The following is a 72089-nucleotide window of genomic DNA, read 5'->3' on the forward strand; positions in this document are numbered from 1 at the left end:
GCAAATAATGCATCTGTGGTACTCTTTCTAGGCATGAAACCATACTGTTGCTCACAGATAGTTTTGTCCTGAGTCTTGCCTCCACTACTCTTTCCCATAACTTCATCGTGTGGCTCATCAACTTTATTCCTCTATAATTCCCACAGCTCTGAACATCCCCTTTGTTGTTAAAAATGGGAACTACAACACTTTTCCTCCATTCTTCAGGCATGTTTTCGCCCGCAAGTATTCTGTTGAATAAGTTGGTCAAAAAGTCCACAGCCATCTCTCCAAATTACTTCCATACCTCCACTGGTATGTCTGCCATTCCATTTTTCATCCTTTGGAGTGTCTTTCTGACTTCCCCCTTACTAATCATTGCCACTTCCTGGTCCTTCACACTTGCCTCTTCAACTTTCCTTCTCTCTCATTTTCTTCATTCATCAACTTCTCAAAGTATTCTTTCTATCTATTTAGCACATGACTGGCATCAGTCAAAACATTTCCATCTCCATCCTGAATCACCTTTATCTGCTGCACTTCGCCACCTCTACCTTTTCCCTACGTCACATCTCGATGTACTCCTTTCGCCTCTCCTCAGTCCTCTCAGTGTCCCACTTCTTCGCTAATCTTTCCTTGTATGACTCCCTGTATTTTGGGGTTCCACCACCAAGTCTCCTTCTCCACTTTCCTATCAGAAGACATACCAAGTACTCTTCTGCCTGTCTCTCTGATTACCTTGGCTGTCGTAGTCCAGTCTTCCGGGAGCTTCTGCTTTCCATCGAGAGCCTGTCTCACCTCTTTCCGAAATGCCGCACAACATTCTTCCTGTCTCAGCTTCCACCACATGGTTCTGTGCTCTTCCTACCCACCACCAGTCATCCTACACACTACCATCCTATGCTGTTGAGCTATACTCTCCCCTACCACTACTTTACAGTCAGTAATCTCCTTCAGATTACACAGATTACATCGTCTGCACAAAATATAATCCACTTGCGTGCTTCTACCGCCACTCTTGTAGGTCACTATATGTTCCTCCCTCTTCTGGAAAAAAGTGTTCACTACAGCCATCTCCATTCTTTTTGCAAAATCCACCACCATCTGTCCCTCAAAGTTCCTTACCCATCACTTCTTCATCGCCCGTGTTTACTTGACCAATATGTCCATTACCTATCTGCACCAATCACAACTCTCTCGCTGTCTGGGATGCTCAGAACTACTTAATCTAGTTCCTTCCAGAATTTCTCTTTCAACTCTAGGTCACATCCTACCTAAGGGGCATAGCCGCTGACCACATTATACATAACACCCTCAATTTCAAATTTTAGTCTCATCACTCGATCTGATACTCTTTTCACCTCCAAGACATTCTTAGCCAGCTCTTCCTTTAAAATAACCCCTACTCCATTTCTCTTCTCATCTACTCCCTGGTAGAATAATTTAAACCCTGCTCCTAATCCTCTAGCCTTACTACCTTTCCACCTGCTCTCTTGGATGCACAGAATATCAACCTTTCTCCTAATCATCATGTCAACCACCTCCTGAGGTTTTCCTGTCATAGTCCCAACATTCAAAGTCCCTACACTCAGTTGTAGGCTCTGTGCATTCCTCTTTTTCTTCTGACGATGGATCCGGTTTCCTCTTCTTTGTCTTCGACCCACAGTATCTGAATTTTCACCGACACCCTGCAGGGTAGCAGGGGGCAGGCGTTGTTAACCCGGGCCACGACCGATCCGGTATGGGACTCTTTAGATGAACGCTCATATTTGTTTGGCACAGTTTTTATGCCGGATGCCCTTCCTGACACAACCCTCTGCATTTATCTGGGCTTGGGACCGACCTACATATTGCACTGGTTTGTGCCCCCGACCCCATAGGGCTGCATTTTCAAACAAAGTCCCATTCTGAAAAAAAAAATCTCATTTTCAGGTTCATGCATCATACCGGTTATAGACAGCTTGTGAGATGGTGTTGGGAAATTTTTGGCAGAAATAACTGCGTGCCACTTCCATCCTGCTGTGTGTCAAAAATTTGTGACACCTTTCCTGATCCAGAGGGCCAAGACTACTCAGGATTTAAATGGTCTCCATCCCTACATCTCCATATTTTTATCGAACTGTATGCTTATGTTTTGTACAAACATGTTACATAACATTAGCACAGAATTATATACAGTCTTCCAATAAGAGTACTTTGAGAACACCTAAGGTTGAAATACAGTATTCTCTCTGCTGCCCGAAAGATGTGTTCCGCCATGAATAGGCACTTCATCAGTCTGGCAACAAAGATGGAGATTCAGCATCTGCTAGTTCGATGTCAACCTCTTGTGCAGAAGATGCTTCGTGAAACATCTCTAATTAATGTAGAAAAACAAGGTTCAAAGTTTATAAAATAAGAACAAACGTATTGATAAGACCGCAGCCCAGCTGGTAAAGTGTTGGCCTCACAGTTCTGAGGACTCTGGTTCGATCCCAGCCCTGCCTGTGTGGAGGTTGGATGTTTCCCCATACCTACGTGGGTTTTATCCAGCCAGTCTAGTTTCCTCTCACATCCCAAAAACATGCAACATTAATTGGACACTCTTAATTGCCCCTAGATGTCATTGCGAGTGCGGTTGTTTGTCTCCATGGGCCCTGCAATTGACTGGCAACCAGTTCAGGGTGTACCCTACCTCTTGGCCATTGACAGCTGGGATAGGCGCCAGCACTCCCCGCGACCCTCATGAGGATAAGCGGCAAAGAAAATGGATGGATGTATTGATAACGCACAGGTTTATTTCATTCTATGTAATGGTTCACAAATTGTTTATGATTAGTTGAAACAGGTCTCCTGTGAGTGACTAGTATGTAATATTGGTTGTTTTAGTGTTACGTATTATTTTATTAAAATAAAAAAAACCTGCAACAAAATTAATAAATAAAAAACAAATAAAAGGTTTGTCTCCATTATCCATTTTCTTAGCTGCTTACTCATGAGGGTTGCGGGAGTGCAGGAGCCTATCTCAGCTTTCAACGGGCAAGAGGTAGGCTACACCCGGAACTGGTTGCCAAGCAATGGACCTTTCCGAGTTGTCAATCACTTGTACAATAATAGCCAATCAGATAGCCGCATTGTCTTAACCCCTGGCTTGATGCGACCCTGCCACCATGTTGTCCCACAAACAATACTGGTTGTCAATAGCATGCGCTTGGTAAAGTTAAAAAGAAAATGGTCCTCAGATGAGCTTGGGGAACGTGCAATTCTGATGAAAGATATCTTACTAGGTTACAAGGCCTAAAACACAGTTGACGAAGTGTCTGCGATGGCGCAAGAATTGCGGAGAACCACACATACAACTAAATGTGAACAATATCAACAAACACAAGGCTGTATGTTCAAAGGTAAGTGAGGGAGAAGTACCTTCTCTGAGTTTGATTTCATTATTATCAGTGCTTTATACATTGCAGGAGAACAACTTTCACTTTGTTAGTGTATCACTGCCCTGCTGAATGAAGTATGTAATGTTTTATGCCGAAGAGTCGGGTTAGTGATACGTAAATGCGCGATGTCATGCAAGAGAAATGTTTATTTCCCCATTTGTATCACATCAGACTTTTAAGACACAGCATTGGGTTTCATTACGAGCCAAGTCAAATAGATATAATCTAACCTAACTCACTTATAAAGACTGCAATAATATTACTCATGATCTTTCCAAGTAAACAGTACTCACCCTGCTTTACATGTGCAGTACGATTCCACTATTTGATCCTGTTTGATTTTAAAATGAAGTTTGTGAGGCGCCAAACTTTTTTTTGATTCCCAAAATTTCACTGTAACTCTGACATTGCATCCTGCTCTGTCCAAAATCTTAATTCCGTGTACATATCCTTGCGTGAAATAGTTGAGACCTCTCTGTCGAACTCTCTTGGACATGCATTTGGCAAAAAACATAAGCAGTATTATGTGGAATACGCGATAGAGAATTGACTTCAAACCTGTTCTGTTCCGTCGTCATTTTGGATGTAAGCAGTAAAGCTTGTAGGACATGGCAACTGTAGCTAAAGGGGTGGAGCTCACCAGTCGGAAAGGTCCATTACAGGGCACATCGAGACAAACAGCCGCACTCACAGTCACATATAGGGGCAATTTAGAGTCTCCAATTAATGTTGCATGTTTTTGGGACGTGGAAGGAAACCCATGCACCCACGGATAGAAACTCAATTCAAGCAGGGGCAGGATTGAACACAGGTCCTCATCACTGTGAGAGCAACACTTTCCAGCTGCTCACCGTGCTGCCATTTGTACAAATTATCCTGTTTTTCTCGTTGTCGATGGTCAAAGTATTTGCGGTCATAAAATATTTTTCGTTAAGTACGACGTGTGCTTCTATCATTCAACTGTGTAAACAGAGTTCACCGTTTTCAGGAAATAAAAGATTATCATCATTCCTCTGCAACTTGTCTTTTAACAAAAGCTCTTTGCAGTTGTAGTCCTTTGTGTTTGTTGGGGGGCTGAGCTTGTCGAAGCGTGTCCAGGTTCAGGTGAAATGTTCACTGCATATAACAGGGTGGTGACCGGGTTTGGAAAAATTAGCCCTCTTTGTTTACGCTTACCCACCGTCTTCTGAGGCTTGGGTCTTTGGGAAAGTAATGTACACTGTGACCAGAATTATTCAAATTGCTCTAAAACTGAACAACACATGTCATCTGTTGTTATGGATTAGTTTTAGCTTACAATCACTGAGGAATTTCCGAAACCAGCAAGTCTCCGTGCTAATGTAAGTCACACAATAGCCGGGCCACCTTGAGTGTCAGAAAGGTTTGGAATTGTTTGTGCCTTAATTTAATTGTAGTCTAAAAACTGCATTTTTAATTTCTTTGGGTTGTTTTTGAGTGATATTAAAATTGGTTTGATGATTTTAAACCTCTGGATTTGAAAGATAAGCAAAAAAAAAACAAACAAAAAACTGAAATCAGGATGGAGGTAAATATGTTTTCATGGCACTGTTGTCTTTCTGTACTCACCGAACAACTTGTCATAAGAACCTCCTTCAGCATCTCCAATATCCTCACAACTACTTAGCAAATGATTACCATCAATGTCACCTTCTCACTCACGTTAACTACATCTTTAAAACATTTTAATCAGTATTATCATGTCCACATTTTGCTGTTTTCATTAAGCAATATCGTGCAGTGTATGTAAGTAATGTGTATATTTGTATTGTGTATAATTGTCTGCTTATGTAAAACTACAAGAACACATTCAGAACCAAATTCTTGTATGTGCTAACAATATTAGGATAATTAAGCTAATTTAAACATTTTATTCGCAATCTTATTCAGCAATTTCTCAACTGTGAAAAGGTTTTGTCTTTGCATCAAGCATATATCCAAATTGGAATACTTTAAGAGTTCTGGATGGCATCACAGAAAATTTGGGTCAAAGAACAGATTTGGATTAATCCTTTTCTATATGTGTCATGGCCAGAACACGGGGTTGGACCCAAATGCACGACTCGGGAGGCGTTGAGACTGTTCGGGAAAAGTGTTTATTCGGTCCAAGGTCGGGGATCAGGCAGGCAGTCAACGGGAGCTGTGGTAACCATGACGTCAGGCGTAGAAGGGAGGTCACGGGAGATCAGGAACAGGATTACGAGAGTGCGGGAACAAGGCATTAAGCAACAATCTGGCAATAGTCAGACCATACTTGTGGTTCTATATAACTGGGACGTAATTACGAGAAATTAGGTGCAGTTGTGCGCCTCCGCTGATTGCGGCAGGTGCGTGCCGCCTTGGGGACCTGTACGGCCAGGACAGGGACCGCTAAGACAGAGACCGCCAGGGCCATGACAGTAGCCCTCCTCCCTTAACGGCCGGCCCTGGACGGCCCAGGCGCCTCGGGGTGAGAGGCGTGAAAGTCTCTGATGAGAGAAGGATCAACAACGAACCGAGACGGGATCCATGATCGTTTTTCGGGACCGTAGCCCCTCCCAGTCCACCAGGTACTGAACACCCCTTCCCCGACGGTGAGACGACAGGAGCCGGCGCACAGTGTAGACCGGGCCCCCATCCATCATGCGGGGGGTTAGGGGTTTGGCAGGCGGGACAAGTGGAGACGACCGAGCTGGCTTGAGCAGACAGAGTTCAATGGTAGGGTGGACCCGCATCGATCTCGGGAGTGTCCAAGATACTGCAACCGGGATGATCACCTTAGTGACAGGGAAAGGGCTGATGAACCTTGGGGCCAGCTTGCAAGATTCCATCTCTCGCTGATACCCAGACGGGCTGTCCAACTTTGTAGGTCGGCACCCTCAACCTCTTGCGGTCTGCTGCAGCCTTATAGGTGTCCCCCATACGTAGGAGCATTCATCTGGCTCACTCGCAGGTCTGCTTGCAGCGCCTGACTACAGCCAATGCTGACGGTACTGGCAAGTCAGTGTCTAGAGACGGGAAGGGCGAGGGAGGGTAGCCATGGAAGGGTGACATACCCGTGGATTCCGAGGGAAGGGAGTTGTGGGAGTATTCCACCCAGGTGAGCTGCCGAATCCATGACGCTGGATTGCGGGAGGCCAGGCATTGGAGGTCGGTTTCCATGTCTTGATTGACCCGCTCGGTCTGGCCATTGGTCTCGGGGTGCTGACCCGAGGACAGACTTGCTGTGGCCTCTATCAGTGAGCAAAACTGCCTCCAAAATCGGGAAATGAATGGAGTCTTGTGTCCGACACCACGTCGGTCGGCAAGCTGTGGTACCGGAACACTTTGTCCAACAGGAGCTCGGCGGTTTGTTTGGCGGAGGGGATTTTGAGCAGCTTGATGAAGTGAACCATCTTCGAAAACCGATCCACTACTGAAAGCAGGGTGGTGTGACCATCCGAAGTCGGAAGGCCGGTTACAAAATCTAGAGAGATGTAGGACCATGGACGTTGAGGGGCGGATAGCAGACGAAGCTCTCCCGCGGGCCGTAGCCGGGAGGGTTTATTGGCAGCGCAACCCAGCCACGCATTGATATATTCTCGGACGTCTTTTTTGATTTTCGGCCACCAAAAGCACTGTTCAACCACCCCCCACATTTTAGCCATGACACACTGTGTGATTCGTATGGGCCCAGGGTCACCTTCCCCCTCAGAGGGGGCACGACAAAAAGCCTGTCGACAGGGCACCCTGCCAGGCTGGGGAAGTCTTTAAGGGCATCTTTCACTTGGACCTCGACCTCCCAAGTGAAGGTTGACACGAAGCAGGTTTCTGGAAGGATCAGGGCATGATCAGGTTCGGGGCTCTCCCCCCTCGTATATGTGTGACAGTGCATTGGGTTTCCTTTTCTTGGACCCCGGTCTGTAGAACATAATCAAGCGGAACCGAGTGAAAAAGAGGGCCCACCTAGCTTGCCGTTCATTCAGCCTCTTGGCGGTTTTTAGATTTTCTTGTCATGATCCTTCCGCTCCAGCCCGAGCTGTGCAGGTGCCAGTGCGGTTGCGCTGATTGGGAGGCGCGCACCTGGACCTCATGCGGGCTGATTTTCCGGCATATTTATATGACCCCGATAACGACTGGTCGGCGCCAGTTCGTTGGGCTTCATGTCCCGTTCGAGTGCTCTGGTATCCCTGATCGACAACCCGTGTGTACCGACCTTCGCCTGTTGTCCGACCAACTTGTAAGCCTGAGTCCTTTGATACTTCTGCCTGCTTTGATCGTTCTCCTGTGTACCGACTCCTGCCTGCCCGCTCACCTGCTCTCTTCGCCCGACATCCCAACTACCGCTGCTGCACCTGACTGGCTGCTCGATCCCCGACCTCGGCATATAATAAACGTTTCTCCCCGCACTACCTTGTATCATCCGAGTCCTGCATTTGGGTCCTACTCCCGTTCCGATGGGACGTGATAGAACGAACTGGCCAAAACAGGACCCAGCAGGAAAGCCGGGACTGACGCAAGGTAGACCGTCTGCCGGAGGACCAAGCCAGGTAGGCTCCTTGACGTCCTCCGCTTCCGTGTCTTACGCTCCGCCAGTGAGGGATGAATACGTCCCGAACACGACCTGTCCGGCTCCTCATATTCTTCTGGACTCTGACTTTTCGGAATATGAGGAGGACCGTGATTTGTATGACCAGCAGCCGGAGTACGACTCCGATGATTCTGATTATGAATCTGCTCGTCCGATCTTTCATCCCAGTCAGTTTGTTTCACCTCCCCGCGTTTCCAGCACCCGAGCATCTTCTCCCGGTGGGTACAAGTACACCAATCCGTTTGAGGGAACCCGCTTGGCCATCTACCCGGGACCTCCGCGTGGCGGCCAGATGAGACGTCCAGGTCGGGCGCTCCCTTGTACCTCCCACGGCGCGGCAACAAAGACTCCGTCCTCGCCCTCCCAATCCTTGCCAGCAACCGTGAATCCGGCAGACCCGAAGCTGGTGGCGAAGCTTCCAGCCCAGAGGGAGGAGGAGCTGCCAAATCGCGATGCGTTCTACCGCGAAATGTGGGCAGAGATAGAGCGGCAGAGCGCCGAATTGGCGGCTCTCATGGCCCAGGTCCGGCAAGGATTGGCGAAACAGCTGAGCTACGCCGACGTCACAACCGCGGCGGACTCGCTGCTGACGCAATTTCACGTGGCAGTTGGAACTGACCCGCTCCGGAGACACGCCCACGTTCCTGTTTCAACGAATGCACTGCAAGTTCACGTGGCAGTGGGGACCGACCCGATGCTGCCTCACATTGCTGTCCAGGAGGTGGCGACCGGTCCGCGGTCGCTCCCCGTTCTTGCTCTGTCGGCGACCGCTCCGCGGTCGTCTCTTGTTCCTGCTCCGACGGCGACGGGCACTTCCATATGTTCCTGTCCAGGAGGTGGCGATGGTGCCACCACCTTCTCACGTTCCTGTCCAAGAGGAGGTGGCACTGGCGCCGCCTTCTCACGTTCCTGTCCAGGAGGAGGTGGCACTGGCGCCGCCTTCTCACGTTCCTGTCCAGGAGGTGGCGATGGCGATGGTGTCGCCGCCTTCTCACATTGCTGTCCAGGAGGTGCCGATGGCGATGGTGTCGCCGCCTTCTCACGTTGCTGTCCAGGAGGTGGCGATGGCAATGGTGTCGCCGCCTTCTCACGTTCCTGTCCAGGAGGAGCTGGGGAGTTCTGTGGAGCCACCCCGGAGCTGGAGAGACTTCGGGATGGCTGTGATGGTGGCGGTCATGGCTCTGGTCCTTCTCTCCATCATCCTCTTCGCTCCTGAGGGCTCCCAGCCGCTTCAGGACCTGGCCTCGTTGGTGACCAATCCACGGCTGCCTCCTGTGGCGACCAGTCCCTGGTCGTCTCGCAACCACGGCGTGGGAGGTTCTCGTCCGGAGCAGTTGCCTGCCTTGGCCTGGTTCCTGCTTCGTCGTTTGGTTCCTCACAGAGGTCGTCCTCCCGAATCGCCCCGTGGGGACCCTGGTGCTTGGCGTCCGGGTCGTCCTCCTGACCTGTCCACCCGGACGCCTTGCGTTTGATGGCCTGGATGGCCACCAGACTGGGGTTCGGGGGGGGGCGTGCCCTCCTCCGGACCCCCCTTCCGCCCACCCCTGCCTGTGTTAATTATTGTCTATTTCTTTCGTTTAGGCACGTCTGGGAGCCGTGCCTTTGAGGGGGGGGGGGGTACTGTCATGATCCTGCCGCTCCAGCCCGAGCTGTGCGGGTGCCAGTGCGGTTGCGCTGATTGGGAGCCGCACACCTGCGCCTCATGCGGGCTGATTATCCGGCATATTTATATGATATATGATAACAACTGGTCGGCGCCAGTTCGTTGAGCTTCATGTCCCGTTCGAGTGCTCCGGTATCCCTGATCGACAACCCGTGTGTACTGACCTTCGCCTGTTCTCCAACCAATCTTGTAAGCCTGAGTCCTTTGATACTTCTGCCTGCTTTGATCGTTCTCCTGTGTACCGACTCCTGCCTGCCCGCTCACCTGCTCTCTTCGCCCGACGTCCTAACTACCGCTGCTGCACCTGAATGGCTGCTCGATCCCCGACCTCGGCATATAATAAACGTTTCTCCCCGCACTACCTTGCATCGTCCGAGTACTGCATTTGGGTCCTGGAGTCCGTTCCGATGGGACATTATAATTCTAGTTTTTTATGGATTGTCAGCACCAGGAACGGGACCTGAGTCCCCTCTAAGCAGTGTCTCCACTCCACCAAGGCAGTCTTGAGGGTGAGCAACTCCTGGTCTCCGATGTTATAGTTACGTTCTGCCCATGGGAAGGGGTATCCACTTTACCCATTTGGACCATGCCCAGCCGAGCCCCATTGGTGCAGGCCCACCCACCAGGCGCTTGCTTTGACCCCCATCTCCAGGCCTGGCTCCAGAGGGTGGCCCGGTGACCCGCGTCTGGGCAAGGGAACCCAAGATCCACTTTTTTGTACTCATCATAGGGGTTTAGGAGTCGTACTTTTTCTGGTCCCTCATCTAGGACCTTTTTGCAATGGGTGACCCTACCAGGGGCATGAGGCCCTGGAAAACTTAGCTCTTAGGATCATCGGGACACACAAAACCCTCCACCACAGGGAAGGAGACCAAGTTGGTGCGTGAGGTCGAGAAAAAAGCTTCTGTGTCAGAAGGGGCTTCGGAAAAATATGAAAGTCTCTGTTGTTCCTCTCCCATATTAAGTGCCACTATATGGAAAATATTCACAGCCAATTTAGCAAGTCTTCCATACTTTCGTTTCACCACCTGTAATCATTGGAATTGTTGGTAACTGGAGTTTATTCCAATACCTTGGACTGGGAGTGAGTCAACCTTAGCAATCATATAGACAGGATGTAAATAGCATTTAAAGTGAATTTTTTATGTCAATTATTTCGTGAGTCATTCTTTTATGTTTTATTATTTGTTAGTTGTGGAATTCCGTTTGTTGTAGTGTGATAATGTTAGTTTTAATGTGACACTGTGAGTGTGTACAACTTCATCAGTAAGAACCAGCCTACACAGGCAGCATGTGAGGTAATATAAGCTTCTTCTGCTTACAAATCTGAAATGCAATTTTATCTGGATGCCTTGTAAGTGCCATCCTATGGTAGTGTATATGCATGGTAACACATGTGCGGGCATGCATGCTAAAAGTGTAGCCAGTGTGTTTAAGTGTACCCTTTTTGAGAAATCACACAACATTTGCAAATGTTGGAACACAGTGTGTAGGTAAGATACACCACATTGTAAGGTGCCATGAGAGAGGTACAAAGTTCTGCTTAAGTCCTTCAGGAATTTATGACCTCATTTGATTAAGAGTTGATTTATGACCCCTCCTGTCAGCTTTTCCTTTGAAGTCCCGTGTTTTCTGAGCCCCTAATAAGAGTGATTTATAGCTATGACGGCATATCTTCATTTGAAGTCAAGTGATTTACAACCTCTGTCATGCACCTGTTGTTTTCAAGGTCTTCACACCTCTTTGATGTCCAAAAGATGAAAGGCATCTTGTTAAAATTGAGATAAATGATGATAGTAATAAAAGTTTTATGACACCTGTTGTTATAGTCCTCTTTGATTTCCAAAAGATGAAAGGCATCCTGTTAAAATGAACGCGCTGAGCCTCATGCACTTAGGTATGACAGTGAATCAATGAACCTTGACTTGTCGTGATTGTCTGTAATGCAGATGATTTTACTTCCTTGCATGATGGGTTTCAGTATAATGCCTAGCTCTAGCATTTTAGCTATAGTTAAATAACTGTTAAAGTCTGTGGCATTATGCATGATAGAAGTTGAACCCTTGAAACGAGGCTTTCTGAAATGTGCAATGAATTTTTGGAGACAGTCCACACCGTACCAATAACGTTCTACCCCGTGTAAGGACTTTGTACAGACCAAGAAGGCTTTATGTTCGTTGCTCTAGATAGGTTTAGATGGGTTTCAAAATCATAAAAAAATATTTTTTTCTTAAGGTGGTTGTGGTTCAAGCGTTTATATGTAACACAAATGACGGGTGGTAGTTATTTTAGGATCACCCAATGACTGGCCACATATCTAACATTTAATGATGGGGCAGACATGCTTCTGAGGCCAATTTTTCATAATACGTCAACCCGCAATGAATACATTTTTTGTAAGAGTTGCACAGACTAGCGCATTTTTGCCGACCCTTCATTTGACGCACGTTTTCTGACAATTGTTACATCAGGTGATTTTTTTTTTTTTTTTTTTTTTTTTAACAGAAGCAGCACTAGAGTATTTGCAGATTTGGGGAAGTCAGTCTCAAAATGTGTCAATGGTTGTCCACTCTATTTTCTGTACAGAACTACAAGTTTACATTGTAAAAGTCTTTCAAATTTGTGTATGTCATTAAATCCTACCACAGTTTCTTCACTCAGCCCAGCGCCCCATTGGTAATAACGTGCTCTTTCAATGACGCTCGTTGTTGTCAACGAATTATCTTTTAAATAGGCAATGGCAGTAGCAAAACTCATTTTATTGAACATTACAGTGCAGAAATATCATACCGCCTTTGTGTTGGTTGGGATGGAAGTCCAAATCTCTCTGGTGATAAAGACTGCGTGATGTTTCATCTGAGTATTTTCCAATGTCTTCTTCCGAAGATATCGGTGCTGTCTCCGATGAGGGAATTAAAGGAGCACTTTGTCTAAAGTAATACGAATGGGAGCACACATTAAAAGTTAGTAGATGAGGGTTCAGTGTTTCATTTAATGCCAGAGTTATCCACAGATTTCACCAAAAACATCTCTAAATTGGAAAACTTTATCGAAATTCCTCTCTCACTCAGACATTCCAATGAGCCCGGCTGGAAAACTGACAGCCAATCAGCTTTTGCCACGCCTGCAGTGCTTCCTGTTCTGACCCCCGATTCCTCATGGATCCGTTTCACTGAACAGAGCACGTCCACTATGTGGCATTTTGTGGCCGATTTTGGTGAAAAATAATTACAAACAAAACAAAAATAGCATAATATACAATGTTCAAGCCTGTGCGTTTGAGCCAGAACACACACCGGTGGAACATGACGTGTTGGAGATGGGGAGTGGCACTGACGACGAACAATAGTTCCATTATATGGGCCTGGGAGATTTGTTTGATGCTTTTCTGAGGAGTTGGTTTAGATGTAGAGAATATAGAGCAGGGGTGACAAGATTTTTTTTTTTACTCCGAGATCTACTTTTCAAGCAGCCCACCTCTTGTGATCGACCGGCGCCGGCGATGGTGGGTGGGGTTGAGGCAGGGGCTGAGTTGACATCCAGGCAAAGACCGTGGCCACGGCATTTGAGACCCTTTCGGGGACTGGGCCTCGACTTTGCATCTGGAGGCTGAGGGTTGACGAGAAGCCGAAGGAAGGGAAGGCATCTCTGGTGAGTAGGAAACTCCCACACTCATGAGGAATGAGTGAATGCGTGTCTGGGTGACTACGGCAGAACCAAACCTCGAGAACACTAGTCACTATCGAGTAGACAAATGAGTCTATAAAACTGAGAAAATGTCCTGGACGTGAGCTCCGTGAAATGTGTGAATGTGTAAAAGTGTGAGTGGAGGTTGGCTACCTCATTTGAACAGGAAATTGAGTGACAACTGTTTGAGGATGCAGAGGTAGGAATTCTCCGCCACTTGCAGCAGCATTGCTGAAGATCACACTCCAGGGAGTGTGTATCAAGGGCAATTAAAAAATGCTCTTCATGCAAATTCAAATAATCCTACAAAACAATGGATTGAAAAACATTGGGTTGACAAACCGACTGGCAGTCTGTAACATTACGTTAACCAAGCACTACACACAGAAAGAGTGCTACAAAATAAGAAAAAGAAAGTTGACACCTTTCTGACAGAGGAAGGAGAAATTTATGGAGCTTTATGCAAAACATTTAATAATTGTGGCCACAGATGAGAGCAGCCATCTCCCCATCAAAAATGTCACAACTAATGCTCCCAAAATGCAACTTTTTAATTTGTCCCGTACATTTTTCGGGAAGAGATGGCTTGCTGAAACTAGGACTGGGCTTAATTCCCTCTCTGACAGGAAAAATAGAAGTAAAAACAAAAAAAAAAAGAATTACTGGGAGGACAGTTAAACATCTTACAAAATAGGAATCCAGCGCTCTATTATTCCACCTTAGATATTCCAAACAAACCGCCCACAAGAACAGGAGATTTCTTGCTGCAAACAGCTCAAGACGTGATTGAACAACCACAAAATGACCTAGGAAGTGACTCATTGCACGTGACAATGTAGTATAAGATAAACGTATAACAGCCCACACCAGACAAAATCATGATTACCTGTACTCAGATGGTATATCAGTCGTGGTGACAGGAACAAGACTGACTGACAAACTAAATGTACTACACAAAGAATGGACACCACCACACACATCATTACAACAGGAGTGGGAGAGTTTGGGACAATTAGTTTTGGTAGTACGAAATGTTCCTGATTGGACAGAAAAAGAACCAAATTTGGATTGGGACGACTGAACTGTACAGACAATATCTTATTGGACAGTCTTAAACAATCTGAGACCAGATGCTGCTGTATTCACGGTGGTATCACAATATACACAGACAATACTGGAAAAATAGAGGAATAGCGACAACTACAGGGAACACAGTGACACATGCAGAGCAACTACAAAATTTGCTCATAGCAGTTCAATTACCAAAAGAAATAGCCATATGTAAATGTGCAGTACACACATCAAAAACATATAAAGAATCATTAGGAAATGGATTTACAGATAAAACAGCAAAAGAAGCAGCAGCCAAAACCTTTATGGGATTAGCTGACCATGAAACAAATGAAGACCTACTTTGAGATGATGTGTTAAACAAAATGCAACAAAAATGCTTACCAGCAGAACTAAAAATGTGGAAAAAATAAGGTACTATATTACAAAATGGGAATGATGTCAGCACAGATACAAAAAAAAAAAAAAAAAAAATCAACCAAAAACCTTATTTAAGGGGCGGCAATCTTGAGCCATGGGAAGTCTCAGGTCTCAACAGGGGGAATGGTAACCCTGGTACAAAGGCATTACATGATCCATGGATTTAACTTGTATGCAAAAAACTTTTTTTGTAGGGCTTGTTTGATCTGCGACATAATCCACAAGGGAATGTGCATCCAAAACGTGGTCAGTTTCCTCAAGCTACACATCCATTCATCCCTCCATCCATTTTCTTAGCCGCTTATCCTCACAAGGGTCGCGGGGAGGGCTGCAGCCTATCCCGGCTGTCAACGGGCAGGAGGCAAGGTACACCCTGACCTGGTTGCCAGCAAATTGCAGGTCACATGGAGACAAACAGCCGCACTCACAATCACACCTTGGGGCAATTTGGACACAATGATAGATTTAGTCTATACATACATTACAAGCACATAAGGGTCTCATTCCATTCAAAACACTGTTTGGGAGACCATACAAATTACCAATATTTTCCACACAATGAGACATAGACGAATGATGAAGGAAAAAAAAAACACAAGTGGGTCCCTTTCAGGAGTTATTAACAACCCCAAACAGCTTAAAAAATTGCAAAAAGGGGTACTTGAGTTCATTTGTTCATTGTAGGAAAGTTTTTACTTTTGAAACCATTGTTAACACAAACAAAACTTCTGTTCAAGTGGTACCTGTGGGAACCACTCAAGGTCCCACCCCCCAAAAAAAGTTGGGTGATTCTGTGTATCCATTAACTTCTCTTGAAAAGCAAAAAACTGTTTTCTAATTGCGTGTCACTAGGAAATTTCACATGCATCAATTTGATAGGACTAGAAACAAATTGGGAATTTTATCAGCATTGATGTGTGAAGCCATTTTTGTGCCACTGTCATGGTGGTGCGGCAGTAACTGTCTTTTTGATTTTTTTTTTACGCCGGATGCCTTTCCTGACGCAACCCTTCTGCATTTATTTGGAGAGAGAGCTGGAGCCAATCCCAGCTAACTTCGGGCAGCGGCAGACTACACGCCGAACTGGTTGCCAGCCAGTCGCAGTGCAGATGTCGACACCATCACTGAGCGGGAATCGATTCCACGCTGCCTTCACTCAAAATGTCCCTCTGAGGGAAACCCGAACTACAACGTGGCCTGCAAGAGAAATGAGTTTGACATCCCTGCACTACACCATCAGAAAAAAAAAAAAAAAATTTAGCAAGTTACTGTGCTTTAATAACCTTATTACTGCCATTTGTCTATTCATCCTATGTCTGTTTGTGAATTAACAGCAACTGTACATGCAGTTTTACCCGAACACTTGTGGACTAAGCAAGAGCTGAATGACACGGACAAAATAGCCGAAAGAAACACCTGGATACACCTTACACACTGTAAAAGGTCATCTCAGCTGAGTCACCCAAGGGGAAAGGTGAGCAAAGTTCAGCATACGGTGGGTGCAGATTTATATTATCTGAAAATACCTGAAGGCTGGTGAAGATTTAAAAGACACTTGACTCATTTCGGGGTGACTTGGTTGACATGCCTTCAAAATGGCTAAATAATATGATAGCATGTTGGGCTGCAACAGTGACAGCCATAATGATATTTTTGTTCATATGCTACTTTTGGACACCTGTAAAGCTGACAAAAATACATAACAACAGAACCAATAATTATACTCAGTCAACTATGCCTACCACACATAAGATAAAGAGGCGCAACCTCATTTCAAATAACATTGGTAAACAACTATGCGGGAGTCACCGAGGCATGAGAGGACTCCATGTGTGCCTCCCAGTGAATCAGTTCAGCACTTTTTCAATTCCTTGGCAGAGTCTAATTGCTGGGGATTCCATGTTTGGGCTTATGCTAAATGAAACCCCCACTTTCTTCTCACCGTTTGCCAATTTAATGCTACATTAAACCCGAATGCCTTACAAAAGAGTACGTATACTATGGAGGGAGTATTTTAACCGAAAAAGGCTGAAATTTTTTTTTTCATTCTTATGATTATCATTTTTACAAATAGGAAACAAAACTGGTTGTTATAAATGTAGAATGCAGCAAACAAGATAAACTATAGTTACATCATATGCATGGGCCCTGGGCCACTAATGCGTGTCATTCCAACAGAAATCCCAACACAATGTACCCAGGAGGTAATGACTAAAACAACTCCCAACACCACTTGTCAGAAATTGAAAAGTGTTTATCCAACAACTAAGGCAGTAAATGATAAACTGATATTTTCTACTAATGTTGCATTGGCTAATTTCTTCTGTGTTAGCTTTACAGGGACAGATTTTAAGGTGGGAAGTCTCAACAAAACATGGTGTCATGATATCCATCTGCAAACTGCCCCACTGCTCCCACGCGGCGATTTGTTGTGGTGGTGTGTTGGTCAAAAGTTGTATGACACACTGATAAATGCAGCAGGAACGTGTACAATGGTAGCACTGCTCTTATCTGTGACTGTGTTTCCATCCAAAGCAGAGGATATACAATTGGCCACATCCATCATTGGACCTCCCCTTGGGTTCTCCCTAAGGCAAAGGTCCTCTTGGAAAGATGGAGATCTGACATTCATCTGTGAGCTCATCTGGACAGTCTCTCAGGATGTGGACAGGAACATAATTCGGTCCAGGGACCTTCCTTGCGTTAGTACTCTACTCACGTTGTCCAAAGACAGCAGCAGCACCCAGTCATTGGGAGGCAGAGGGATCTTCTGTGCTGAGATGCTTTTTTTCTGCCTTAAAGTGAGAAAAGAAGTCATTAAGATGATCCAGCAGTGAAGAAAATCATTGCCAGGTCTGTGGGAGGTGCTTGTAGTCCGTGATGGTCTGGTTCCTGGTGTCTCTGCTATCGCTGAAGCGGTCAGTGATCCATCTGGAGTACTGCCTCATAGTTCTCTGAGCCCATGTGACAGGTTGGCCCGAGCTGTTCTGAGGCTCAGTTCGTGTCCAGCTCTGAAGAAAGCATTACGGGCCTTCAGGAGCTTATAGCTTCGCCTGTCAGCCATGGCTTCTGATCGGTGCTGATTGAGATGGTTCTGGAGACCGTGCCATCTTCCATGCACTTCCACATCCAGGCAGTGACAGTCCGTTTGTACTTCTGAAGGTCTGTGATGTTTTTGTGGGTGGCTACCTGTTTGACACGTGGTGGTAAAACAGTCCTTGAGTGCCTCTGATGACCCCTCTGGCCATACCCGGATCTTCTTCTTGGCTGGATTTATCACCTTAACCAGGGGTCTTTATGCAGATATTAGCATGACAGTAGTGGGGTCTGAGGTTCTCACGAGGGGGAGGCCATTGTACGCTCCTTTGTGAGTTGTGTGTCCAGAATGTTGTCCGTTCTTGTGGGAAATTTAACGTGTCCATGAAGATGTGAAAGCACGGTATTGGGGTTGGCCTTGTTAAAATCCTCAGCCGGGTTGATGAAGGCATGAGGGTGTGATGTTTGCTGCTCACAATGAGCCGGTGGAGTATGTAGAGTGCCTCGCTCCACTTGTTAGTTGAGGTGGGAAGGCTGTAAATGGATGCCAGGAGAAAAGCAGTAAATTCCCTCAGTTGGTAGGCTAGGTAGGTGACGATCATCATCTCCAAGAGCAGTGAACAGGATTTACAAAACACTGCAGCATTGCTGTACCAGCCATCGCTGATGTAAACACAAAGCCCCCCACCACGAGCCTTCCCAAACTTGATGATCCTCAAGACTTTTACAAACATTCTGTGACTGATGAGTCAAAATTTGAACAATTTGGAATGTGTGTACCCCATTACAACTGACATAAAAATGGCACAGCATTTGATAAAAACAACAGTATGCCAACTGTGAGGCATCTTGGTGGCAGTGTGATGCTCTGGGGCTGCTTTACGGCCTCAGGACCAGGACACGTTGCTGTGATTGATGGAACAATGAATTATTCTGTGTACCAGAATATCCTGAAGGGGAATGTCTGGCCACCAGCTCGTGCCCTCAAAGCGTTCTTAGATCATGAGGCAGGACAACGATCTGAAAAAAAATGCGGGAAAAAAAGTTGAGGTTTTGGAGTGGCCAATTCAAAGTCTGCATTTAAATCCTAATGAGATGCTGTGGTGTGACCTTAAATGGGCAGTTCATGCAAGAAAATCTTCCAAAATGGTGAAATTGAAACAATTCTTCGAAGAAGAGTGGGACAAAATTCCTCCAGAGCGATGCGAAAGACTCATCACCAATTATCGCAAACGCATGATTTGAGTTTATGCTGCCAAGGGTGGAACAACCCGTCATTAGGTCCAGGAGGTAAATTACTTTTTCCACAGAGGGTCAGAAAGGTTTTTCTGTCCCTTACTAAATTGAATTATCAGTTGAAAACTGCATTTTGTATTTCCTTGGGTTGTCTCTGAGTGAAATCAGGCGGGGGCAAATACTTTTTCATGGTACTGTAAGTCCATCATCTGCCTGCAAGGCGATGCTTTACCTTGGCTGCTCATTGGTCATTCGCCACATAATCGGAAGTGAGTGACAGAACGCTTCATCAGTTCCATTTCCGTTCTCAGGCAATTCACTCACCTCACAATGGCAGGTGGCCAGTACAAATTATTTCATAAACCAATTCGGTTCAGTTTGTTCACTAAAAAGTTTTGTTCTTCTGAACAAACTGTTCGCAAAAGTAACAACACTAATGGATAGTCGGATAATGAGATGGGCAAAATGCTCAACTGATCAACTCCAATGGTGGATGAGAATTCCAGTCCCACAAGTCATATCTAAACCAGGGGTGCCCAGACTTTTTTACCCCAACATCTACTTTTCAAACAGCCGCCCTCTCGTGAGCTACCGATGGGGGTGGGTTGGGGTTGGATTGGGAGGTGATCTGAGTGATGCTCCCAAACAGTTTTAAGGTTAATGCTTCCTATATTTAAAATGCAGTATTAGCTCTTTGTGCATTGTATTGTCTGTGCTTTCATACTCGATCAGGCTGTGCCAAGGTGGAATTTAACATTACACACCATCTCATCCTGCACTTTCATCTTTGGCTTCAGACCAGACCTTCCTCACTCGAAAAAGAGAAAATGCCATCCAGTTTCACCACTTTTTCTTTGATTATTCACATAATGTGATAGTTATTCAATTTTAAAACAACAGCATTTCTTGTTTATCAATCCATCCATCCATCATCACCAGGGGCACCGTCTCTAATCCATTGACCAACAACAACTAAAACTTGATTTATTTCACAACTTTAACAGAGGGTTGTCTTAGTCCTGCAGAATTTTAACTGATTTTGACATTGTATATTATTCATTCATGCATTTAGCCATAATCAAATGAACCTTATCATCTGGTGAAGAAAGGGAACCTATGCATAATTTAGTCTTTCTATGCAAACCTGAAATGGAAATTAGGGTCTAATTAAAGATCCTAGAGGATAACAAGCATGTACACACAAACCCTCCCAGTGAATGCACACAGACACAAACTGTCACACGCTTATATTGGCTAAACTAGATTACAAGAAAATAATTTGAATTTGTGATAAAACCTGTTTTTATAGATTATTTTTGGTGATTGGAGAAAGTAACAGACGTGTGTCTACAAAGCTGACCACCACATGTGGACAATTATGAAAATAATTTGTTTAAGGCCAAAGGTAATGGATGCAGTATAAGTAGGGGTTCACAAGTACTTACACTCCAAACACACACAGGCAACCTTGTATCAAGTGCCTGAAAGTGATATTTTGTATTGCGAGAGAGAATAAATTTACAAAAGTCATCTTGTAGAATATTACTTCAGTAAAAGTATTGGGGTGGCAGTGAAGAACTGGTTAGAGCATCTGGCTCACAGTTCTGAGAGCCAGGGTTCGGATCTGTGTGCGTTTGCATGTTCTCCCCGTACCTGCTTGCGTTTTCTCCGGGTATTCCTGTTTCCTCCCACATCCCAAAAACACACATTAATTAAAGAAACTAAATTGCTGTTAGGTGTGATTTTGAGTATGAATGGTTGTTTGTTTCTATGTGCCCTGCCATTCACTGGCTACTAGTTCACGGTGTACCCTGCCTCTTGCCCGAGGATATCTGTCCTCGGCACCAGCACTCCACGACCCTTGTGAGGATGAGTGAACCAGAAAATGGGTGCTTATCCATCCATAATGGATGAATAGCCATGGATCAATTATTTGCACAGCGAAAACATGCAAACTCCACGCAGGCAGGGCCAGGATTTGAACCCCAGTCCTCAGAACCTTGAGGCAGTTGCTTAAACTAGTCGGCCATGGATGGTTATATCTAAATTTACTGTATTTTGTCACCTTCAAGTGATGTAGTTAGAGCTAATGAACAAAATTAGCATGGCCATTATATGAGACTGGCATTTGCTACCCTCAAGCCACAGAGAAAGAGAGGCACGCTACTGGTGCACCTTAAAAAGACTTCCCAATATCTCCACCTTTTTTCTATCACTTCCCTGTATTCCTAAAGACAACAGCACAGGCAGAACTATTCTTCCACTTTGTGCTTCGCTGTAACAAAGATGGTTTGGGAAACTAATTTGGATTAAAAGTACTTTGTACAATTTATTTTAAAAAATGGAGTGGCGTCAAAGCGCATGTTCCCAGGAATCAATATCAAAGTGAAGTATATATATGTTGTACACCATTACAAGACGGGGTTGAAACACAACGCCTTTTCGTTATTAAAACCAACAGAACATCATATGAGTTGGTACTTTGGTACCCTTCTATAATAACCCCTCTAAAAAGAAGAGATCATTACGCGAACAAGCATTAGATCGTTGTCAGCCCATGGCAGTTCCAGATTGCTGATTGCAGATAAAGGTTTTTGGGTTTTTTTTTCTGTTCAAAAAGGCATAGGGCTCTATTGAGTGCTATTCTAGTTCTCCATACGGTTGGCTTTGTATGGACAACATCGAACTCCTGAATTTTAATAGATGGTCTGGTCTGACAGAGTTTCAATAAAAGGAAGAGAGAGAAAGAGAGAGAGGAGGGGGACTGAAAACTACAATGAAGGGACAAAAAAAAGAGGGACTGGGACCGCCCATGTTTAGGGATGTGCAAAAGGGAAAGCACACAACATAACACTTATCAACATACGGAATTTTTATCAATGCTGTCTTGTTTTTCATTTTTTCTGTCCTTGCTCCAGCTACAACATTTAATTTCAGGTAGTACCGAGAATAATGGTACTTTGCAAAAAGGATGGAGATGGCTGTAGTGAACATTTATTTCCAGAAGAGGGAGGAACATATAGTGACCTACAAGAGCGGAGGTATAACCACGCAGGTAGATTATATTTTGTGCAGACGATGTAATCTGAAGGAGGTTACTGACTGTAAAGTAGTGGTAGGGGAGAGTGTAGGTCGACAGCATAGGATGGTAGTATGTAGGATGACTCTGGTGGTGGGTAGGAAGATTAAGAAGACAAAGGTAGAGCAGAGAACCATGTGGTGGAAGCTGAGAAAGGAAGAATGTTGTGCGGCCTTCTGGAAAGAGGTGAGACAGGCTCTCGATGGACAACCGAAGCTCCCGGAAGACTGGACGACGACAGCCAAGGTGATCAGAGAGACAGGCAGGAGAGTACTTGGTGTGTCAACTGGTAGGAAAGGGGAGAAGGAGACTTGGTTGTGGAACCCCAAAATACAGGGAGTCATACAAGGAAAGAGATTCGCGAAGAAGAAGTGGGATACTGAGAGGACTGAGGAGAGGCGAAAGGAGTACATCGAGATGAGACATAGGGCAAAGGTAGAGGTGGCAAAGGCTAAACAAGAGGCATATGAAGACATGTACACCAGGTTGGACACGAAAGTAGGAGAAAAGGATCTCTACAGGTTGGCCAGACAGAGGGATAGAGATGGAAAGGATGTGCAGCAGGTTTGGGTGATTAAGGATAGAGATGGAAATGTGTTGACTGGTGCCAGTAGTGTGCTAAATAGATGGAAAGAATACTTTGAGAAGTTGATGAATGAAGAAAATGAGAGAGAAGGAAGAGTTGAAGAGGCAAGAGTGAAGGACCAGGAAGTGGAAATGATTACTAACGGGGAAGTCCGAAAGGCACTACAAAGGATGAAAAATGGAAAGGCAGTTGGTCCTAATGACATACCGGTAGAGGTATGGAAGCAATTTAGAGAGATGGCTGTGGAATTTTTGACCAACTTATTCAACAGAATACTAGCGGGCGAAAAGATGCCTGAAGAATGGAGGAAAAGTGTTCTAGTTCCCATTTTTAAGAACAAAGGGGATGTTCAGAGCTGTGGGAACTATAGAGGAATAAAGTTGATGAGCCACACAATGAAGTTATGGGAAAGAGTAGTGGAGGCTAGACTCAGGACAGAAGTAAGTATCTGCGAGCAACAGTATGGTTTCGTGCCTAGAAAGAGTACCACAGATGCATTATTTGCCTTGAGGATGCTCGTGGAAGAGTACAGAGAAGGTCAGAAGGAGCTACATTGTGTCTTTGTGGATCTAGAGAAAGCCTATGACAGAGTACCAAGAGAGGAACTGTGGTACTGCATCCTTAAGTTTGGTGTGGCAGAGAAGTATGTTAAAATAGTACAGGACATGTATGATGGGAGCAGACCAATAGTGAGGTGTGCCTTAGGTGTGACAGAGGAATTTAAGGTGGAGGTGCGACTGCATCAGGGATCAGCTCTGAGCCCCTTCCTGTTTGCAGTGGTAATGGATAGGCTGACAGAAGAGGTTAGACTGGAATCCCCTTGGACCATGATGTTCGCAGATGATATTGTGATATGCAGTGAAAGCAAGGAGCATGCAGAGGAACAATTAGAAAGATGGAGACATGCACTGGAAAGGAGAGGAATGAAGATTAGCCGAAGTAAAACAGAATATGTGTGCGTGAATGAGAAAAGTGGAGGGGGAAGAGTGAGGCTACAGGGAGAAGAGATAGCGAGGGTATTTAGGGTCAACAATCCAGAGCAATGGTGAGTGTGGTAAGGAAGTGAAGAAACGGGTCCAAGCAGGTTGGAACAGCTGGCGAAAGGTGTCTGGTGTGTTATGTGACAGAAGAGTCTCTGGTAGGATGAAGGGCAAAGTTTACAAAACAGTGGTGAGGCCAGCCATGATGTACGGATTAGAGACGGTGGCACTGAAGAAACAACAGGAAGCAGAAATGGAGGTGGCAGAAATGAAGATGTTGAGGTTCTCGCTCGGAGTGACCAGGTTGGATAGGATTAGAAATGAGCTCATTAGAGGGACAGCCAAAGCTGGATGTTTTGGAGACAAGATTTGAGAGAGCAGACTTCAATGGTTTGGACATGTTCAGAGGCGAGAGAGTGAGTATATTGGTAGAAGGATGCTGAGGATGGAGCTCCCAAGCAAAAGAGCGAGAAGAAGACCAAAGAGAAGGTTTATGGATGTGGTGAGGGAAGACATGAGGGCAGTTGGGGTTAGAGAAGAAGATGCAGGAGATAGGCTAAGATGGCAAAAGATGACACACTGTGGCGACCCCTAACGGGACAAGCCGAAAGGAAAAGAAGAAGAGACCGAGAATAATGGTACCCGTTAAAACTTAAACACACACTCACACGTTCAAAATGAATGCAACATAAATAAACAACTGGCACGGTGGAGCAGCTGTAAAGGGTTGGCCTCACAGTTATGAGGACCAGGGTTCAAATCGCGCCCCTGCCTGCGTGAGTTTTCTCTGGGTACTCCAGTTTCTTCCCAAATATGTGCATTAATTGGCGACTCTAAAATTGTCCCTAGGTTTGATTTTGAGTGTGGCTGTTGTCTTTCTCCATGTGCCCAGCAATTGCCTGACAACCAGTTCAGGGTGTACTCTTCTCCTGCCCGATGACAGCTGGGATAGGCTCCAATGCTAATGCAACCTTCATGAGAATATGTGGCTCAGAAAATGGAAAAATCAACAATACTTTTGTCAGTCACACAAGCTACACATTCCAAAAGTACTGGTAACATACACAAAAACGACAGATATTTAACATAACAATAAGGATGTTAACTATTGAAAAAAAAATTACACATTGCATTGTGGGAACATTGTGGCTTGATGACGTGTATGCTTGTTTTTGTTTGCATTTGCAGCATTTGTGAGCGATCACCCAAATTGTCATACAACAGGTTGGATGTGCATTGTCTGGGCTGTCTGTGCATTACTGTCTTGTTGTCAAGAATCAATCTTGAATTTTTTTTTAAATTCATTTTATTTACTGATATACAAAGATCTAGTATCCATTTCACCCCTTTGTGGAAGATATTTACTCCTCTTGTTGCCTCAGCAGAGCCCGGAACTTTATTCAGAACACTACACACCCCGGTTTTCAACAGTTTGAGTTCCTGCCTTCTGGAAGGCGGTAAAGATGTACAGAGGACCAACAGACCAAGGAACAGACCCATCAGTGCCCTGAACTCTCATTTTTCTTCTTGCCGCGCTATTAATGTCAAGGCACGCTAATTTTGACATCTTGTGCAAAACATTATATGCATTCTGTTTTATACATCTGTTTTTTAAATTTTTTTCATCATATTCACTTTTTATTCTCATTTTTTTTTACATTTATTTTTACCTTGCTTTTATGCATGCACTTATAAGGAGAGGTTCTCCTCTCATTGTACAGTGGTATAATAACAAATCCACTTATAGGCCTACTTATTATGTAGAATGGTGGTTGACAGGTTATCACATTAGCCTTGCAGCTCTGAGGACCCGGGTTAAAGTCCACCCTTATCTTTGAGGAGTTTCCATGTTCTCCTCTCTCCTGCATGGGTTTTTTTTTTACAGGTGCTATGGTTTCCCCATGCCTGGTAAGTTGATTGGCAACTGTAAGGATTGTTTCTTTGAATGTGCCCTGAGATTGGCTGGAAACCAGTTCAGGGTGTACCCCGCCTCTCAACCATTGTCAGCTGGTATAGGCTCGACCATGCCTGTGACCCTAGTGAGGATAAGCAATACAGAGAATTGATGGATGGACTGAGTTTTGAAATGGCTAAAATATAAAATGGGAAAACAATTGGTCATTCATTAGTAACTGAAATGTCTCGCTTTATTTTGTATATGCATGATAGTCTTTAACCAAGCAAAAATATATTTTGTCCAATTACTTATTATTGGACAGAATTATCTGATGGATTATCAATTACTAATTGCAGCACTAGAATGCAAATTCACATTTGTGCAAGGCTCAAAATATTTTTTTTTCTTTGAGGAGCAACTGCCTAATTTTGAGAAGCAATTTTTTTCCTGATTTATCATTCAGGTATCCCATGAAGGGGGGTTAAACAATAAAAGCGCAACTATATATTGAGAGAATTGAATGTAGGGCTGCAGCTATTGAATATTTTAATACTCGAGTATGTTCCACAACACTTCTGTTTTGATGCAGAGCCCATTTTACCCATGATTTCTCTCTGGCCATATTTGGCACGTTTTCCACCTACATGACTCGAAGTATCCAAATCAGATGGTAGTTTGCTGGCCATAAATTTATTTCACACAATGATTAAATTGAGCAAAACATTTAAGCATCCTGTATGGAAGTAATGTCAGTGTTGGGAAATTTCTTTTTCTACACAAACTATTGACAGAAAGATTCACGTCACTGTTCTAAAAATAAACTATATCATTCAGTTGTAGTTCTATCCACCATTCCGAAAGGGATCTAGCTCATAGTCTTCCCATGTTGCTTACAGGTTATTATACTGAATATACCATCTTTTCATTTCCCCCATTTTGCTACCTATTCAGTCCACACGAGAAGCCAGCTGTAGCTTTCACCCAACAATCTAAAAAATATGAGGAAAAACTTGTTGCTTGAATGTTTTTTTTTTAAATGAGGAATGAAAAGAAAAACTGGACTTTTGCCCTTAATGAGCAAATAAAAACATTCAATGCATTCTGATGGGGTGAAGTCTATATTTCAAAACTAAATTAATTCCATTTTATGACAGTGTGATCATACTGTTTTTAAAGTAAAACTGTCATGGGCATGGTCATGGTCATGCCTCATATGCTACACGTTCCCACCATTGCCTTGCGAGTCAGCCACCATGTTGCAGCCTGCCACCTGCGCTGCTGCTTGGCCACAGCTCTCTCATTTAGAGAAATTCTCGGGAGACTCCAGTTATATGAAGCCGTTCATCTTGCAGTACAAACTCAATTTTGAGCTGCAGGCAGCTGCCTTATCCACCAAGTGGGTGAAGATGGTATGGTCATTTCCCATACAACTGGCTGTGAGGAGGCATGGGCTAATGCAGAATAAAGCCGCAAGTCAGTCATGTCCTTCTTGGATATTTTTTGTTAAGATGATTGATCAGATTTTTCAGTATTCCAAGCCCAAGAGGGAGGCTGCTAATTCCTTGATCACGTTACAGCAAGGGGGTCAGATTACACCATAAAATTTCACATCTTCACTGCTGAGAGTCAGTCGGATGATGATGATGCATTTTTTCAAGGGCTATGCCCCACCATCAAGGGTTATTTGGTAGCTTTAGAACTTCCTACCAATTTGGACACGCTCATTGCTCTCGCAATCAAGATTGACAAGCGGCTCATAGATCGCGGGCTGAACCGAGATCGGCAGAAGAACGCATAATCACGTATAAGGAGAACAAGCCTCGATGACCAGCCGAAGAGCAAGACACCAGTCATCAGCCACAAGCCACATACCCGTGCCACCCCGGATGAACCCATGCAACAGGGCAGGTTCTTGTCTCTCCACTAAAAAATGTCAACACTAGCTGAGGGAAGGATGGTGTTTTTTAATGCAGCCAGTTGGGTCATTCCACGGCCAAAGGTCATGTCAAAGCTGCCACCAACAAAGGGTCGTATCCCATGTTTTGCCCTTGACTGAATGAGTCTGTGAGTCTGAACATTATTGAAAAAGATCCTGTCTTTCCTCTTCCCAAAATAACATTATGCTCTCCGGAGCAAGAACTTCAGATTGCAATGTTCATTGACTCTAATTCTGATGCTAACCTACTAAATACTCTGCATGTCAAGCGTATGAGTTTAAGAGCTTTTTAGGTCAAACATCATTGCAACGCCCATGTTGCACATAGTAGTTGTCGGGCATGATGACTCACCACACCCAACCACTCACTCGCAAAATATCACAAAGCAGTTGTATTGCATTTAAGACAATTTAATCACACACAATACAACACAATACAATAAGAAACTAACCCAAATAGAGGTAAAAAGAGAGTTTAGTCACATGTATGACAAGCTAACGAGCCGAACGACGTATAGTCACCAAAGTCAAGCGAATGTCCTTCCAGGCAAATGTTATTTCCAGCGAATGTTCCAGAAAAGTCCAAAAGATGAAAGGCAGAAGGCAGTGTGGTGGAAAACGAATTATTACTTGTCTGAAGCAGCGGTGATTGGAAGAACCCTGTCGAAAGCCATCCTCATCCTTACAGTGAAGAAAAAAAGTATTTGAACACCCTGCTATACTGCAAGTTCTCCCATTGAGAAATCATGGAGGGGTCTGAAATTTTCATCGTAGGTGCATGTCCAATGTCAGAGAGATAATCTAAAAAGAAAAATACAGAAATCACAATGTATGATTTTTTTTTAAAGATTTGTGTGATACAGCTGCAAATAAGTATTTGAACACCTGTCTATCAGCCCGAATTCTGACCCTGAAAGACCTGTTTGTCCGCCTTTAAAAGTCCACCTCTATTCCATGTATTATCCTGAATCAGATGCACCTGTGTTAGGTTGTTAGCTGAATAAAGACACTTGTCCATCCCATACAATCAGTAAGACTCAAACTTGCAACATAGCCAAGACCAAAGAGCTGTCCAAAGGCACCAGAGACAAAATTGTACAACTTCACATGGCTGGAAAGGGCTACAGCGAAATTGCCAAGCAGCTTGGTGAAAAAAGGTCCACTGTTGGAGCAATCATTAAAAAATGGAAAAAGCAAAACATGAGAGTCAATCTCAATTGGAGTGGAGCCCCATGCAAGATATCACCTCTTGTGGGTCTCAATGATCCTTAGAAAGGTGAAACTACTTTCCAGCAGGTAAAACTAGTATAAACAGACGAGACCACTTGAATGTGCTACTGTTTCGTGGTGAAAAAACGGATGGGTCCATACTGGCTGCCGTTTTTTCCTTAATAACATACTAAAAATCATGCTTTTCATGACAGTGGATAATTAAGTTTGCCAAAGACAATTTGGATGATACAGAGCAGTCGTGGGAGAAAGTTCTGTGGTCAGATAAGACCAAAATTTAACTTTTTGGTCATAATTCCACTAACCGTGTTTGGAGGAAGATGATGAGTTCCATTCCAAGAACACCATCCCTACTGTGAAGCATGGGGGTTTTAGTGTCATGCTTTGGGGTTGTTTTTCTACACATGGGACAGGACGACTGCACTATATTAAGGAGAGGATAACCGCGGCCATGCATTGTGAGATTTTGGGGAATAACCTCTTTCCCTCAGTCAGATCATTGAAGATGGGCCGTGGCTGGGTCTTTCAACATGACAATGAGCCGAGCCACACAGCCAGGAAAACCAAAGAGTGGCTCCATAAGAAGCATGTCAAGGTCCTGACGTGTCCAGTTTCAAGACCTAAACCCAATAGAAAATCTTTGAAGGGAGCTTAAACTGGGTGTTTTTCAACAACAGCCCAGAAACCTGTTTGATCTAGAGAAGATCTGTGTAGAGGAGTGAGCCAAAATCCCTCCTGCAGTGTGTGCAAACCTGGTGAACAACTACAGGAAATGTTTGACCTCTGGAATTGCAAACAAAGGCTGCTGTACCAAATACAGCGGTACAGTGGTTGGTTTTTGAACATCTTGGTTTACGTACAAATTGGTTTTCGAACGAAAGTTTCAAGATTTTTTTTGCTTTGGTTTTTGAACGAAAATTGGTATTCGAACACCCCGACCAACTGACCCACGATGATTTGTTATTGTGCTTTCGAATGCACCCCCGAAAAAACAGAAAAATAAAGAGAATAAAGTATAAAGAATAAATAACTAAAAATATAGAAACTCATCACTCATAACACTCTCCCTCTTAAGAAAAAGAAAGTTACGAAGAAACTTTCTGTTGTAATATAACAATCTAAGCAACTCTTCAAACATGTTGAAATAGAAATTACAGAAACTGAAATAAAAAAAAAATACAATACTGTACAGATGTAGCATCATACCCTCAGAGCAATTTTACACTGGAAAGTGCATCAGAACAATCATTGTCTCTACCTTTAATGTACTTGGTCACAAGATTGAACCCTTGCAAACTTGAACTCCACCTCATAAGTCTCTGATTTTTGTTCTTCATTTTATGAAGAAAAGTCAAGGGATTATGATCAGTAATGACTTCAATGCAAAATGTGGTAGTACCTACGTCCACCTCAGAATGCTGCAACGCTAATAAAAGACCCAGAGTTTCCTTTTCAATGGCTGAATAAGTTCTTCTACAGCAGGGGAGCCCAGACTTTTATTTTTTTTACCCCAAGATCTACTTCTCAACCATCCAGCCTGTAACGATTGACGGTGGGGGGGATGTTTTTTTTCTTTTTTTTTTTAGAATGACCAATGATGAAATAGAATGACCAAGCCACAAAGATCTACCCACAACAAAAATGCAAAACATTTATTTTCAAGTTTATTGAGGATTCTTTATGTGTAAATGTATATTTGTGTGCCTTGTATAACCGCATGAGCCAATATTGCACAACATAATTAACTTTAAAGTTTTTTGTAACTATCTGAGTTCATGTTGATGATCACGAAACACCATACAAATGAAAATGCACACCTGGGCTGTGTCACACAGTCTTTGTGGTCTTTTTCACATTGGTGACAACAAATCGAAGAAGCTGTGACCTGCACGACCATTCACTACTAAATCCTGCTGAATTTGGACCGAATGTTTGTGAGTACTCGATGTGGGACGCCCCTGGTGACGACTTCAGTGGACTAAAATCATCATCTATATAATCTTAGTACCCAAATTGGAGTCGTATTCGTTTGCGTTGAAGCTGTGCGGCCTAGCCTAGCCTTGCTCGGGAACATTAAGTAACATATGTTTGTTTGTTTGTTTAAGATTTCTTAAGTGATATCTTAAAATGGAACGTTGAGCCGAGCATTATTCCGAGCTCTACACATGGAACAACACCGTCTCAGAAGATGCCCACAATGCTATTGAATGTATGTGATGTGTATGAGGAGCTGGACAGCAAACCAATGCTCGAAGAACTGTAAGATGCCCTGGACTCCCTCGCCAGTAGCGAGGCCTCTGGTAAATTATCGGGTTATCCAAGCAGAGGTCCTGAAGTGCTGCAAAAATGTTCTTGCAGAAAAGCTTCACCATCTCCCCACCTGTGCTGCAGGTAGGGTGAAGAACCACAAGTCATGAGGGATGCCAACATTGTCACGTTTTACAAGAACACAGGTGAGAGATATGACTGTAACAACTCCTGTGGCATCTCCCTCTTGAGCACTCTTGGGAAGCTGATTGATAAAGTTGCAATGAATAGTCTCTAAGTGCGTGCAAAGAGAAACTACCCCAAATCTCAGTGTGGTTTCCGTGTGTCCACTCTCAACATGGTCTTCTCAGACAAACAAATGCACGAGAAATGCAGAGAACAAATAAAGTAAGAAAATGTAAGTCATGGGGCAGAATACAGGGTCTTGACCCAGGATTAGACTCTCTGACCAAGCACTGGACTTTTTTCACAACTTTGAGTCCCCGGGCTCTACCATCTCTAACTCTCTCTCTTTAGACACAGAGCGAGACAGAGTCATCAGCAAAGCCGTTACTACACTGGCTAGACTCAACAAGAGAGTTTGGACAAACGCCAGGTTGACAAAGCACAGAAAAGTCCAGGTTAACAAGGCCTGTGTTGTCAGCACTGTCCTCTATGGAAGCGACGCATGGACAATGAGAGCCAAACAGGAGCACAAGCTTGGAACCTTCCATATGTGCTATCTCTGCCGCATCCCGGACGTTACCCGGCAGAATAAGGTGACAAACACCAGTGTACTGGACAGAGCTGTGGTTCCCAGCATGTACAGTTTGCTTAAGCACAGGCGTCCGCGGTGGCTTTTACGCTCTTAATGCCAGCAGTGCCGCAAAACATACTGGGGGGAGGTAAATAGCCTTTAAAGTGCATGTTTTATGTTAATTATTTCATAAATAATTCTTTTGTTTTTTCATTTGCTACTTATGCTATTCTGTTTGCTGTGGTGTGATATTTTTAGTTTCGTGCAACACTGTGAATGAATATAACGTCGTCACCAATCAATGCAAGTCAAAACTAACAGGAATCCACATTTTTTTTTCCCTCTGGCAATTAAGTCATTAAATCCTTGATCAGCGAACCTACTATTTTCTGCCTTGTCCCATTGTTAGAGGACACACCCTCACATCCTGTTGGTCCAATCAGTATGAGTATTAAAAATATATCCTGTAGACCAGGAGTCGGGAACCTTTTCGACTGAGAGAGCCATAAAAGCCAAATATTTGTGCATTTATGTAAGACCAACACTTTTAAAGTAAAATGAGTCTCAGAATTATTTCAGATAACATTGTTACGCTGTTGCTAACCAAGGATGACAAAAGTACTTCTTACCATTAATGCGACTTCTGGTGCAACATGGTTTTGGTGATGGCTTTATAGTCTGTTTCATGTCGTTAAATTAAGCTTCATGAAGGTGTTGAGACTTCCATCCGTTAACCGTGAACGTAATTCAATTTGATTTGCATCATGATGGTACGATAGTGAACAGTTCTTGCTGACACACGCATGTCTTTTATTTGTTTGATTATCATGTCTTTACGTGAAAGGCCCTGTAGCTCAGTGGTTAGAGCACTGGTTCGGAAAACCAGGGGTTGTGGGTTCATATCCCTGGGACCTCCCCTCCCTGAGAAGGGTTGTGTCAGGAAGGGCATCCGCCGTAAAAATTGTGCCAAACATATATGTGCATTCATCTGAGATGACACGCTGTGGTGACCATGAAAGGGACAAGCTAAAAGAAACTTTTTATCTTGTCTTTATGCGAAGTTGTCAAAATGCTTATTGGCAACATTAAGTACGAATGCTTTTGCATACTCCCCATCTGTGAATTTAGATACACAGAAGAACCTATTCACTTCTATTCTTGTTGAAAACTATGGTACTCCTCATCTCTTTGTCTTTGAGCGATCATTGTCAAAAGTGTTTCCATAATTGTTCCGACCCAATCTGCGTTCGATCCTCCTGCGCCTGCGCACGTCAACTGCCACAGTAAATTACAGCAACCCCACTCGGACAAACTGTCGCTACGTCATTTGTGTTGCCTGCAAGACAGAAATCATATGTACAGTATGTCATTATGAGGGTCCTGCGAGCCATATGCAACCATCAAAAGAGTCAGATATGGCTCGCAAGCTATAGGTTCCCAACCCCTGCTGTAGACTATCGCAAGATTCATCACTTTAAACTACTCCCTTTGCACAAGTGTCATTGCACTGGTCTATAATGGGAACTGTGAACGGGTAAGGGCACTCTGTACAAGCTTAATATGAAGTGGGGCGTTGTCACGCTCTTATCTCTTTTCAGTTCCAAATGAAGAATACTCTGCATCTTGCACATCTGTGACTCTTATAAGGAATAATTCCCTTGAGGAGAATGTCTCTTTTTCTTTGTTGTCGTTCATTGGTTTGTTCTGAATGTCGTACCAGAGTGGCACCGACTGCTGGAGACAAATACCTTGTGTGTTGTTATACCCTTGGCCAATGAAGCTGATTCTGATGACCTGCCTACACAGCCAGTGTGTTGGGCAAGGTGAGCTTCTTCTGCTTACAGGTGTGAAATGCAATTGTTCCTCACTCCCTGTTGAGGGCCATCATATGGTACCTTGCATACACACTAAAACACTTGCCAGCATGCATATGGTAACAGTGTAACAAGTGTGTTTAAGTGCACTTTGTTGGACAAGTCACACAACCACATTTGTAAATATTGGAACTCAGTGTGCACATAATGTGCACCACCTTGTAAGGCGCCATCTCTACTGTGGTGCCTGGCCTATTTATTCTCGTCAATGTGTCTTCTCAATGGCGAGTGACCCAGTGTGACAGCTGTAAATGACGGAGCAGGCATTATGGCTACCACTTGGATGTCGAGTGAGAGTTCCGCAACTTTGCGCATGAATGACACGCTCTGCGCTCATATTTATTTTTTTGGATAGACATTGATGTGAATAATATCATATGTAATTTTCATAACAATATCTATTTTACAAAGAGGTAACATTCCATTTCCCAAGAACTAATTTCTGTAGCCGGGGATCGGAACTCCAAGGTTCCTGCCTTTGGCCACTGCCCAGCTCACATTGCACCCGACCCCAATGGTTCTTCTTACTGGTGGTGAGCCCATGGAAAGGGGGACCCATGTTACCCTTTCGGGATGTGTCCGGCCAAGCCCCATGGGTGCAGGCCTAGCCACCAGGCGCTCGCCTTGGTACACCACCTCCAGGCCTGGCTACAGAGGGGGGCCCCGGTGACCCGCGTCCGGGCAAGGGAAACCAAGATCCAATTTTTGTACTCATCATAGGGGTTTTGGAGTTGTAATTTGTCTGGTCCCTCACCTAGGACCTTTTTGCAATGGGTGACCCTACCAGGGGCATGAAGCCCCAGACAACTTAGCTCCGAGGATCATCGGGACACACAAAACCCTCCACCACTGGGAAGGAGACCGAGTTGGTGCGTGAGGTTGAGAAGTTCCAACTACATATAGTCAGACTTTCCTCTACGCACCACTTGGGCTTTGGCACCCTTCCTCTTGAGAGAGGTTGGATTCTGTTCGCCTCTGAAGTTGCCCACGGTGAGAGATGCCGAGCAGGTGTGGGTATACATATTGCCCCTCAGCCCGGGCCCTATACATTGGGGTTTACCCCGGTGGATGAGATGGTAGCCTCTCTCCACCTTCAGGTCGGGGGACGGGTCCTGACTGTTGTTTGAGCTTATGCAGCAAACATCAGTTCAAAGTACCAACCCTTTTTGGAGTCCTTAGAGAGAGTGCTGGAGACCGTGAATAGAGGGGCAGAGCTGTCAACTGATTACCATCTGGTGATGAGTTTGCTCCGATGGTGGGGGAAGATGCCGATCCGATGTGGCAGGCCCAAACGTATTGTGAGGGTCTTCTGGGAATGGCTGGCAGATTCCCCTGTTAGACGGAATTTCAATTCCCACCTCCGAAACTCCTAGAGGAGGCGAGGGACATTGTGTCCGATGGATGATGTTCCACGCCTCCACTGCCGAGGCGGCCGACCGGAGCTGTGACCGTAAAGTTGTTGCCTGTTGTGGTGGCTTCCCGCTAACTAGCTGGTGGACACCAACAGTGAGGAATGCTGTCAAGCTCCAGGAGCCCTATTGGGCATTTATGGTCTGTGGGACTCACGAGGCACCTGATAGGAGTTCGGTGAGGCCATGGAGAATGACTTCAAGATGGCTTTGAGGAAATTCTGGTCCACCGTCCGGCTTCTCAGGAGGGGGAAGCAGTGCACCGTCAACACTGTGTATAGTGGGGATGGGGCACTGCGGAGGTTGTGTTCCAACTATAGAGAGATAAGAGAGGTACTGGAGATTAGGGTCCACCGGGAAGTTGAATCTCAGATTCAGGAGGCACAATGTGGTTTTCGTCCTGGCCAAGGAACCGTGGACCAGCTCTACATCCTTGGCAGAATCCCCAAAGGTGCATGGGAGTTCGCCCAAGCAGTCTACATGTGTTTTGTGGACTTGGAGAAGGTGTTCAACCGTGTCCCTCGGGGAGTACTGTGGGTTTTTATTCTCGGGAGTATAGGGGTACCAATCCGATACAAGCGGTCCGGTCGCTGTACGACCGTTGTCAGAGTTTGGCACGCAGTGCCAGGAATAAGTCGGACTCATTTCTGGTTAGAGTTGGACTCAGCCAAGGCTGCCCTGTCACCGATTTTGTTCATAACTTTTATGGACAGAATCTCTAGGCGCAGCCGAGGCGTTGAGTGTGTCCGGTTTGGTGGCCTCAACATTGCATCTCTGCTCTTTGCAGATGATGTGGTTCTGTTGGCTTCATCGAGCTGTGATCTCGAACTCTCACTGGAGCGGTTCGCAGTCAAGTGTGAAGCGGTTGAGATGATAATCAGCACCTACAAATCTGAGACCATTGTCCTAAGTCAGAAAAGGGTGGTGTCCCTTCCGATCTGATCCTGGCGCAACCTGACTTGGCTGTGGGGGCAAAGGAGAGCTGGCCGTGATGAGGGAAATACACAACAAGCTCATACACTCATGCAGACTAATGCAGTCTCAAACAACAAACTAGCAGCAACAATACAACACAGGAGGCTTAAATACATGGCATAATTAGCGACAATGAGCCACAGCTGAGGACCTCCAGGGCAGTTGATTGGGCAGGCCCCTGACAGTTAACAAAAAAACACGCACTGTAAATGAAAAAGAAATCATGTAAATGAAAAAAAAAAACATATCCTGTAAATGAAAAAATATATACAGTAATTATAAGTTAGTCTGTGTGAGTATACACTATATCCATCAATCCATCCATCCATCCATCCATTTTCTGAGCCACTTATCCTCACGGGGGTCACGGGAGTGCTGAAGCCTATCTCAGCTGTCATCTGGCAGGAGGGAGGGCACACCCTGAACTGCTTGTCAGCCAATCCTAGTATACTGTATTCTTCTTTTTCTTTCGGCTTATCCCGTTAGGGGTCACCACAGTGTGTCATCTTTTTCCATCTAAGCCTATCCCACGCATGTTCCTCTCTAACATCCACTGTCCTCATGTCCTCTCACTCGTTTGCCTGGCAGCTCCATCCTTAGCACCCTTCTACCAATACAGTCACTCTCTCACCTCTGAACATGTCAAAACCATCTAAGTCTGCTCTTTCCAACCTTGTCTCCAAAACATCCAACTTTGGCTGTCCCTCTAATGAGCTAGTTTCTAATCCTATCCACCCTGTTCACACCAAGCGAGAACCAAAGCATCTTCTAGGTCTACAAAAACATAATGTAGTTCCTTCTGACCTTCTCTATACTTTTCCACGAGCATCCTCAAGGCAAATAATGCATCTGTGGTACTCTTTCTAGGCATGAAACCATACTGTTGCTTGCAAATACTTCCGTCCTGAGTCTAGCCTCCGCTACTCTTTACCATAACTTCTTTGTGTGGCTCATTATCTTTATTCCGCTGTAGTTTCCACAGTTCTGAACATCACCTTTGTTCTTGAAATGGGGACTTGGACACTTTTCCTCCATTCTTCTGGCAACTTCTCTCCCGCTAGTATTCTATTGAATAAGTTGGTCAAAAACTCCACAAGCCACCTCACCAAATTTCTTCTGTACTTCCACTGGTATGTCATCGGGTCCAACTGTCTTTCCATTTTTCATTCTGTTCAGTGCCTTCTTAACTTCTCCCTTCCTAATCATTGCCACTTCCTGGTCATTCACGCGCACCTCTTCTACTCTTCCTTCTTTCCCATTTTCTTCATTCATTAACTTAACTTCTCAATGTACTCTTTCCATCTTGTTAGCAATCTACTTGCACCAGTCAACATATTCCATATTCCATTAGCTATCCTTAATCACCTTTACTTGCTGCACATCCTTCCCATCGCTATCCCTCTGTCTTGCCAACCTGTATAGATAATTTTCTCCTTCTTTCCTATCCAACCTAGAGGACATGTTGTCATATGCCTCTTGTTTAGCCTTCACCACCTTGCAGTATACTGTATAATGAACAAAAAAAACCCTATAAAAGATGAAAAAAAAATTCAACTACGGATTTCACTTAACGCAGGATCTTTTTGGAATGTAAACCCCTGCATTAAATGAAGGATCACTGGATTCAAATGAGGTAAAATCCCCAATGTAATTTTGTTACACTGAAATAATGACTTAAAAATAACAGCAATACCACCGCCACCTTTTTTCCCTCTTCGACACGTATTCATAAAATTTAAATTTCCTGGTTTTTCCTCATTTAAAACAGCTAGTTCCTGTTCGCCACGTTTCTAAGATTCCAAAGTGTGTGTTTGAAATCAGTAACATTGAAGTAGACTGTAAAGTGTTTGATTGTTCATTTAAACAAATTGAAATGTGAAAATGCTTTACAGAGTGACAATGTTGTGCCAATATTACATTTACAAAACACCAAAGGCACAGGGCCAAGAGTGGCACTTCTCAGAAATATTCAAATTCTCAACAGTTTTGTCATATACTGCACTATAAACCCAATATCATCCACCCAGGGAATTTAACATTTATATTCAGCTGCTGGCCTGTACAAATTTATTTTTGATAACGGAGTTGATCATTTCCTGTTGTTTACTGTCCTTCTTTTGTTCCCAGTTCTGTTCACCTTTTAGACATTAAAAAAAACAACAACAACATGAACCCACCCATTCTTTGGAATTCAATGTATTGGGCCAGGTGGGCAGCGAGTGACCTTGATCAAACTGACTGTAATATTTTACAAGTTACTCAATGCAAATATGAAATGAATAATAAAATGTACCATTGTCCCAATGTGGCAGGTGGGCATTTGAAATCAAGAAACCTCTTTGTGAACTACTCAAATTTACATACATAAGACAACTTAATTTTTTAGTCTGCTTGGATAATTAGGGGTGTTAAATTATTCAGCAAATCTGCCAAATGTACTTTAAATCACGTTGACTCTATTCAAACAGGCATGTAAAAGATTGGGTACGATTCCCCATTAAACACATTGAAGCCACATGCTGTGAGTACCCTGCTAAAAAGTTTCCATAGAAATTCTATAGAAACTTATAGAATTCTATAGAATTTGTATAGAACAACTTGTTCCATAGAACTTTGGCTGTGACTTTCTATAGAATTTGTATAGAACAAAACGTTCCTGTAGTTTAATTTTAACAACAAACTAATTCCCAATTTTGTCATCTTTTTGATTTGCAGAAATTCCAAATGTTGAAAGTTGGATGGGTAACCCGGAAGGAAAATATCAAACGGATCCTGAAGAGGTAATTGAATATTATATATTTTGTACAGAATGTATTTTTTTTCTACCAGTAATATACTGTTGAGAGTCAGGTGAAGATTTTGTACTTGCTTTAACTTTCAAATGATATTGCATTTATTAATACAATTGAAAGTATTTTGTGTGCTGTTTGCAGACCTCTGAACAATGCTCTTTCTATCAACAAAATATGGATTTTTGTGTTTGATAGATTCCTAACTGATAGTTACAGTGTTTGCCAGACGTAATAATAACCAAGTCTCTTCATTTTGAACGCAGAACATGTCTTGAGAAACCACGAGGGGACCCTGAGTAATGTACGAAGTGCGGCCACGTCATGCCCGAAAGATGCAATGACAGTGGCAGGAAACAGGACGGGAGGAACCAGGATGGACAGTAAATATAAGTGACACATAGTTAAAGTTCACATTAACCTATTACATTTTAATTTGTTTGTAACGTAATTTAAGTAAAAAAGTTATTTATTCTAAATGTTAAACATATTACCATCGGCTGAATAACCCAATTGTTTGTAATTGTCTGTAGTTTGATTGAAAAACAGCCTGGTTTCACACTGCATAATAAATCTGCATGCATGGCAACGTTGTTTCTATCTTCTAAGGCAACGTTGATTGTATGTGGGATTGTCACGTTAATACACTTTACGAATACAATGTTGAAGCAATGTTGTTTCAGTTCTTGAGAAAAGTTCTGTAGAACTTTCATCAGAACTCAGTTCTATAGAACTTTTCCTTAGAACAAGTTCTTTAGAAAAGTTCTGTAGAACTTGGTTTGTAAAGTTCTATACCATTTCTATAGAATGCTTTTATAGAAATTTTAGCTGGGTAACGTTAGTTTGCAGTGGAAGTATCTGAACTCGAAAAAAGAACGTTTATATTATTCAGGTAATGGAAACAGACTGAAAATCTGACTGTGACTGGAAATGCCTTTAATTGTTAAATCTACAAAGAAGTATTCATTTAATAGGATACATTTTTATTGTAAAATTAAGTGTAAAAGTATAAATTGCTCATTTTTACATGTTGGACACTGGGAAAACGCACTGTGGAAATGTGATTAACAATACGTGTTGTTTTGTGTTAATTTTTCAGTGTGTATTGTAAACTTAGAAACTTTAATTGAAACATGTCATGTTATATCCAAGCCGCTTATCCTCACAATGGTTGTGGGAAAGTTGGAGCCTATCCCAGCTAGCTTTAGGTGAAAGGCGGGCTACACCCTCAACTGGTCGCCAGTCAGTCGGAGGGCAGATATCTACACCATCACTGAGCGGGAATCAATCCCACGCTGCCAACACCAAAGGCAGTCATGTGTACCACTACACCACAGGTCTCAAACTCTGGCCCCTGGGCTGAATTTGGCCAGTGTGATTATATTTGGCCCTCGAGGCAGTTTTAAATTAATATTAGAGCTGGCCCGCCGGTATTACACTGCCACATTCACCGCTATTACAAATCCCATGTTGTTCTCCTGTTGTTTTGGCGCATCAAAACAACACGACACACGCAGACACGCCCCCTCCTCTGTGTCAGTACCATCTATGGTAGCAGTCGTGGATGTATTAAAATGGTAGTGATTTGTCTTTGTGCTCACTCCTTCGGCTAAAACCCTTGGTGGACTCCGTATCCCCGTTCCTCTGCCCCAGACCACACTGCAACCTCAAACTACAGCTGTCATTGTGTTACCCGACCAAGAAATGGCGAAAAGAAAATCGAACTTTTTTGGACAGGTGGGAAACGGAATATCTGTTTACATATGGAAAAGACAGGCCTTTTTGTCTTGTTTGTGGAAACAACGTGTCAGTGACCAAGAAGTAAAATATTAGAAGACACTATGAAACAAAACACCAGGACAACTATAAGGACATGGACACAACTGAAAGGAGCCAGAAGGTAAAGCAGCGCACTTTGGCCATTTCCCCTGCTGCCAAACCATAAAAAGGCAACAATTTGCTGTCTGAAATTCGCTGTCTGAAATTCAACTGGCTACAATTTGCTGTCTAAAATTCACCGTCTGTGCCACCAAGCAGGGTTACTTCAGGTCAGAACTGAACACCCAGCCAATTGGAGTTACACTTTCTTGGTCACGTGACATCACATACAAAGAAAGTGGAACTGGCTCGGCTGGCTGTTTGGTTCCGACCTGAAGTAACCGTGGCTGGTGGCACGGACGGTGAATTTTAGACGGAATTGTAGCCAGTTGAATTTCAGACAGCTAATAATAGCCAGTTGAATTGTTAACATTGAAAAGATACATTGAAATACAACTATTGAAAATGTTATCACAATAAATTTCAAATTCAAATCCAGTTTTCTGTGGCATTTGGAATTCAAATCCTGGTGGCACAAATTTACTTCCATATTTCCAGTGCATCCCTCCATCATTCTAGTTGTTCCTCCACCTGTTCCCTATTTTCACTGCAGATCACTATGTCATCTGAGAACATCATGGTCTATAATGAGCTCATTTCTAATCCTATCCAACCTGCTCACTTTGAGCGAGAACCTCAATATCTTCATTTCTGCCACCTCCAGTTCTGCCTCCTGTTGTCTCTTCAGTGCCACTGTCTCTCATCCGTACATCATGGCTGGCCTCACCACTGTCTTATAAACCTTGCCCTTCATCCAAGCAAATACTTTTCTGTCACATAGAACACCAGACACCTTCCGCCAACTGTTCCACCCCGCTTGGACCCGTTTCTTCACTTCCTTACCCCACTCACCATTGCTCTGGATTGTTGATCCCAGGTATTTGAAGTCATCCACCCTTGCTATCTCTTCTCCCTGGAGCCTCTCTCCCCCCTCCACCCCTCTCATTCATGCACATATATTCTGTTTTACTTCGCATAATCTTCATTCCTCTCCTTTCCAGTGCATTCCTCCATCTTTCTAATTGTTCCTACACCTGCTTCCTGCTATCATTGCATATCACAATATCATCTGAGAACATCATAGTCCAAGGAGATTCCATTCTCACACATCTGTGAGCCTACCCATGACAAATCCAGCAAAGAGGAACGGGCTTAGAGCTGATCCCTGATGCATTCCCACCTCCACCTTAAATTATTCTATCACACCTACAGCACACCACACCACTTTTGTGCAGCCCTCATACATGTCCTGTACATACTAACATATTTCTCCGCCACACCAGACATACTCATGCAGTACCACAGTTCGCCCCCTTGGTACTCTGTCATAGGCTTTCTCTTATTTACTTCTGTCATGAGTCTAGCCTCCACTACTCTTTCCTATAAGTTTCAATGTGTGGCTCACTTTTTCACTTTCACCTCAACTTTATTCCTCTATAGTTCCCACAGCTCTGCACATCGCCTTTGTTCTTAGAAATGGGAACTACCACTTTTCCTTCATTCTTCAGGCATCTTCTTACCCGCTCAAATTCTGTTGAATAAGTTGGTCAAAAACTCCACTGCCATCTCTCCAAATTGCTTCCATACCTCCACAGGTATGTCATCAGGACCAACTGTCTTTCCATTTTTAATCCTCTTTCGTGCCTTTCTAACTTCCCCCTTACTAATCATTGCTACTTCCTAGTCCTTTATACTCACCTCTTTAAGTCTTTCTTCTCTCTCGTTTTCTTCATTCATCAGCTTCTCAAAGTATTCTTTAAATCTATTTTGCACACTACTAGCACCATTCAACACATTTCCATCGCTATCTTTAAGCCTCGTGTGTTGTATTGTCAGTTGCCAGTTTGTTGTACTTGAGACTGCATCATTGTGTGTGAGTATGCAAGCGTCTTGTTAGTATATTTCCTCCGTTACAGCGTACCTCTGCTGCTTTAGTCAAATCGTGTTTTGTTCATCTTCCAAGTTTTGCCTTGCAGTTATTGCACCTCATTTCAGGATTTTTGGACTTTGCCTTTTTGCCACATGTTTTTTGTGCTTCTGCCTTATTGGATTGCTTACATGTGTATGACCTCTGCCAGAATCAAACAACCGTTGAAACTCATGCCCCTGCCTCGGAGTCCTGCATTTGGGTCCTACCCCATGCTGCCTGCCTCTTACATCTCTGTGACTTGGTAATTGCCCCACCCCTTGTTATATCACAAAGTCACTGGGACTAACCTTAAGTTTGGGAACGGTGAGTTCAGTTTCACAAACCACAACCAAACCTGATTACCACCATACTGTTGAATCAAGAAACAATTAATTAAATATAATGTAATATTATAATAGTATATTATCATGTAATATTAATTCAATACAATCTGTCAGAGAATTTGAAATTAACTACACGATCTCGAGAATCAATGCATCCCACAATCCACCGAAATTCAAGAAGAAATTAGAAAAAAAGTGATTGAAAGCCCTTGGTCTGGAAAAGGTTACACAGCCATTTCCAACGCTTTGGTACTCCAGTGAACAAATGTCAGAGCCATTATCAAATGGAGAAAGATATGGAAAAGTGGCTAAATCTTCCCAGGAGTGGACGACCAACTAAAATTACTCCAAGAGTACAATGATGACTCATCCAGGGGGTAGCAAAAGAACCTTGAACAACATCTCAAGACATGCAGCGCTTACTGGGCTGTTAAGGTCAGGCTTAATGACTCTACCATAAGAAAGACACTGGCCAACAATGGGATCCATGAGAGAGGTCCCAGGTGAAAACCCCTGCTGCCAAAAAAGATCTTGATTGATGATCCTCGAGACTTTTGGAGAAACATTTTTTGGACTGAGTCAAAAGCTGAACTTTTTGCAAATGGTGCACCCCCTTACATCTGTCGTAAAAATGGCATAGTATTTGATAAAAAGAACATGATGCCAACTGTGAAGCATGGTGGGGGCAGTGTGATGGTCTGGGGTTGCTTTACTGCCTCAGGACGAGGACAATGTGGTGTCATTGTTGGAACAATGAATTCTGCTGTGTGCCACAAAGTCCTGAAGGAGAATGTCTCACCATCAGTTCGTGCTCTCAAACTCAAGACCTCTTGGATCATGCAGCAGGACAACTATCTGAAACACACCAGCAAGTCCACCTCTGAATGGCTCAAAAACAAACAAAAAAAAAGGTTTTGGAGTGGCCGAGTGAATGTCTGGAATTAAATCCAATTGAGATCCTGTGGTGTGACCTTAAATTAGCAGTTCATGCTAGAAAAGCCTCCAATATGGAGGAGTTGAAAAAGTTCTGAAAAGAAGAGTGGGACAAAATTCCTCCAGAGTGAGGTGAAAGACATCGCCAATTAATGCAAATGTTTGATTTCAGTTATTGCTACAAATGTTGGCAATTATTTATAACAATAAAGTAAATAATTATTTTTTAGGTTCAGGGTGCAATAACTTTCACAGCCAATTGTTAATTAGGAATGTAAGTTAAACATTACTGATAAGATGCTGAAATGACATTTTGTGCACTTATCCATTCCGTATCTTGAGAATTATGTGGTTGCTAAATCTTAGAAATCTTATTTTACCGTTTGGAAGAATGTATTGACCCATGGGCTAAGATCTGAAAGGTGGTTTTGTCAGCCTATTGGACAAACCCTTTAATGGCAAATGACATTGAACATCCATCCATCCATTATCTGAGCTACTTAGCCTCACAAGTGTTGGAGTTAATCCCAGCTATATCTGGACAGGAGGTTAGGTACACCCTGAACAGGTTGCCAGCCAATTGCAGGCCACACAGTACAGGAGTACCCGGAAAAAACCCACGCAGGCAGTGGGAGACCTTGCAGGCTCTACACAGGCAAGGCTGGGATCCAAACCCCAGACCACAGAACTGTGAGGCAGACACTAATCAGTTGCGCACTGTGCTGCCCATCCTAAAAATGTTTGGTAAATTGACTGAAGACTCTAAATTGCTTTGTAGGTGTGAATGTGACTGTGAATGGCTGTTTGTTTATATGTGCTCTGCAATTGGCTGGCAACCAGTTCAGGATGTAACAAACATCTTGCCAGAAAATACCTGGGATAGGCTCCAGCACAACCATAACCTTTATGAGGATCAGTGGTACAGAAAATGAAAATATGGATGGCAGTTTATCACCAAGAAAACAAATAGTTAATTTGTTGTAGCAGTCTGATATGTACCATTTCCAAACACAAATACCCCCAAGTCACATGCCAACCACTTAACAGAAAATTGTTAAAAGCTCTTACCTGAACTACTCTCTCTCTCTCTCTCTCTCTCTCTCTCTCTCTCTCTCTCTCTCTCTCTCTCTCTCGCCTATATTCCAGATGCTTGTTTTCCTTGCTCTGCTTGCTTTGACTCTGTTGACATTTTTTTTTCCCCGATTAACTTGTTTCGCTTCTACAAAATTAGAATCAGGCCTGTAATTAACACAAGCTTGGTATTAGCTACAAGACCAGCCATCAAGATTCCTCTCTTTTCCACTGAATATCAAGGACTACTACTGATGATGTCAAACCTGAAAATTATAATCCGCCATCTTGAAGTGTAGGTGGATTCAATTGGACAGTCGGGGAATGAAACCACTCTAGTGATGTCTCAAAATGGTGAGCAGAAGTGTGCTAACACACAAACACCTAGCTCACCAACGAGGACAGATGTGGACTTTGGAACCAATCACGGACCATCCAACACTTCTCTATCGAATTTACTGGGAGCGAAGCCGAAAGATTTGGGACATCTAAAAGGAAGGACACAATACAAGCAGATTAATGACATCATAAAGGGATCCAGCTGGCCTCGGCCGAGTGAGTGGCCAAGGACGGTCACTACAGCAAAAAGCAAGAAAAAATCTGTTTTTTCACCACACAACATGATTTTGACGTATATGGATTTTTGTAACTCGCACCATGAAAATCATCCTGAGGGATTTGTTTCGGAGAAGAAGTAGTAAGTGACGTTATCAGCAGGAGTCCACTCAGGTGGCCTTGTGTGTTTATACCAGTTTTACCTACGGAAAGGTATTTCTTTGTTCCTTTAGTAAGCCAAAATGCCGGCTCGTTTGTATTGCTGGATACTGTTCGAACATTCACCAGGGTGGATATACTCTTCATACGTTTCCAAAAGACGCAGTTCATCATGAAAAATGGATTGCACAGGTGCAAAGGACGAGAGCTTCGTTTGTTCCAAATTACAGGTAGGTGTGTATAGAGGTACTAAGTCAGGGATGCTAAATGGGTCGATGTGCCCCTCGGCGCATCGCATCCACCGATCATGGCTTCGGCTCACTGTGTCTGCCGATCACGGCTTTGGCTGGGGTGGGTCATCATGGCCTCGAGGTAGCTCATCATTGCACCGAGCTGGGGTGGCTCATCATGCCGCCGAGCCGGGGCGCTTTACAGTGTTGTCGTTGGTCACGGCTGAGTACACTACATACTGTCATACATACTCTCGGGGAGTCTGTTGATAGTTAGAAGTGATCCACATATCATCTAAATATGGCTCGAAACGATATGGTAATATTGCGCCGGTCACTTCACTCGAGATTTACCAGGTTTACCAGTTAGATGTGTATTTAATGTGACACAAAAAGGAGAGAAGACACAATTCACGTTTGACAGTTTGCGAGGAGAGAGGAGAGGAACTGTCTCACACATTTCACTATTGCACTCTCTGATTATCCTCTTCTCAATACCTCTATATATTTGGTTTCAAATGCCCCTTATTTACATGGGAGTTGCAGAAAGGAAGCGGGGGAGCAAAACATAGTTGGAACACGGTATACTGTTTGTTTATGTGTGTGTACATGTGTGTGGAAGAGTGCTGAGTAAATGTGTGATCAAGTTTGCACTCCTATCTTTAACAGACAACAGGCGCCCCTGGTTCTTACAGTTTTGCTGATTAGATGTTCTTGTTCTTGTGCTATCTCCTGTTAAGCAGCTGCCACATTAGCTGGAGCAGAGCAAAGCATTTTTCATTGCAAGTCGAAACAGTTTTTTCATTGCAGCAAATGTATGATAATTACATTTACAATTATGTATTATCTTTATGACACAAACACTCACCTTCTTCTCACTGGCACTGGCCATCAAAAGATGAATAAATTCACAAAGAAGTTGTACTTAGTTACCAGTGTGCGTGACTGTGTGACAGTGGATTCCATGCATGATGAAGATACAGGAAGTTCATTGTAGGTAAAGATTGATGTCCCTCCAAGCCAATTGAGGGATGTGATGCCAGGAAGATGCTAGAGAGATAGAGAGCCAATGGGAGAGCAGCTCTACCACACAAACCAGGATACAGTACAGGATGTTTACGTTTGGTGGAATCCAGCGGCCATTTTTTCCTTTCGTATCCTGAATTTCCTTCGTAACTAGAGTCAAAATTGTTCTGAGGAGGCTTTTCGTAACCTGATTTTTTTCGCAAGTATATATATATATATATATATATAATATATATATATATATATATATATATATATGACCCCCCCCCCAAAAAAAAGAAATTACAGCCCTTTATAATGGCAAGCTTTTTTGAAAAATTGAGGTAACTGGTATGACGGCTTGATTTTGTTTTAAGAGTGAGAACACTGTAGTTACTCGGTGCCAAGGCTTGCTAAACAAGACAGCCAACTTATACTGAGTGAGTGATTTGTGTTTATGTGTGTGTGAATATATATATACACACATACACACACACACACACACACACAAACACAGGGAGTCGTCGGTCTACGACTGAGATCCGTCCCCCCTTAACTTGAATTTCAATTTAAGTCGGATTTCACCGTTAAAGTCAATATTTACAATGACCGCTGGGATTGGCTTCAGCATTACCCTCGTTAGAATAAGCGCCTTTAATTATTATTAGGGAACGTAGGCTGCGATGGTGAAGAATGAAGTCAGGGTGCGCTCAGCTATTGCTAAGTAAGCAGTTGCTAGCGGTAAATTCCTACTTGGTGTCCTCTCCTTTCTGCTCTTTCAACGTAAGGAAAATGTGACGTGCCTTCCCCTAATGAACATAAGGCTGATATTAAACATTAGTTGATTCGGATCCTCAATCCATAACCTACAGTGAAAAAAATAAGTATTTGAACACCCTGTTCTATTGCAAGTTCTCCGACTAAGAAATCATGGAGGGGTCTGAAATTTTCATTGCAGGTGCATGTCCACTGTGAGAGAGATAATTAAAAAAAAAATCCAGAAATCACAATGTATGATATTTTTAATGGTTTATTTGTGTAATACAGCTGCAAATAAGTATTTGAACACCTGTTTATCAGCTAGAATTCTGACCCTCAAAGACCTGTTAGTCGGCCTTTAAAAGTCCACCTCCACTCCATGTTTTATCCTGAATCAGATGCATCTGTGTGAGGTCGTTAGATGCATAAAGACACCTGTCTACCCCATACAATCAGTAAGACTCGAACTTTTAACGTGGCCAAGACTAAAGAGCTGTCCAAAGACACCAGAGGCAAAATTGTACAACGCCACATGGCTGGAATGGGCCACGGAGAAATTGCCAAACAGCTTGGTGAAAAAAAGTTCACTGTTGGAGCAATCATTAGAAAATGGAAGAAGCTAAACATGACTGTCAATCTCAATCGGAGTGGATATATATCCATCCATTTTCTGAGCTGCTTATTCCCACAAGGAGTGCCAAGAGGAGAAGAGGAGTACACTGAACTGATTACCAGCCAATCGTAGAGCACATGGAGATAGACAACAGTCATACTCACACACACAAAAGCACACACACAATTGTTGTTCTCTCCTGTAAAAATCCTCCTTCCCCAACTCTCATCTTTCCCCTGGGAATCCTCCCGTTCCCTTCGATTTGTCTTTTTAAGATCAAACCTTAATTCTCATCACTCAGGGTTTATTTAATGCAGTGCTAAGCTAGACTACAAGTTTTTAGTGACGCTTGTGGATTTACGAGGCTGTCACAATTAGCTACTCTCCGGGGGTTGAAGGACCATACACCCGATTGACCTTAAGAGACAAAACAAATAATATGCGATAACCTGTGGAAAAGAGATTACGGAAGCCACAATCAAGACCAATCTGAGTAAAACCTTCATAATGGGACAAACCAGTAGATTTACCTCAAGAACCAGCAAGTGCAGGTATGTGACCTCTTCCAAGTGGGTATGGTTTCATGCCTAGAAAGAGTACCACAGATGCATTATTTGCCTTGAGGATGCTCGTGGAAAAGTACAGAGAAGGTCAGAAGGAGCTACATTGCGTCTTTGTGGATCTAGAGAAAGCCTATGACAGAGTACCAAGAGAGGAACTGTGGTACTGCATGCGTAAGTCTGGTGTGGCAGAGAAGTATGTTAAAAAATGCAGGACATGTATGATGGCAGCAGAACAATGGTGAGGTGTGCCTTAGGTGTGACAGAGGAATTTAAGGTGGAGGTGGGACTGCATCAGGGATCAGCTCTGAGCCCCTTCCTGTTTGCAGTGGTAATGGATAGGCTGACAGATGAGGTTAGACTGGAACCCCCTTGGACCATGATGTTCGCAGATGATATTGTCATATGCAGTGAAAGCAGGGAGCATGCAGAGGAACAATTGGAAAGATGGAGACATGCACTGGAAAGGAGAGGAATGAAGATTAGCCGAAGTAAAACAGAATATATGTGCGTGAATGAGAAAAGTGGAGGGGGAAGAGTGAGGCTACAGGGAGAAGAGATAGCGAGGGTCGACGACTTCAAATACTTGGGGTCAACAATACAGAGCAATGGAGAGTGTGGTCAGGAAGTGAAGAAACGGGTCCAAGCAGGTTGGAACAGCTGGCGAAAGGTGTCTGGTGTGTTATGTGACAGAAGAGTGTCCGCTAGGATGAAGGGCAAAGTTTACAAAACAGTGGTGAGGCCGGCCATGATGTACGGATTAGAGACAGTGGCACTGAAGAAACAACAGGAAGCTGAACTGGAGGTGGCAGAAATGAAGATGTTGAGGTTCTCGCTCGGAGTGACCAGGTTGGATAGGATTAGAAATGAGCTCATTAGAGGGACAGCCAAAGCTGGATGTTTTGGAGACAAGATTCGAGAGAGCAGACTTCGATGGTTTGGACATGTTCAGAGGCGAGAGAGTGAGTATATTGGTAGAAGGATGCTGAGGATGGAGCTCCCAGGCAAAAGAGCGAGAGGAAGACCAAAGAGAAGGTTTATGGATGTGGTGAGGGAAGACATGAGGGCAGTTGGGGTTACAGAGGAAGATGCAGGAGATAGGCTAAGATGGCAAAAGATGACACGCTGTGGCGACCCCTAACGGGACAAGCCGAAAGGAAAAGAAGAAGAAGAAGAAGAAGTTCTTGCTATCTCCTGCTAGGCGGCTGCCGCATTATCTAGAGCAGAGCAAAGCATTTCTTTATTGGAAGCAGGTCTATGATAATTATATTCACAATTATTCCGACATTGCCCCGCTGTTTATCCGACATTTGCTACCACGTTTTCTAGAACAGAGCAAAGGATTCTTCATTGCGGGCAGAGCAAAACATTCTTCATTGCAGGCAGGAACAGTAACTGGATTGGAGCAGAGCAAAGCATTTCTTCATTGCAGGCAGAGGCAAAGCATTCTTCATTGCAGGTAGGAACACTTACTGAATTGGAGCTTGTTTGTTCACGTGTGTGTCCATGTGTGTGGAAGATTGCTGAGTACATGTGTAGTCATCATTTCTTTCACAGGCAGCAGGTGCTCCTGGTTCTAACAGTTCTGATGATTAGATGTTTTTGTTCTTGCTATCTCCTTCTCGGCGGCTGCCATGTTATCTAGAGCAGAGGAAAGCATTTCTTTATTGGAAGCAGATGTATGATAATTATATTCACAATTATTCCAACAGTCACGAGTTTGCCTAAATGGATGTACAGTTGACTATGTCTTGGAAAAAGTCATCCAATTCGACATATTTTTGTGGACAGTAATGATTAAACATGAGCTTTTGCTCTGTTATTGTTCATTTTCATTGTTTTTCATTAATTGTTCATTGATCAGCCAATCAATTATTTTCTGGCTTGTGCTATTGTTGGGACACACCCTCACATCCTGCTGGTCCAATTGGAATTTGTGTTTGTAATAAATACTGTAGACTATCGCACGATTTGTCAATCTGTTTATTTTGGTCATGATCTTCTTCTTTTCCTTTCGGCTTGTCCCGTTAAGGGTCACCACAGCGTGTCATCTTTTGCCATCTTAGCCTATATTCTGCATCTTCCTCTCTAACACCAACTGCCCTCATGTCTTCCCTCACCACATCCATAAACCTTCTCTTTGGTCTTCCTCTCGCCCTTTTGCCTGGCAGCTCGATCCTCAACACCCTACCACCAATATACTCACTCTCTCGCCTCTGAACATGTCCAAACCATCGAAGTCTGCTCTCTCGAACCTTGTCAGCACACAAAACATCCAACTTTGGCTGTCCGTCTGATGAGCTCATTTCTAATCCGATCCAACCTGCTCACTCCGAGTGAGAACCTCAACATCTTCATTTCTGCCACCTCCAGTTCTATTCCTGTTGTTTCTTCAGTGCCACTGTCTCTAATCCGTACATCATGGCCGGCCTCACCACTGTTTTGTAAACTTTGCTTTTCATCCAAGCAGAGACTCTTCTGTCACATAACACACCAGACACCTTTCGCCAGCTCTTCCAACCTGCTTGGACCCGTTTCTTCACTTCCTTACCACAATCACCATTGCTCTGGATTGTTGACTATAAATATTTGAAGTCGTCCACCCTCGCTATCTCACATTTTTGCTATCTCTTTTCCCTGTAGCCTCACTCTTCCCCCTCCACTTTTCTCATTCACGCACATAAATTCTGTTTTACTTCAGCTAATCTTCATTCCTCTCCTTTCCAGTGGATGTCTCAATCTTTCTAATTGTTCCTCTGCATGCTCCCTGCTTTCACTGCATATCACAACATCATCTGCGAACATCATGGTCCAAGGGGATTCCAGTCTAACCTCATCTGTCAGCCTATCCATTACCACTGCAAACAGGAAGGGGCTCAGAGCTGATCTGATGCAGTCCCACCTCCACCTTAAATTCCTCTGTCACACCTAAGGCACACCTCACCATTTTTCTGCTGCCATCATACATGTCCTGTACTATTTTAACATACTTCTCTGCCACACCAGACTTGCGAATGCAGTACCACAGTTCCTCTCTCGGTACTCTGTCATAGGCTTTCTCTAGATCCACAAAGACACAATGTAGCTCCTTCTGACCTTCTCTGTACTTTTCCACTAGCATCCTCAAGGCAAATAATGCATCTGTGGTACTCTTTCTAGGCATGAAACCATACTGTTGCTCGCATATACTTACTTCTGTCCTGAGTCTAGCCTCCACTACTCTTTCCCATAACTTCATTGTGTGGCTCATCAACTTTATTCCTCTATAGTTCCCACAGCTCTGAACATCCCCTTTGTTCTTAAAAATGGGAACTAGAACACTTTTCCTCCATTCTTCAGGCATCTTTTCCCCCACAAGTATTCTCTTGAATAAGTTGGTCAAAAACTCCACAGCCATCTCTTCAAATTGCTTCCATACCTCTACCGGTATGTCATCAGGACCAACTGCCTTTCCATTTTTCATCCTTTGTAGTGCCTTTCTGACTTCCCCCTTATTAATCATTGCCACTTCCTGGTCCTTCACACTTGCCTCTTCAACTCTTCCTTCTCTCTCATTTTCTTCATTCATCAACTTCTCAAAGTATTCTTTCCATCTATTTAGCACACTACTGGCACCAGTCAACACATTTCCATTTCTATCCTTAATCACCCTTACCTGCTGCACAGCCTTCCCATCTCTATCCCTCTGTCGGGCCAACCTGTAGAGATCCTTTTCTCCTTCTTTCGTGTCCAACCTGGTGTACGTGTCTTCATATGCCTCTTGTTTAGCCTTTGCCACCTCTACCTTTCCCCGACGTCACATCTCGATGTACTCCTTTCGCCTCTCCTCAGTCCTCTCAGTATCCCACTTCTTCGCTAATCTCTTTCCTTGTATGACTCCCTGTATTTTGGGGTTCCACCACCAAGTCTGCTTCTCCCCTTTCCTACCAAAAGACACACCAAGTACTCTCCTGCCTGTCTCTCTGATTACCTTGGCTGTCGTTGTCCAGTCTTCCGGGAGCATCTGCTGTCCATCGAGAGCCTGTTTTACCTCTTTCCGAAGGGTCGCACAACATTCTTCCTTTCTCAGCTTCCACTACATGGTTCTCTGCTCTACCTTTGTCTTCTTAATCTTCCTACCCACCACCAGAGTCATCCTTCACACTACCAATCCTATGCTGTCGAGCTACACTCTCCCCTGCCACTACTTTATAGTCAGTAACCTACTTCAGATTACATCGTCTGCACAAAATATAATCCACCTGCATTCTTCTACCTCCGCTCTTGTAGGTCACTATATGTTCCTCCCTCTTCTGGAAATAAATGTTCACTACAGCCATCTCCATCCTTTTTGCAAAGTCCACCACCATCTGTCCCTCAAAGTTCCTTTCCTGGATGCCGTACTTACCGATCACTTCTTCATCGGCCCTGTTTCCTTTACCAATATGTCCATTACAATCTGGACCCATCACAACTCTCTCGCTGTCTAGGATGCTCAGAACTTCTTCATCTAGTTCCTTCCAGAATTTCTCTTTCAACTCTGGGTCACATTCTACCTGTGTGGCATAGCCGCTCACCACATTATACATAACACCCTCAATTTCAAATTTTAGATCTGATACTCTTTTCACCTCCAAGACATTCTTAGACAGCTCTTCCTTTAAAATAACCCCTACTCCATTTCTCTTCCCATCTACTCCGTGGTAGAATAATTTAAACCCTGCTCCTAAACTTGTAGCCTTACTACCTTTCCACCTGCTCTCTTGGATGCACAGAATATCAACCTTTCTCCTAATCATCATGTCAACCACCTCCTGAGCTTTTCCTGTCATAGTCCCAACATTCAAAGTCCCTACACTCAGTTGTAGGCTCTGTGCATTCCTCTTTTTCTTCTGACGAAAAATTGCCCGGTGATGATTATGAAGAAGCTGAAGAAAGTGCTGATGAACCTCAAGCTGCAAGGAGGGATTCACCCCCTTGAGGACGAGGCTTTTTGGCAAGAGAAGGTTGGTTTGAAACATTTAAAAACCAATATGGTTTCAGAAGCATGCCTCAGTATGGTGAGGCTTCTTCTGTTGACAATGATGCTGCTCGTCGTTATATGGAGGAAGAATTTGTACAAGATATCGACAACAATATGGTACAAGCTGTCGAGTAGACCAATTGTGTTGACGGGGTTATGGCCTTGTCCAGGGGAATTTTGACGCAAAAGGAAAAACAAAGACAACACCATGTTTTTCTCAAATATAAAAACCTCCACCATCAGCAACTTGAAAAGAAGATTCTTTGAGTGAAGAATGTTAATTACGTACGTACTGCAACAAAATGTTAATGTGCAGCACTAGGCTTTAATAAATGAAGATTTAACTAGACACTTGTACTGTTGAAAATATTTCCGTCAAGTATGCTAGGTATCAATACTGTACTATGCTCACCCTTGCGTTCTGACCAAAACAAAGCGGTCAGTCAGAGCATATAACACCAATCCTTAAGTCCTTGCACTGGCTTCCAGTCAGCTTTAGGATAGATTTTAAAATTCTGCTACTGGTCTATAAATCACAAAATGATTTAGGTCCTGAATACATGAAAGAAATGTTTACGGAATACAAAACCAGTAGAGCTCTGAGATTGACCGACTCAAGTCAAATAGTGGAGCACAGAGTCCAAAGCAAACATGGTGAAGCAGCATTTAGCTATTACGCTGCACAAAAATGGAAAAAGTTGCCAACAGAGGTGAGGTCAGCCCCAAGTGTGAATGTTTTTCAATCAAGGTTGAAAACTTCTTTTTTTGTTATGCTTTTTAGAATACATCCACTTTTTGATCATAGTACTTGCACTGCATGCGGGTTTTATTCTTTTTTTTTTTTAAATATTTTGTCATTTTTATTGTTTTATCTCTTTGTTTTCAAATGCCTTTAATCGTTTAAATCACATTGAGTTACCTCGCGTATGAAATGCGCTATACAAATACATTTGCTTTGCTTTGCTTTACTATTGACACATTTTAAACATTTTGGTACCAACATACACACACATACACACACATACACACGTACACACACACACAAAACAATGATGGTGGTTCTGGGACTTGTTGTTCAGATTTGGGTGGGCCAAGAAGGTCATACAATGGCTTGGCTTTGCAGGCAAAGTGAGGAATGAAAGATCCGTAATAGGACAGTAAACCTGGCATCTGGCGCAGGTCGTCTACTGTTGCAAACGTTCTCTCTTTCAGGACGATCACCGGTGCAATCTCTGATGGGTCCATGGTGTAGCCCTCCATTGTTACCATCTTGCCCAGGACTTTTCATTTGAAAAGTTTGCAATTCTTCCGTGTCAATTTCACACCGTGTTCCTTCTATAGCGCTTGAGAACCAGACGGACATGTTCCAGATGTTCATCGAAACTGCCACTGTGCGCCATATTATCATCAAGGTAAGGGAGGCAGACTATGTCTGTCAGACCAGTTAAAAAGTGCTCCATACTTCCTTGGAACTCAGCGGGTGCAGTGCTCAGACCAAAGGAGATGTGGAGCCATTTGTACAGTCCCCAGGGCGTGATGAAGGCTGTTAATGGATGGCTCTGTTCATCCAGGAAGCCCTGGTGGGATGCCTTCCCTTGGTCCAACACTGAGAACCGCGAGCTCCCACCAAGTGAGTCCAACATGTCCTGTATTCTTGGTATTGGATGTCGATTGGGCATTCAGTCTCTGTCGTCGCAACAAAGGCAGAGAGTACCATCTTTTTTCTGAACACGTACCACTGGTGACGCGTACAGTAACCTTGAATGTGTGATCCCGCCCCTGTTCAACAAATCCTGCAGGTACTCCTTCACTTCTTGATGAAGGGGTCTTAGGACAGACATGTAAGTCTTTTGCACTGGACTGGCATCGTTAAGCGTAATATACATCTTATCGATGGAATATAACCTATATCGTCACTATCGTATGGAAAAGCTTCACATTCTTCTCGCACTATTGTCTTAGCAGCGTTTTGGTGGGACTTGGGAAGCTTGCTGAGGTCAACTGGTGGATGCCTTGAATGGCCCTTGTGCGTGACCCATCAGGTGCTGTGATATTTGAAATAAACAACACTGGTCACCGAACATTGAGCAGTCGCCACCCTTCTTGGCCAGGAGCATGTCGACCGCTATGCGGTTCTGGAATGTCATGAGTGAGGTTGCAGCTGGGTGTTCCATTGTGGCAATAAAGCCTGCTTCCGTATAATTACCTAGTTTCTGTACATTGTAATGTATGTAATTGATTCTGTCAACGTTTTTATTCAGAGTTATCCAGAACAAGATGGATTCCCATCCTGCAGCAATCTCGTTAACCAACTTATACTCATCTGGTATGCAGTTGGGATGCCATTTGCATCAATGTATGTCAGATCTCCATCTTTCCAAGAGGACCTTCGCCTTCGGGAGAACCCATGAGGAGGTCCAAAGATAGATGCGGCCAATTGTATATCCTCTGCTTTGGATGGAAACACAGTCACAGATAAGAGCAGTGATACCAGTGTACACGTTCCTGCTGCATTTATCAGTGTGTCATACAACTTTTGACCAACACACCACCAAAACAAATCGCTGCATGGGAGCAGTGGGGCAGGTTGGAGATGGATATCATGACACCATGTTTTGTTGAGACTTCCCACCTTAAAATCTGTCCCTGTAAAGCTAACACAGAAGAAATTAGCCAATGCAACATGAGTAGAAAATATCAGTTTATCATTTACTGCCTTAGTTGTTGGATAAACTCTTTTCCATTTCTGACAAATGATGTAAGGTTTTAGTCATTACCTCCAGGGTACATTGTGTTGGGATTTCTGTTGGAATGACACGCATTAGTGGCCCAGGGCCCATGAATGTGATGTAACTATAGTTTAACTTGTTAGCTGCATTCTACATTAATAACAAATAGTTTTGTTTCCCATTTGTAAAAAAGATAATCATAATAATGAACAAATGTTCCTCAGGTTTTTTGGTTAAAATACTCCCTCCATAGTATACGTACTCTTTTGTATGGCATTCGGGTCTAAGGTAGCATTAAATTGGCAAATGGTGAGAAGAAAGTGGGGGTTTCATTTAGCATAAGCCCAAAAAGGGAATCCCCGGCAATTAGACTCTGCCAAGGAATTGAATAAGTGCTGAACTGATTAACTGGGAGGCACACATGGAGTCCTCCTCTCATGCCTCCGTGACTCCGGCATAGTTGTTTGCCAATGTTATTTGAAATTAGGTTGCGCCTCTTTATCTTATGTGTGGTGGGTATAGTTGACTGAGTATAATTATTGGTTCTGTTATGTATTTTTTGTCAGCTTTACAGGTGTCCAAAAGTAGCATATGAACAAAAATATCATTATGGCTGTCACTGTTGCAGCCCAACATGCTATCATATTATTTAGCCATTTTGAAGGCATGTCAACCAAGTCACCCCAAAATGAGTCAAGTGTCTTTTAAATCTTCACCAGCCTTCAGGTATTTTCAGACGCTATAAATCTGCACCCACCGTATGCTGGTCTTTGCTCACCTTTCCCCTTGGGTGACTCAGCTAAGATGACCTTTACAGTGTGTAAGGTGTATCCACGTGTTTCTTTCTGCTATTTTGTCCATGTCATTCACCTCTTGCTCAGTCTATGCCAGTGTTCGGTTAAAACTGCATGTACAGTAGATGTTAATTCATAAACAGACATATGATGAATAGACAAATGGCAGTAATAAGGTTATTAAAGCACAGTAACTTGTTTCTTTCTCTTGTTTTTTTTCTGATGGTGTAGTGCAGGGATGTCAAACTCATTTCTCTTGCGGGCCACGTTGTACTTTGGGTTTCCCTCAGAGGGACATTTCGAGTAAAGGCAGCGTGGGATCGATTCCCGCTCAGTGATGGTGTCGACATCTGTACTGCGACTGGCTGGCGACCAGTTCGGGGTGGAGTCTGCCGCTGCCCGAAGTTAGCTAGGATTGGCTCCGGCTCTCTCTCCGAATAAATGCAGAAGGGTTGCGTCAGGAAAGGCATCCGGCGTAAAAAAATCAAAAAGACAGTTACTGCCGCACCTCCATGACAATGGCACAAAAATGGCTTAACACATCAATGCTGATAAAATTTCCAATTTGTTTCTAGTCCTATCAAATTGATGCATGTGAAATTTCCTAGTGACACGCGCCATTAGAAAACAATGTTTTATTGTTTTTCAAAATAAGTTAATGGATACACATAATCCCCCAACTTTTTTTTTTTTTGCATTCGTTATCAATTAATAGGATTGGTATTATCTCTGGATCTGTGCAAACAACACAATCTTTTGGACACATTTTTTGAATGTAGTTATCCAATTTAAACAAATTCGCTAATTTCTTTCCTTGGATGACTTCCTGTATTTTTGGGTTCCACCACCAAGTCTCCTTCTTCCCTTTCCTACCAGAAGGCACCCCACGTACTTCCCTGCCTGCCTTTCTGTGTACTTTGGTAGGAGTATTCCAGTCTTCCGGGAGCTTTTCCTGTCCATCTCGAGTCTGTCTCACCTCTTTCCGAAAGGCCACACGACATTCTTCCTTCCTCAACTTCCACCACCTGATTCTCTGCTCTACCTTTGTCTTCTTAATCTTCCTACCACTAACAGAGTCATCCTAGACACCACCATCCTATGCTGTCGAGCTACACTCTCTCCCAGCACAACCTTACAATCAGTAACCTCCTTCAGATTACATCGTCTGCACAAAATATAATCCACCTGTGTGCTCCTACCTCCACTCTTGTAGGCCACTCTATGTTCCTCTCTCTTCTGGAAATACGTGTTCACCACTGCCAATTCCATCCTTTTTGCGAAGTCCACCACCATCTGACCCTCAAAGTTCCTTTCCTGAATGCCATACTTACTCATCACTTCTTGATCACTCCTGTTTCCTTCGCCAACATGTCCATTGAAATCTGCACCAACGTCTCTCTCTGGGATGCTCAGGACAACGTTGTCAAGTTCCTTCCAAAACTTCTCTTTAAACTCAAGGTCACATTCTACTTGTGGAGCATAGCTGCCAATCACATTATACACAATACCTTCAATTACAAATTTCAGTCTCATCACTCGATCTGATACTCTTTTTACCTCCAAGACATTCTTAGCCAGCTCTTCCTTTAAAATAACCCCTAATCCATTTCTCTTCCCATCTTTTCCATGGTAAAAGAATTTAAACCCTGCTCCTACATTTCTAGCTTTACTCCCTTTCCACTTGCTCTCTTGGATGCATAATACAACAACCTTTCTCCTAATCATCATGTCAAGTAACTCCTGAGCTTTTCCTGTTATAGTCCCAGCATTCAAAGTCCCTACACACAATTGTAGGGACTGTGCATGCCTCTTCTTCTTCTGCCGACTGAGTCTTTTTCCTCCTCTTTTTTGTCTCCGACCTACATTACCTGAATTTCTACCTAAGCCTTGCAAATTAACAGTGCTGGGTAGTTCGCCCGGGCCACGACCTATCAGTTATGGAAGTCATTTGATGAATGCTCATTTATGTTTGGCACAGTTTTACGCTGGATGGCCTTCCTGCTGCAACCCTCTGCATTTATCCGAGCTTGGGACCGGCCTCCAGGACACAGAAGAGTTGTGCACCCCTTCGGGCTGCAGATAGACAAAAACAAGCAATCAAATAAACAAATTCAGCACATAAAATACACAATTCACAAACTTCTACGCGAACGGTACGGCTTGTATTTGGGTACTTACATAAGACTTGTTAAATTTCCTATAAGTTCTCACGTCGCTGGTTGTACCCGTTGTTTGGGTTATGAAGTTAAACACGTTCGATGCTTCATTCGGCAAGACTAATTACCATTTAGTGTGAGGGATTGAAAAACCTGCAAACATTTGTGGGGTGACGCAAGCTCAGTCACCATAAATGTAAGTCACACATATTGGGTGCAGTTGGATAGTGTATGGTGATGACTGACCCAACTGCTAACATATTTGATCAAATAATTGTTAAATCCAGTATGTGGGATATGAGAGAGAGAGACTGACTTTCAGCCACCACATGGACATTGGAGTCGACATCCTCATGCAAAATGAGGTGACACAGACCCTCCACGTGTCCATAAACTGCATTCTTTGAAGCTGCCCTGCTGTGAGACGACCACTCAAAGAATGCTGAGGGGATGTCAAATGGACCTTGACCTAATTATCAGCTTCCCATCAAATTTTGATTCCTGGCTTCAAAGGCTCATTCACAAAAAAAGGCTGAGGATGTAACAACCATGGATGTAAGGCAACACCCACTGCAAACTTGTCTGTGATGCAAAGCAAAGCAAAGCAAATGTATTTGTATAGCGTATTTCATACATAAGATAACTCAATGTGCTTTACATGATGAAAGGCATTTGAAAAAAAAAAGAGATAAAACATTTAAAACGGGATAAAAAACAATAAAAATGACAAACAAAATATTAAAAAGAAAGACAATTAAAACCGCATGCAGTGCAAGTAATATGATCAAAAAAGTGGATCTATCCTCAAAAGCATGAGAAAAAAGAAAAGTTTCAACCTGGATTTAAAAACAATCACACTTGGGGCTGACCTCACCTCTGTTGACAACTTATTCCATTTGTGTGCAGCATAACTGCTAAATGCTGCTTCACAATGTTTACTTTGGACTCGACTATTTGACCTGAGTCAGTCGATCTCTGAGCTCTACTAGGTTTGTATTCCGTAAGCATTTCTTTCATGTATTCAGGACCTAAATCATTTAGTGATTTATAGACCAGTAGCAGTAACTTTAAAATCTATTCTAAAGCTGACTGGAAACCAGTACAAGGACTTTAGGATTGGCATTATATGCTCTGACCGCTGTTTTGGGTCAGAACACGAGCTGCAGCATTCTGAATGAGCTACAGCTGTTTAATACTCTATTTGGGGAGTCCAGTCAGAAGACCATTGCAGTAGTCAAGTCTACTTGAGATAAAAGCATGAATGAGCTTTTCCTAATCTGCGTGACACATACAAGACTTGACTCTAGATATGTTTTTCAGATGGTAAAACACAGTTTTTGTGATTGATTTAATACGATTGTTGAAAGTCAGTTTTGAATCAATCAGAACACCAAGGTTTCGGACTTGGTCTTTGGTTTTTAAAGATAGAGAGTCCAGGTGTTTACTCACAGCAATTCTCTTTTCTTTATTGCCAAAAACAATTATTTCAGTTTTGTTATGACTTAGTTGAAGAATATTTTGGCTCATCCAGTTATTTATCTGATTTAGACAGTGACACAATACCTCAATTGAACTGCAGTCATCTGGAGACACTGCTAAATATAACTGTGTGTCATCTGCATAGCTATGGTAGTCAAAATTAAAGTTTTGAAGAATTTGACCCAAGGGTAGCGTATACAAGCTGAACAGGAGAGTGATGTTTGTTCACTGAATGAAGTCCTCTTTTCCTTTTTGTATGCCCAATTTCTCTTTGACCATTAAGCCTTCTTTATGCTCATGTGTGTTATGAGCCAGGCTGGACCACGGCCAAGAGGGGCATGGCCATTGCCCTGGCCGGTGACACGTGTCACCGATCTTAGCTTTTTAACATCGGGACTGTAATTAGATTATGTATTTAAATTGGAGTTTTTCCTCACTGGCATTTGCCAATTCGTTGTGTTCGTTGTGCCCTGAGTTTGTGAGTGTGCTTTGAGTTAGTGAGTTGCACTGTGTTGCCGTGTGCGGAAGCTCCTGCAGTAAAACCTACTGGACATAATGCCCTGGTCCCAGAGTCCTGCATTTGCACCGATGGGTCATGACTGAACGAACTGGCCATTACAGGACCCAGCAGGAAAGACTCGGCATTGCCGGGAACGACACCATGAAAACCACCTGCCGCAGGGCTAAGGAGATCCTACCCGGGTAGGCTCCTTGATGTTGTCCTCTTCTTCCTTGTCACACGAACTCCCTGTGTGTCATGATTACATCCCGACCACGACCCGCTCACAACCTCATATTTTTTTGGACTCAGATTTTTCAGACCTTGAGGAATACTTAAATTTAAATGACCGGCTGCCTGACTATGATTCGGATATTGATTGTGAATTTCCTCTCCGTGTGATCTGTCCCAGTCTGTTTGTATCACCGCCCTGTGCCTCCAGCTCCCGAGTGCCTTTGCCCAGTAGGTCCAAGTCCTTGTCCTCCACTCCTTTTTTTTGGGAACCTGCTTGGCCATCTACCCGGGTCCTTGGCGTGGCGGCCAGAGGAGACACCCAAGCAGGGTGCCCGCTTGTGCCTCCCGCTGCGCGGCAACCAAGACACCGCCATCGTCCATCCACTCCTCATCGGCAACGACCTAGCCAGCAGACCCGGAGCTGATGGCGAAACTTCCAGCCCAGAGGGAGGAGGGGTCCACAAATCCCAATGTGCAGTGACTCGAGAACCACTAGATCTTCTATTGCGAAATGCGGGCAGAAATAGAGCGGTAGAGTGCCAAACTTGCGGTTCTCATGGCCCAGGTTCGGCGGGAATTAGATAACCGGCCAAGCTACACCCACGTCGCGGTTGCAACAGACTCGCTGCCGACCTATGCTCATGCTGCGGTGGCAACTGACCCGCTACCGAGCCAAGTCCCCGTCGCAGTGGCCACAGACCCGCTGCCGTGCCACGCCCACGTCGCAGTGGCGATATCCGCCCGAATCACCCCGCGGGGACCCTGGTGCTTGGTGTCCAGGTCGACCTCCTGACCTAGCCTTGGTTTTGGTGGCCTGGATGGCCACCATTCAGACTGGGGTTGGGGGGGGTGCCCTCCATCAGACTCCCTTCCACCCGTGCCTGGACGAGTTTTTTTTGTGTGTGTGTTTCTTTTGTTTAGGCACGTCTAGGATCTGTGCCTTAAAGTGGGGGTTCTGTCATGAGCCAGGCTGGACCATACCCAAGAGGGGCGTGGCCACTGCCCTGGCCGGTGACACCAATCTGCTCTCAGCTGTTTAACATTGGGACTGTAATTAGATGATGTCTTTAAGTTGGAGTTTTTGTCACTGGCATTTGCTAGTTCGTTGTGTTCATTGTGCCCTGAGTTGGTGTACATTGTACCCCAAGTTTGTTTGCAGTGCCCTAGTTAGTGAGTTGCACCGTGTTACCTCTTGCAATAAAACCCACTGGACATAATGCAGTTGTCCCAGAGTCCAGAATTTGGGTCCAGCCCCGCAACCGAGGTTCGTGACATACGTTTGCACACGCTAACATCACTGCTGGTATTGGCCAGGATGCCACAGGGTGGGGTTTCCACAGCATATTTTAGTCATTTCTAGTGGCCGTTTTATTTTCCTTTCAGTAACAAGGAACGAAACAACAACATTGTCGACCCTGGAAACATGTCTGCTCCTCTGATTTTATTTTTTTGTTTCTCTTCTTGTATCCAATTGAGTCACCAGCAATACAGACTTGCGTGCCTACCGTTTTCTTCATTGTGTGAGTACAATTTATCAATCACCAAATACAAACTGGTATTGCTCATTTTAGACACACGTCAAGTGTTCAGCCTTTTTCACAAATGTTTACCTGCACTTTTTGTAGTCAAGTACTTTTCCATCTGTCCCCGAATTCCCTATAGTTTAATGAAATTTTCTCTCAAATCCCATTTCGTATTGCCAACTGTGTTCAACTTTCAACAGTTGACCACTGAAATCGAAAACTAATTATTCTATTAATGTAAAAAGTGTTGGGGATAAAAGAGATTGATAGCGCTTTTTTGTCACTTTTCCTAAAATTTACAAATATAAAGAGACATGGTACCCTGTGCAAGATGAAAACAAGATGAAGATAACGTTTGATTGTAATCTTGTGATGTATGTTGAATTAAACTGGAAGCAAATGGTGGCTGGCATTAACTTTCCGACTTATTGCTCTTCGAAACTAATTGTGCTTTTATCCTTACTGTCAGAGATGTTCCTAGAAAAACAGCTAAGACAAGCCTGAGGACTGTAGAGAGTGAACTCAAACCATCAAAGATTGTCTTTTCATGCACGGGAAAGACGGAGGCCACACTCTGAGAGTGCGCTACCTCAGACTGCCAAAGTGGTAGTCCCTGTCTGCTCTTTTTTTATTGCATTCTCAGGTCAAAGGGTTACAGGGTTACACAGTGAAAATGCTGACACAAATGGCTACACCAACAGCACACAAACACTAAGGTACATGTTTCATCAAGGCTACAAGAGTGTCCTGAAAAAGAGAGAGAGAAAAAGCATGGCATTGTTTAAAGACATGTTTATTGCATTTGGGGGTATCCTCCTGCGGTAGAAGGGCGTTATCTCCTCCCAGTGTTGAGGAGTATCTGCTTAAGATCAGAAGGTAAACATGCTGAGCCCAGGATGGAGACATCGCTTCCCAGTGTTCAGGGCCATCAGCTTGAGGTCGGCGGGGGGGGGGCATCGCCTCCCAGGTGTCACTGGGTCACACTTCAAGACATGCACATAGCTCACAAAGAGAACAATTCAGACTAAGACTAACAGAAGCAAACGCATGATAAAACAATCCCAACAGCAACTATAGTAGTAATGATATACTTTTATCATGATAGCTAACATAGTAATAACTTCTTTATCATTTCCCCCCTGTTTATCAGGATAAAAATAAAACAACATCAAACATTATCAAAAGCCATTGCTTGAGTGGGAAGAAAACTACTGAAAAAAACCACCAGGGAAAAAAAGAGTAGAAACCCTTTCCCAAGCAAGAGCAAAAGTTGAGGCGAAAGACAAAAGTTCTATTTGACTAAATATACATATATACAAGGTAAACCTGGAAACATCAAACATTCACAACTGCATTGCTTTTCTGTGAAGTCGTCAAAAAAGGTTTACATAACAGTAGAATCATCATCATTATCAGAGTCCACGTACACTAGTTGATATTCAGAGATGGCGACAGTAACTTGAGCAGCTACTTTCATCTCAACAACATCCATGACTCTCGCAGTACAGACTTTCCAAAGAGAAATACCACAAACGATACAAAAATAAGACAATAATAAAATAAAAATGATAATCGCGGCTATCGCACCAGCAATGCTTTTCCAATTTCCAAACGTATTCTGTAGCCATTGCAAAAAGGCGTTTGGTTCGACACCTTCCGTACTCTGAGTTTTCTCCCTATAAGCCCTGAGTCATGTAAGGGTTTCAGTTAATGAACCATTAGACAATGTGTGTAGAGCGATAAAGGTACAACACTCACCAGATTGAATCATACGACAAACCCCTCCTTTTTCCGCCAATATCATGTCTAATGCCTGCCTATTCTGCAAAGCCACAAGTGAAGTGGCATGCAATTGTGACGCTGTATGTGTTAACAATGCTTCTGTGAAATTTGTTAACGTGTTAACTTTATGATTTAGATAATTGATTAGTTAAGTGTGTTTATACGTGGTTATAGGAAAAAGATAACTTATGAAAGGCAGCTGTGTGAATGCTGCTTTCGTTTCATCTAACAATTGAAGAGTTTGTTTTCAAAACGAGACATAGGCATTTTTTTCAGATTTATGAAACTCGCGCCTAAATTATCCAGCTCCGAATGGATTATTTTGGCGCGAGTTTCGTAAATCTGAAAAAAATGCCTATGTCTCGTTTTGAAAACAAACTCTTCAATTTATCTTTGTATGGAATGTTCCAAAGTTGGCCAATTGCATCAAAATAAACTGGGGTGTTCTGTGTAATTGGAGGCTTTAAATTAGCATTACTCAAATCTCTTTTCGTCCTGAGTGTACTGTTAAGTGTTAACACATCATCATTCACAACAAAAGAAGTTGTTTGTTGGACTCCAATAACACACACAATTTCCTGAGCAATATGAAGACAATTTAGCGTACAGAGTCCCTCCTCCACAATACCACCACACCTGAGACCGCTGAACAAACTTGGTGAGATTTGTAGGAAAAGTCTCAGTGGTGGCGCACATAGTGAACTTGATGTTACCATGATCAGTACACTTAGTCTGTCCGCACTTATCTCGTTTAAAGCATGTAAAGTTCCCAGAGGTTGGAGGGTGAAACAACATCGGTCTGGTCTCTCCTTGCACAATAGGAAAATGAGTTGAGTATGCTAAACAAAAAGAGGTGCATGGCAGACCCTGGGTCATTTTCAGAACACACTCAGATGGGACTGCCTCTACAACCTGCAAAGTGGCATGCGAATTTAACAACTTAGCTACTGCCACTACTCGTTCGAGGAAGAGGTTATCATTGATCCCAACACCTGTGTCTTCTCTTAACAGAGTTTCAATGTCTTCTCCTTTAAAGTGAGTTTTAACAGCACGCGCTTTTTCCCTTATATTTTTCTCGCAGGGAGGTGACAACAGCGTTTAGATGCTCTTGCTGTGACTGGCTATTTTGGACAGGTGGCTGCCAATTATAGCACAATTTAATTGGGACACACGGATGGCCCCCTCCTCCGTACCATGCCTATAGCATGAGCATAGTAAAGTTCTCTGTGTCTTTATTTGGTAGGGACGACATTGGCTGTAATACAAATGTTATGGTGGGTACATCAGACCTTGTCACTTTGATAGATATTTTGCTGTACTAATTTGACGGTCCCTGATTCCTATGTGGATTTGACCAATAATCACCATCGACAGAAGTGATATAATTCGACCAAGACAACCATTGTTTATCATTTGCATCATGGGCACTCATGAGATAAAACCAATAATCTTGCGACTGACTCATTTTAGTTACTTCAGTATATTGCTCTTCTAAATTTGCACCCGAATAGTCAGGAACTTCTGAGCTCTTGCTGAACCTTGTCTGGCGGGACTGCAGTTGATTCAGCGGGTTGGTGATGGAAAGTTCTTGAGAAAGGGAAGTTACATTAATCATCGTCCCCGTTCTGTCCATCAGCAGCCGTAGGTTTCCCAGGATGGACGTAGACAACAGTCTAGGGCTGGGAAACGTTCCGTGTTGGTGCTTTCCTTGCCGCAAGGTTGCGCACCACCTGCCATCAGGCACAGCCCTGCAAGAAAGTAAACAGCATATTTGGTTGACTGGACTGCGGTCAGCCTCTGGCCGGTGGTCTGCTCCATCTTCTCGAGAGTGGTGTGTTTGCCACGGAAAACCCTTTCTCCAACTGTGGTCTTTCATCGGTACACTGCTCTGTACATCGTGGAGATCCTACCCCGAGGGACTGGCATCACTAGGCCCGTCAGCAGGGAATCAAAGGAGCTTGCACTGTGACTGGTGGATCCAGCCGTCACGTCCCTGGACCTTTACAGCCGTAGGTGTCACTGCTATCACCGCGTGGGGGCCGTCCCAGCATTCACTGTCCCAGCGAGGTCGTCTCAGCACTTTGAGGAAGACTTGGTCTCCCACGCGGACGTGATCTGTCTGTGGAGCAGAACACACTGGCAAGTCATTGTGTTTATGCATCTCTTTCCGGTCAAACATGTTTTTCATGTGGACTTGGATCGATGTGCCGGTTGCTGGTGATTCTGACAAGTCCAGGTCTGGAAGTCTATAAGGGGAGCCATATAGAATTTCAAATGGGGATAGTGTTTTTCCTTCAGCTGGCACTATCCTCATTGCCGTTGCAACGATTTAAACACAGTCAGGCCATTGTCTTTTTGTTTCCCTCATTGTTTTTATGTGTCTAGCTTTGACAGTTCCGTTTGTTTGTTCAACGAGCCCAGCAGATTTTGGATGATACACGCAATGACGCTTTAAGTCGATTTTCAGCAGCTGTCCAACTTTTGTCACAACGTTATTCACAAAATGTGTGCCATTGTCACTTCGAATCGCACTTGGAATGCCAAATGTTGGAATAATACGAATACACAGTGCTTTTACAACTGCGCATGCGCTGTTGGAAACAACTCAACCCATTTGGAGAACACATCAATTATCACCAAACAATATTGCATCCCTAATGCTTTGTTTAACTCAATGTAATCCATATGGATTGTGTGAAATGATTCTGGAGGCAGAGGAAATGTTCCTCTTCGTGGTCTTAAATACCATTGTGCGTTCATTTTTAAACTGATAACACATTGTTTACAAAAAAATTTCGAGAAGTGTGTAAGCCCATGTGTGTGATAATACTGTTGTGTCAATGCCACCATCCCCCCTGTTGACACATGACTCAACCCATGTGTCAATCTTGCTGCCCATCCAAACAATGGTTTTGGCAGCTACGGTTTTCTATTGGCCAATTTACTAACCCCGTCCTTGTCAATTTTCGCACCTTTGTCCTCCCAATGTGTGCGTTCGGTGAGTGATGCTTTTTTCTGACGTGAAATCAAAATGTCATGATTTACTGCATGTGTTTTTGTTACCTATTTCACCAGTGCTGTGTTAACCACAGGGAAAACACCACCTTCCTTTCCAATAAATGTAATTGACCTGCACTTCTTGTTCAGCCAATTCCAAAAACAATTTGGTGTAGTCTTGGATCAGGGCCCGGGGATTTTTTTATACCTAATGGTGACATGTAAATTATTTTGGTACTGCATGTCGCCTCCCATCCGGACCCTCCCGTGAGCTACTTTTAGTAAATTTTCAACGCCACATTCCTCTTCAGGCAAATCCAGCGATCAATAATAATGTGCCCCATTTTCTTGAATTTGGATGTTAGCTTCTTCTCCCCTGTTTATTAATTGCAATGCTAATCTCTAATTGTGTCAATGCGTCGCGACCCAATAAATTGAGTGGGCATCGTGGCTGTAGACCTGCTTCCACATTCGCCTTTTTATTTGTGTCATCGGGACTCTGGAACTCGATAGTACGGGACAAAACTAAGGGTTGAACTAAACCATCAGCTCCGCGCATGTAAACCTTTTTTCGGCTTGGTCTAACTGTTGCGGGGTCCCATTTTCCTAAAACGATCACATCAGCACCCGTATCAACAAGGAAAACGGTTGGTTTTCCCTGGACTAGTAAAGTTAATTCTGGTTTCATCATGGGTTCAGTCTGATGACGCATTAAATAATTTTCGAGGTCGAACGTGTTTAATGTCTTCCTCGACATTTTCATCATTATCGCTATTGGAAGAGTTCAGAGGGAGGGTAACCAATCTGCGGTCCCCTGCCCCTCTGGAGTCCCGGCCGAGTCATTCATCATCAAATGAATCGTCAACATGGCGTCGACTCGACTTGGCCTTGGCTTTACAATAGCAAGCACGATGACCGTCTTTGCCGCAGTTAAGACACTTACCTTCTCTAAACCACTTTTGCTTTTTGGGTGATAATTTGGACACGTCAAATTGAGTTTATTTTTTAATTACATTTCTACCATAGGGTAGGCCTGAACTTGATCATTTAAGTGGGGGTGATGACTCATGTCTGGGACGAGTGGGGCATTCGAATTAAGTGAATGTCTCCACTGGCCCACTGATCCCTTAGATCGGGTTTGATAAGGGCTAGTGTTACAATTTGGCTCGCAGGGTTTATTCTGTTCTACTTGCTTGTCAGTCAGTTTACCTGTCACCTGAGAATATGATGGCAAAGACGGATATAATTTTTGCTTGGGTGTCTTTGATATCATATTCCCATAGTAGTAATGATATACTTTTATCATGATAACTAACATAGTAATAACTTCTTTATCACTTACCAAATTACATCATACTAGCGAATACCGTTCTTTAGTAATCCACAGTCAAATATAGGCTACTTTCAACCAAATCTGTTTCTGAAGTGAAAAAAACTGGGAAAACAACATTTTTGTGAAAGCAGGCAGATCAAACCGAACAATAACTTTGATCTCAATATGCATGTGGAAAAATTTATTTATTTCCGTAATTCCATTTAAAAAGGTAAATTTACATAGTTTATAGATTTAAGGACAACAATTTAAACATCCATCCATCAACTTTCCAAGGCACTAATACTCACATTTGTCAGGGGAGTGCTGGAGCCAATCCCTGCAAACTTTGGGTCAAAGGTAGACTACACCCTGAACTAATCACCAGACAGTCACAGGACACATCGACACCGTTACTTAGAGGGTACCAAACCAACGCTGCCTACACCATAGTCATGCGAGTGTACCACTACTTCATCAGTGACACAATTTCAACAATTTATTTGTTTATTTTTACATACCATATTATCGAGATGACAAATTGGTAATTTTTTCTAGTGCTATGAACACTGTGTTATATTAAAAGTAGATTTTTTTTTGTTTTGTTTTTGTAAAAAGCAGGTACGACCTTCACCCTACAACAAAAAACCTGCTGGAATACCATGGTTAAAACATCGCCGTTTGCATAATGCACTTGGGTTTTGGCATGCACAAATGCCTCGTATGTGTTGAAGAAGAAGAATTTACCTTCAGTGCGTGTAGAAAAAGAAGAATCAACCTCAATTGTGTGTAAAAGAAGGTGAAGTTACCTCGAGCGTGCGTATAAGTACTAGTTTTTAGTGCGCTGGTAACACAATGCACAACTACACAAACGGGCATAAAAAATATATATTAGACTTCATTTTAAATCTTTCACAAAAACTGTCCCCTTGTGAAAGTCATCCTTTTCTGAGGTCTGCCAGTGGATTTTAAAAGCATGTTGGAGTGTAAAAGAAATTACTGTCACTAATGGATTAAAAGGCTGGACTGCTACGTGTGGCGAACAACACAACTTTAGCTGTAACTCGAGATGAAAATTACATTAAGGCCGACTAAGAGACTGAAATGGTGTGTGACAGCAACACTTTGAGGCTCTTCAATGCCGATACTGAAAACGATGACTCTCGTGGTTTGAGTGAAAGGGAGAAGGGGGAAAAAAAACAGACTTTTTTTGTTTCATTTGTGCCATTTTACTGCCGTGTTCCATTCACTGTTTGGAAACAAGTCATGTAGATAAACATTTAAAGAATCTTTCTGTGTGAATATCTCATTTCACAACATATATGGCCTTATATATATATATATATATATATATATATATATATATATATATATATATGGTCAAGCACGGCTAGTGTATGTGGAAAAAAACACTACACAGAGTCGGCGCGGCTTATTAACCGGTGCACCATCATCTGAAAAGTACAGTAATTTGAGTTCCCAACTCATAAAATGCTGAAAATCAGGAATTCAAAGTATGATAATACAGTCTTACCTCTACCTATGAAAGTCTCTCCTAACAAAAAATTCATACAAAAAGCCTCCACGGAAAGATTTGATCTCTTGTTACAAAAAAATGCCGTTGGATTCCACTGAATGTAAACATCTGGTACTGTATCTTGGTTTGAAAGTGGTGCGATAGAGCTGCTCTCTCATTGGCTATCAGCGGAGCATCTTCCTGGCATCACTTTGGATAGGAGGGTAGTCAATCTTTACCCATTATGCACATCCTCCATTTTGGTTTGTGTGGTGCGATAGAGCTGCTCTGCCATTGGCTATCACATAGCATTTTCCTGGCATCACATCTCTCAATTGGTTAGGAAAGACGTCAATATTTACCCATGATGCACATCCTGTATCTTGGTTTGTGTGGCGCGATAGAGCTGCACATCCTCTACCATTGGTGAGCATGTGGCGTCATATTGTTGCTCCACAGGATTTTGAGAGGATCGAAGTGTAGGTTGAACCTGAAGATGAGGAAATTTTTCGTTGGGAAAAGCTGAGGACATCAACGAGTTGGTTCAGGAGCACCACAAGGATCTTTCGACGTTCAACAGCACCACGAGTCTTCATCCTCAATCGTTTACTCAATAGTTCAGGTTTTTATTATTTTGTGCATTACATCTATGAGGGTTTTACCCACATCTGGACTTAATTCTTTGGTGGTGGTGAAAGTGAACTTCTGCATTTGCTATTGTCCTAGAAATCACTCCCTACTTCTGCAGGAAGCAGAACCTGTGCAGATAAGAAAAATAGTGTCCATAACTATAAAAATACATTGAAATTGTTGGAAGATGTGGAGGAAAATAAATAAATAAAAAGTTTCTTTGTCACAAACCCAAAACATTTGCGGGTGTTGCATTAGTGCAAAACGGAAAGTTGGAAATGGAAAATTCAAATCAGACATTCAAAATCAAAGCAAACCAGTCACTAGTGGTGTTCATTTTAGTGTTCAAAATATATTTTTCTCTTGTACTCCTAGTATTAGTGTGGAAGACTGTCATCTGGGCGGCACGGTGGACCAGCTGTAGGGCGTTGGCCTCACAGTTCCGAGGACCAGGATTCAAATCCCGGATAAAGTTTGCATGCTCTCTGTGTGCCTGTGTGGGTTTTCTCTGGGCACTCGGTTTTCATCCCACATCCCAAAAACAGATTAAATAAAGTTCATCCATCCATTTTCTTAGTCG

General features: G+C 43.4%; 1 long non-coding RNA gene across 1 annotated transcript; it reads left to right on the plus strand.

The window, feature by feature from the left end:
- Positions 1-12187: 12187 nt before the first annotated feature.
- LOC133509242 (uncharacterized) lies at positions 12188-39288 on the plus strand. Its single transcript, XR_009797284.1, has 3 exons — positions 12188-16283; positions 38767-38831; positions 39107-39288. It is a non-coding gene; the product is annotated as an uncharacterized LOC133509242 (long non-coding RNA).
- Positions 39289-72089: the final 32801 nt, after the last annotated feature.

Source organism: Syngnathoides biaculeatus, chromosome 11 (genome assembly GCF_019802595.1).
Source record: "Syngnathoides biaculeatus isolate LvHL_M chromosome 11, ASM1980259v1, whole genome shotgun sequence".
Lineage (NCBI taxonomy): Eukaryota > Metazoa > Chordata > Actinopteri > Syngnathiformes > Syngnathidae > Syngnathoides > Syngnathoides biaculeatus.